Below are 72089 nucleotides of genomic sequence, written 5' to 3' on the forward strand. Positions count from 1 at the left end.
AGAAAGGGAAATCCGAAGGGATTTTTGAGAAAATGATGAATGATGTAGAGTTAAAATCAGGGGTAAATCCCAAACTGTGTTTGAGAAAAACCACATTATTCCATTTATGGCATTATTTTCATTTAGATACAGTAAGCTGAAAGCTTACAGGGGTAAACATGTATCAGATCTTGAATGGTATTTTATTTTATTTTATTTTATTTTATTTTATTTATTTTATTTTTATTTTATTTATATTTTATTTTATTTTATTTTATTTTATTTTATTTTAGATTTTATTTATTTTTTCATGAGAGACAAAGAGAGAGAGACAGACACATAGGCAGAGGGAGAAGCAGGCTTGCTGTCCAGAGCCTGATGCAGTACTCGATCCCAGGACCCCAGGATCATGACTTGAGCCAAAGGCAGATGCTCAACCACTGAGCTACCCAGGTGCCCCTTAATGACATTTCAAAGTCCTCTAATTTTGAGTCTTTTTTCGGGTATTGTATAACCATTTAAGTATTTTAGGGGGATCCCTGGGTGGCGCAGCAGTTTGGCGCCTGCCTTTGGCCCAGGGCGCGATCCTGGAGACCCGGGATCGAATCCCACGTCAGGCTCCCGGTGCATGGAGCCTGCTTCTCCCTCTGCCTGTGTCTCTGCCTCTCTCTCTCTCTCTCTCTGTATGACTATCATAAATAAATAAAATTTTTTAAAAAATTAAAAAAGATATTATAAGTATTTTAAGTAGGGAGTGGTCATATTTGAGTATTATAGAAAAATTGTGTAAGACTAAAAGCTATTTTAAAATGAGGTACAGGGATGCCTGGGTGGCTCAGTGGTTGTGTGTCTGCTTTCGGTTTGGGTCGTGATCCCAGGGTCATGGGATCAAGTCCTGCATTGGGTTTCCTGCATGGAGCCTGCTTCTCCCTCTGCCTGTGTCTCTGCTTCTCTCTCTCTCTCTCTCTCTCGTGAATAAATAAATAGAATCTTTAAAAAAAGAAAAAAAATAAAATAAAATGAGGCACAACACTTTCTCTAGTGTTCTTGAGAGAATATCAGAGTCTGGACTTACTTTCCTGACATAAAAACTTAAAATAAAAAGCAATATATGAAAAACCAATGTGCAGATATCAGGAAATGGCCAGTAAAGAATAGTAACCTTTAAGATAAGGAGGTGAACTTTACTATTACCCAGATTTTCTGTGTGGTGGCAGTTTTCAGCATATGATCCAAGGAAAAACATCGTATGCTCCCTGAGTTGAGGAGACATAGACTTGAATTCAAAGAGCCTGAAGGTACAATTTCAGAGAGGAGGAAGCTATATAGAGAAAGTGTTGCAGAAATTTTAATATGGTCACCTCTTGAGCCTTTATATACCAATCCGCACATGCATAGGCTGAATATCTTTGAAACTGATAAAGAATCTCCAAGAAAAAGTATAGCTCTATAAGACAAGCAATTCCCAGAGGTCAGAAAGGACTGGAAATCCATTTAGACAGAGAGTAGAAAACTTGCTGCATATATAATACATTCATTGTAGGCTATAGAAAAAAAAATTATTTTAACAGCCTTTGAAGAAACAACAAAATTTATCACTCAACAAAAGAATATTACATTTTGTATCAAAAAACAACAAATGAAGAAGCAGCACAATATGACCCATCAACCGTAAAACAAACAAACAAACAAACAAAAAACAAACAACACAAAAACAAAAAACACAAAACACAAAACCCTCTGGAGAGAATCAATCCAGAAATGGCAGATAATGGAATAGGCAGATAAAACTATGCTAGTAAATGTAATTTTTATTATGCAAGGAAAACTTTAAAAGATAGTTGTTTGATTCAAGCAAAATGTTATCAAGGCTTTGTGAATTTCAAATATATATATATTAGGAATATAGATCAATATACCTCAAAAGATGATGAGAGAAATGGAAGGATACTGTTGTAAAGCTTCAATATAAAAGAGAAAAATAAATTGAAATGAAAAATCAACAAATCTGTAAGCAGTCGGATATTTCAACATCTTTCTCTTAGTAATGAGTATGAGTAGTAGATTTATGAAAAACAGCAAAACTGTAGAACATTTGAATACTATCAAATAATGGAACCAATCTTGCATTTGTAAAACACTGCACCCCACAATAAAAGTATGTATCTTCTATTCAAGTTCATAGGGACATTGATTATGATTACCACATCCTAAGTCATGAAATAAATTTTACCAAATAACATGGATTGAATTTATACACAATATATTATCTGATCATAGCTAAATTTAATTAGATATCAGTAACAGAAGGGTACTACAAAAACTTCAAATATTTGAAAATTAAATAATATAATTAAACTCATCTGTAAGAAAAAAGAAACACAAGATGAATTTTAATAATCTGAACCAAATAAAAAGGAAACAACACATCAACAATTGTAGGAGGAAAATAAATCTAGACTTAGAAATCTATGGTTTTAAATGCTTATATAAAAAACAGCCAGAAATTTTTCATGTTGTTGAAAAACACAAAAAAATTAAACATAAATTGAGTGGAAAAATAAACAACAAAGGAACAAAAAACAAGTTTTAAAAATACACATGTATGTATACAACCGTACCTGCCCATCATCTTGGCTCTTTTCCTTTATCCATTTTCCTTCCCCTTGTACCCATTATCTGTTTATCGGTGTATCTGCCTGTGAGCAGAGAGTAACAGTTTAAAAGGTACATTCAGGCTTTGAACTCCATTTTAGACTCTGTATTGTATGGTGCCTTTAACTGGTTTAAATGCATGAAAGGACATTTACCTGAAGTAGTATTACTGGGATTAGTAGTAATAAAAAAAATCAGAACAATTCAGAGAAAAAAAAAAAAAAAACTTTTCAAGAGACCTCTGACATCTTTCTGAGATGCTAATAAATTATGATTAGCAGATAGCCCTTGAATTCACACCTACTAAGTCTTTCATTTTGGTGATAAACTTGTCAGGTAAAAATGATAAACTATTATAGAAGTGTGAAAACATTTTCTATAGACAGTTTGGTAAGTGTTTGAAAAATAATGACTGGCTTGGCATCAATATATCCTTTTCATTTCTGCTTCTGGCTATACTAAATCCTCACTTGTGAGCTGGGAAATATGAAACAAATTCAAGACAAAATGTACAACTTACTTATAAATTTAGTGAGGTGTGTCTTTAAAGGAAAAGAGATTCATTTTTGTTAATGAAAATTGTTTCTTTGGCAAAAATATAAATAGTTGTACCTATGGATGTTAAAATGCAACAATGTCTTGTTCTGTTTATTCTAAGTAACTAATGATAAATATAAAAATAATTTCATTCTTTGCAAATTTTTAATTTTCTTCTATTAGTATGGATGATTGATCTCATGATTTTTTTGTTACTGGAGGACTAAATGCTTATATTTATTTGAAGCATGTTTATACATATGTCTTTGTAATAGTATCTTTCAAAAGACATACATAAAAATAAACACTGGACTCCCATCCGGCTATCTAAAGATTTCCATGGCATTTATCAGTCTCTATAACCATAGTTATTAATGTACAAAACTGAATGTGGAAATTAAAAGCTATCCAAACAAAAATAAACAGTTCTTTTAAATATATCACACACTGAGATAAGAACAAAGGTGATCAAATTTAAAAGTAGTAATTGTTTTTTTCATGAATAAGTCCATCATGCCAGGCCAAATAAGTGGTATCAAGTCCTATTTTTAAGAGGAGGAAATTTATCCATGTTCTTTTCAGGAAGCATTTGTCATTTATAAGTGGATTAAAATGGTTAACTGATGAGAAAAGAGAGGCACCATGGAAATTTAAAAAGTAAATTTATTTGCTCATTTATTTTTTTTTAAGAAATTTATTTTTTTGAGAGAGAAAGAGCACCAATGTGCAAGCTTGAAGAGGGGCAGAGGGAGAGGGAGAGAAACAGACTCTCCACTGAGAAGGGATCATGCCCTGCCCTCCCCTCCTGTCATGCAGGGCTCCAGTCCTAGGACCCTGAGGTGAAATCATGACCTGAGCTAAAATAAGAGTTAGATGCTGAACTGACTGAGCCACCCAAGCGACCTCAAAATGTGAGTTTAAATGTAACAAAGAGAATTTGTTTCAGTGAAGGAATGAAAAAAATGTAAGGGTAAGTTGCCTGATACCTGATGAAATACCCCAGGTTGCCAAGTAAACCCATGTATGGCAAGGGCGAATGTAACCAACTATTTTGTTCCTGATTACGTGTATTCAAAATAGAAGTGACAACATTCTATATACATTTTTTTTCTATTTACATTTTAAAATCTAAGTGGCAAGAATAAGGCCTAAAACAGATTTTTAGGGCAGCCAGGGTAGCTCAGCAGTTTAGCGCTGCCTTCAGCCCAGGGTGTGATTCTTGAGTCCCAGGATCGAGTCCCATGTCAGGCTCCCTGCATGGAGCCTGCTTCTTCCTCTGCCGGTGTCTCTCTCTCTCTCTCTCTCTCTCTCTCTCTCTCTCTCTCTGTGTCTCTCATGAATAAATAAGTAAAATCTTTAAAAAAAAAAAAATAAAGAAATGTAAACCAGATTTTTACTCAAGGAAGCACATTCAAAGGAATGTTCTGGCTCTAAATAGATTAGTCAATTTTCTAAACCCATCTATACCAGATTCAAGAAATTTATATAATTATCAATGATGTAGAACAGACACTTCACATCTCAGTTTCACCAGTTTCCTGAATAATCCCTTATGCATAGGAGGTACTAAGTATTGTTAAATGAATAAATGCTCCTAAGACAACAATAAAAAAATTTAAATATTGTGTAATGCAAGAAGTTTACAATATATTATTTTAAAGTGATTTTTGAAAAATAAAAAAGTAATGATGAAGCAGGAGAGCTATGTTGTGTCTCATGGAGTCCACAGGTGGATCTTGCAGACAAAGGAGAGTGAGTAAAGCAAAGGAATTTAGAAATTTATTAAGCAAGGATACAGAAAAGCTCTCAGGAGTGAGAGGGGTTCTGATAGGGTTGCCAACATGGGGCCCCACTGAGAGTCTTTAATTTAAACTGACCAGGGAGCTTGTGGCCTTATCATTCTTTTGATGTTTTGGTTTGAGTAAGGGCTGTTAATAACATCTTTAATGGCTTACTTGTTTTTAGGGTCTGGTTATTCTTTGTTGGTCACAGGTGACATAAAAAAGACATTCTCCCTACCCACACACCTAGAGCAGCGTGGTCTGGTTTCCTTACACCTCAGCATTTTTGGGATTTTTGTAAACCTGATCCCATTAGCCCCCTACCTAATTCTACCCAGCCCTGCCTGTCCTTTACTCAATGACACACTAAACACCAAACCAAATTATTTGTTCTTAACAGTTAATACTCAGTTACACAAATCCTTTTACACTACTTCAGCTAACTCTACCCTGGATAAATCACCATAAAATCATTTATATCTTAATTTTACTAAATAAATTTTATCATTTAAATAGCAAACCCTAAAGGACTCTTACAGACACTTCACATCTCATATTCACCAGTTTCCTGAATAATCCCTTATGCATAGGAGGTACTAAGTATTGTTAAATGAATAAATGCTCCTAAGACAACAATAAAAAAATTAAATATTGTGTAATGCAAGAAGTTTACAATATATTATTTTTAAAGCAATTTTTGAAAAAAAAGTAATGATGAAGTAGGAGAGCTATGCTGTGAACTAATGAATAAGGTGAACATACAGAGCAGAGTTACACTGGGACAAAAAAAAAGTGAGGCAAAAGCAAGGAGTTTGCAAGATATTTGAGAGGATGATACACATGAAAAAATGTGTATAAAGTTATTTTATAGTTTTAAAAAGAAAAAATAAAATTTTATAATTTTAAAAAGATCATTCTTTGGCAATAATAAGGTTGGCACTTTTCAAGATGAAATAAATTATACAGAATGCATCACAAACACTAAACTATCAATGAGTAGATAAGGAGCATTTAAACAACAAAAGAACAAGAAAGTAAGATTTCCCTAATGGTGTGTTTTGTTTTGTTTTGTTTTGTTTTCTTTTCTTTTATAATATAATTATTTGAATCCCTTCCACTAAAAATGAAAGAAAGAAAGAAAGAAGAAAGAAAGAAAGAAAGAAAGAAAGAAAGAAAGAAAGAAAGAAAGAAAGAAAGAAAGAAAGAAAGAAAGAAAGAAAGAAAGAAAGAAAGAAAGAAAGAAAGAAAGAAAGAAAGAAAGAAAGAAAGAAAGAAAGAAAGAAAGAAAGAAAGAAAGAAAGAAAGAAAGAAAGAAAGAAAGAAAGAAAGAAAGAAAGAAAGAAAGAAAGAAAGAAAGAAAGAAAGAAAGAAAGAAAGAAAGGCAAGCCAGCCTAAGGGAAATGTCAACAAAACTAGTAAACACTATACTGCTATGAATTATAAAACAGAAATAGAATGGGTCAAATTATCATAAGCATGAAGATTTGATGCATAAAAGCAAATGTGCCAAAGAAAATGATAAGGCAAGGAACTTATTTCCTTGAGAATTGAAGAATTAAACACACACAAAAAAGATACTACCTCCAATGAAGGGATCTTCAACACTTGCAGAAAGTTTAATGATCTGGTTTGAGAATAGTTAAAAGTAGTGTAAGCTTATAGTCTCCAATTTACTGCTGAGTGCAAGATCACTGAAATTCAGTTTGGAGATGGTTTTGACCCTATTAACTGGAAATTTACCACCTGATATTTTTCCCCTGATAAATCCTTTCAACAGTATGAAACCTGTGATCTAATTGAATAGGAAATCTAGGGCCAAAAAAACCAAAAAGAATTTCTGGACACAAGTTGAGAGAAGAAAAATAACAGACATACCATAAAGAATTAAGTCCAAAGATTTTAACACCTGTAATAAGAACAGAAGTGGGAACCCTAGAGCTGTGTGGCTTGAAAAGCATCCTGGCTCAAAATTCCTACCACTGTAATAAAGGAAACACCTCCTAAGCATGTAGGAAAATATACCTCATCTAGATATAACATAAATAAAGAAAAGGATTGAAGTCAAACCTCATATAACTATAAAAAGAAAAATGATAATAAGTAGAATAACTGCTTTACATACAACAAAATTACAAGAAAAAATATATACCTGATGTACTTTTGTAATGTAGCTAAGGTTCAGTGGGGTGAGGTCCAGAGCCTAAGATCAAGAAAGAATTCTTGAGATGTCATTGGTGCAAAATGGCAGTTTTATTAAAACATGGGGACTGGACCCCTGAGCAGAAAGAACTGTTACTCTGGGGTTGTAGGGGTGACTGATTGTACATTTGGGAGTGGGGGAGACAAGGAAAAGGAAGGTTTCAAAGGATTTTCACATGCTGTAGAAGACTAACAAAATACTTCAAGAAACTACTTTCAAGTTAAGGTTGTTTTTCCCTCTAGCAAGGCATTAACATTAGGACAGTTGGGAACCTCCCGGAGGGACATCACACAGATCCCACCAGGAGTGTGTGTGTGTGGGGGGGGTTTGCAGGGTGTCAGCTTGTGCTTTGTCCTCAGTTCACCTTCCGTTCTCTCATCATACCCCAAAAAAGTAAGAACTGTAAAGTTGTATTTTAAAGAATTTTTAAAAATAAAATAATTACTTAATATTATTAAAATTATTAATAGAAAACATGAGATTATTGGACCAAAGGAACATATGAAAAGGAATCAGACAGAGGTTAAAATGTAGAGGTGAGGGAGAAAAATCAGCTTAAAAATGTAGATTGAATTATGAGGAATACAGAGCAAGAACTACAGAGAATGTCATATAAAAGAGGATTAAGGGTGGAGAAATCACATGCTTTTTTTTTAAATCAAAGTGATTTTAGAGATATTAGTAAGTATAAAAAAATAAGCAAAGAGAGGCCAACATGCCCATGATAAGAAGCTACAAATAAAGAAGCCAAAGGCAGAGAACAAATGTGCAAAGACATCCTCCTGTATTTTTAAGAGAACTTGGCCTTTTAGAATAACTACCTTGTTACTCAAATCTAACATATGTGAGCAATTGACATTATATTTTATCTTCAAATCTTATTAAATGTGTGCAGGGCCTTCCAGCATCAAAGAGACATTTAGGTTCACTGTATTTGTAAATTTCATTTATTTATATTCATAAGAATCATTTAAGTACTCAGGAGATTACATCTGAATATTGAATTTTAAAGAATAAACCAAATATGTTAAATATGTAAATTTTTCTTAAAAGTTTCTGAACTTGTAGAGAAGAACAAATTACTCAAAGTTTGTTAAGATTTACTGGATTCATGCATAGTCTACTAAGATTTGCAAACTGCATTTGAAAACCTGAGGTGAAGGTCAAGTTTTGAGACTGAAGCTTTCATAAACTGAATGCTAATTGCTTAAATTTCTGAATAGACTTTTCTACCTTCAAAAGCCACCCTTGAGGACAACAAAAAGCTTGTATCAATATGGAGGTTTAATTCTTGGGATGTAATTACACCCAAGAAACTATAGCTGTGGCTTGTCTGGGAGGCTTTGGAGGAAGATGGTCACTGATTTTTGTCATTAAAAATAAGTAAAATAGCACTGTGCATTGTAGAAAGTGTTTTTTTTTTTTCCTTTTTGCTATAATTTCCTATAATAGGTTGTCTTGTGAAAAATGCCTACTGTTTAGCAGAGTGTCTACAGCTGTAATTTTCAGTTTACACGGTAGAGATAGTACAGTACTGAGGGAGGAAGCAAGGTTCAGAACATTTAGACCAGGGGCAGTGAGCCTGAATCCTTAGCACTTCCACGGATCATTCTAAAGGAATTAGCATCAATTTGAATGTTGTCTACATTGCCCTCTTCTCTGGGAGCTATTTTTCCACTTTCCTTTTTTTTACTTTATTTTTATTTTTTTAACTACTTACAGGAAAGAGACAATTGGTTTTTTTCAAGACATGTTCTGATTGGAGTAGCGAGTAAAGAAGTCCACAGCACCCTGCCTGTGAGGGAAGACTGATAACACACTTTTCAAAGAGTATGTTTTATTTATTTATTTATTATACATCTAATAGACACTAGTATTTCTATATGCAAATATGTATGTTTCCCTTAATCCAGGGAGTATACAGTGTTGATTAGAAAAAAATGATTTCAAATCTAAAGATCAAACAATGGGGAACAATTTGGAATGATAGATCTAGAAAAAAAATTCAAAGGTTGTTGAGGCTCACTCTCTCATTTCAATGCCTTGTTTAGCATAAAATATGCTAGATAAATTTTCCAATTTTATACCTAATATCCTGGTAGTCCAGGAAAGACATGCTTAGCTTCTATTCCACTGTTTATTTTTATTTAACTGCTATATAGCCAATTTAAAGCCATTTCCCTGAATACACCCAAATTAGATGACAAATATTATATATAGTATCCTATTGGCTTTAGTCTTAGGAACCCTGCTTGGAGTATGTCTGTAGAAACTATGCACTGTAACTATGTCCATTTCTTCCTCTTCTTTAACTAGACATGCTTTTCCACTAAATTTACAAGTAATTTGTGAGACTTTCTGGCCTATTCTCTTGTTTCACACAGCCTTATCCTCATTTATTTTGATATATAGGATTTAAAATTGGACTTGACTGATATGTGTACATGGGAGATGGGAATATTGAGCATAACATAGATAACACTGGGCATACCCTGTGCAAGAAAATGTGATCCTTGTGCTGTCTTCTTTACCTCCAGGGAAAAAAATTTTCTCTTTTCCCAAATCTCTTCCTCCTGACAGAAAGAAGCAGACAATTATGCAACCTGATCCAGGGCCACTTTCATTCAATTGATTTCCCCTTCTAACAATTTCTACATTTGGCTCATAAGACTTTAATTCACTGAGACTAAAATACAATGGGAACTCAAACCCAATTGGCTATAGGATTTTCAAAATGTAGACAAGGGCTGAGAGCTTTGTCCTTTGCATAAAAGGACCACTGTTTCTACTCTCCATCCTATAAAGCAATTCCTACAGGACCTTGTTCTAAGTAACTTTCCTTCATTTGTGGTCTCATATTGATATATGGATGTCCACCAAGAAAAGCTCTTCTAAAATTTAGTGGGTGAAAGGTCACAGGATCTTGGCATGAGAAGATTGCATATGTAAGGTCAGGGGTTGTTTCTAGGAGTATTTTATTATTTTATTTTATTTTATTGTATTTTATTATTTTATTGTATTTTATTTTATTCATGAGAGACACACAGAGAGAGGCAGAGACAAAGGAAGAGGGAGAAGCAGGCTTCCTGAGGGGAGCTCAATGAGGAATTCGATCCCAGGATCCCGGGGTCACGACCAGGAGCATCCAGGGTTGGGATGCTCAACCACTGAGCCACCCAGGTGCCCGTTTCTTGGAGTTTTTGTCAATCCTGTATTGTTCAAGTATACTGCTTTACTCAGTTTGTAAGCAATTCTCATGTAGTAGATATATAATCTTCAATTTAGATAGGTCAGTAATTCAGAGGATTTAAGGACTAGAAATTCCTTGGAAGGACTCTAGAGTCCTCTCCAATAGCCTGAAGCTAAGGGAATCCCACTGAGCATTCTCAAATTACCATTTCTATATTTTGCAATGTGAAATATGGTTGGAAAAATAAAAATAAGGCAAAGGCAAAGAGATACTCTTAAGTAGACCAGAAGAGTGGGTTATCTTTTTATATTTGGTGAGTCTGCATTTTCTTAGGACAAAATTTCACATCTTGCATTAATAAATTGGCATTTTAGTGTTTGGGCTTTATCTCACCTAACTGCTCTTTGGCAATATGCATTTTGTTTTTGAAGATCTCTGATTAGTACACCCTTCTAATTTCTCATCTTTCATCTATTCTCCTTTTCTTTATTTCACAAAGAAGTGAAAGGTTTAGAAGCTCAATTTTACAAGGACTCTCTCTATATAAATTCTAGATTACTGAAATAAATCAAAGAAAATAATTTCATCGAGTGAGTTCATAGAGATATGATCAATATAGCAATAATCACTTGTTCTTTTAGTCCTCAAGTGTATTACCACGTAAATATATTCTTTAACCTCATGTTTACATTATTGTTAAATTTTAATCTTTCTTTATAAATAATGTTAAAAAATAGATTCTTAGTGTAAAAACATTTTGGCCTGTATTTTCAATTCATGTTACATTGTATTATACCTTTTGTTAAGTCTCTATAAATTGACTATTTAATGGAAAAATACTTTAAATGACCTGTACAATGGCTATATTATATTCCATTGTATACATTTAATAGTAAACATTATTTTAAATTGAGAGTTTCATTGTTTACAACATTTTATTACTGCAAATATTGCTGATGTGCACAAACCGTATCAATCGATCAATTGATAATCATAGATTGAAAGATAAAAGTGGAGCTCCTTTGGTTCAAACGGTGCTGGAAGTGGGTTAAGACTCCACAGACTGTCTTCAGCTTCACTCCTAAAGATATTCCTTTGAACAACTAGGGTTAGAGATGCAAAGCTAATAAGTTTCTTAAAATTCTGATGAGCTCATCTTGATAAAATGATTATTTTAAAATATACAGCAAAGAAATGCAACTTTTCTTTTAATTCGATTTTGTGATTTATTATTGGAATACTATTCCTTTTACTTTTTAAGATTTTATTTATTTATTCATGAGAGACATACAGAGAGAGAGAGAGAGAGAGGCAGAGACACAGGCAGAGGGAAAAGTAGGCTCCATGCAGGAAGCCCAATGTGGGACTCGATTCTAGGACTCTGGAATTATTCCCTGAGCCAAAGGCAGACGCTCAACCACTGAGTTACCCAGGCATCCCGGAATACTATTCCTTAAGAGAAAAACAATTAAACTTCAAATACATTTTTCAGGTAAAAACCAAGACCTTCATTTTTTTAAAAGATGTTATTTATTCATGAGAGAAACAGAGAAAGAGACAGAGTCATAGGTAGAGGGAGAAGCAGGCTCCCTGAAGCAGGACTCAATCTCAGGACCCTAGGATCACAATCGGAGCTGACGGCAGACAGTCAACTACTGAGCCACCCAGGCACCTCAAAACCAAGATCTTTGAATTAGTTAAAAAATATGTGTATCACTGTGGATGCACAAAAACTTGTTTATGCTGGGACATTTTTGAACAACTATTCATTGAACCTATAGACTAATTTCTGTAGTATTGACTCTACACAGGACACATAATGAAAGAGATGCTTTGTATGGCTGAAGAAAGGAAAGGATACCTCTAACTGTAACAGCATTTCTAAAAAGGTGTTGAAAAGTTGTAATTACCTGTCAAGAGTTAGTCATTTTTTAAAATAAAATGGTTGGAAAAATAAAAATAAGGCAAAGGCAAAGAGATATTCTTAAGCAGACCAGAAGAGTGGGTTATCTTTTTATATTTGGTGAGTCTGCATTTTCAGTCATGTTTAAGCTACCTAGAAAATAGCCAATATCACTATCATTTCCTTAGGGACTTTTCTAAGACTAAAAATTAAAATCCAATATAGCTTTTAAACAAATTTCCCACAACAAAGTAACACAAATATTTTCAACATAGTACTTCAGCTGAGAGATGGATGACGGGTAGGTGTATATCTGAACATTTTTTTTTAATATCATGAAATTACAAAACAAATACACTCTTTAGATAATGGATGAGATGGAAGGCAAAAGAAAATCAGGATCAGTGTAATGGGTTATGGAAGTTACAATCATGTACTTGAAGCACTGCTTAATATTCCCTGAGAGCACCATGGACTTTATATATATGTATATATATATATATATATATATATATATATATATGGACACAAAGTGAAAAGTCAATAGTTTTAATAGACTTCAAATAAAATTGAATATATTAAAATACCTTGCCTTCAGGTGTTTGATGTCTATAGAAAAAAACCTTCATATAAAATGAGTAAAGAATGTAGATGAAACAAAAATATGGATGTCATTGAGCAGTACTAATACTGTTCATATAGAGTTTTGTTTCAGACTATAAAATATGACATTAGTCACTGTGGAGACATTAGTCATTGTAGGTTAATCTCCAATTATTTTCACTTACTGGTTTTATGCTTTTCTGTATTTCCTTCCCATTGAGTGCAAATAGGGCCTGCCTCTTGTTTCTAACTAACAGACTATGGCAAAGGCAGTGCTATATTGCTATCATGATTAAGTTGCATTACATGGCCAAGAGCTAGAGATTCACCTTGCAGGCTTAATGAAGTAAGTTAAGTGGCTATTTTGGAGGTGTCCATATGTCAACAAACTGTAGGCAGCCTTTAAGGATTTTAGGTGGCATCTTTGTTTTTTTTTTGTTTTTTTTTTTTTTTTTTTAAATTTTTATTTATTTATGATAGTCACAGAGAGAGAGAGAGAGAGAGGCAGAGACACAGGCAGAGGGAGAAGCAGGCTCCATGCACCGGGAGCCCGACGTGGGATTCGATCCCGGGTCTCCAGGATCGCGCCCTGGGCCAAAGGCAGGCGCCAAACCGCTGCGCCACCCAGGGATCCCTAGGTGGCATCTTTGATCTGACTATAGCCTCCACCTACAGCCAGAAATAATGCTGAGTCCACAGCCATCAGGAAATCAATTCTCCCAAAAATTTGAATAAGCTCAGAAGCAGATTATTCCTCAGTTATCCAGTCATGTCTTCAAATGAGATCACATCCTGACCAATACTTTGAGTGCAGACTTGTGAAATTGAGCAGATGGCCCAGCTTACCCATTCCCTGACTTCTGCTCCCTCAGAAACTGTAAAATAATGGATAAATTGTCTTTAAAGGAAAAAAATCATGGCTTAAAATTATTGAAGTTTATATAGTAATATGCAATGATCTGAATGTTGATACCCTCCTCCTCCCTGCAAAATTCATATGCTGAAATCCTAACCCCCAATGGGAGAATATTGGGAGTTGGGGCCTTTTAGAGGTGAATAGGTAATGAGGTTGGAAACTTAGAAAGGAACCTTGCCCCTTCTAAGGCGGAGAAACAGCTGTCAAGGCAGTGAACTCTCACCACACACCAAATCTGTTGGCACCTAGATCTTGAACTTCTCAATGTTCAGAGCTGTGAAAAATAAATTTCTGTTCTTTATAAGCTACTCAGTTTATAGTTGTTTGTTGTTGTTATAGCAGACTAAACAGACTAAGACTATCACTCATTTATGGTGATAAAAGAATATAACACTTTTAAGTACAAAAAGAATGAAAATCAGCTTGGAGTGAAGAAGAAACAGAGTAACCCTATTTTTAAAATCAGTTTGGTGGTGGGAGGGGTGTAGATAAAGAAAGCCAGAAGCAAAGTTAAAAGGAAATCTTGTTTCTTCTAAGGTCATATAGCAGTTGTAACATGCCAGATGAACCGCATTCCCCCCTTTTTAAGCTTTTATTTATTTATTTGACACACAGAGAGAACATAAGCATGGGGAAAAGTAGAGGGAGAGAGAGAAGCAGGCTCCCCATTGAGCAGGGAGTCCAACACGGGGCTCTCTCCCAGGACCCCAGGATTATGACCTGAGCCGAAGTTAGACCCTTAACCAACTGAGCCACCCAGGCACCCCTGAGCCCCCTTTTTGAGTTATAGTTTCTTTCCTACCAATGATGCCCCAGAACTACTCTGCTTTTTTATTCATTACTATAGTTACCCAATTGCTACGCTGCCCACACCTCACGACATCACCCTGTCTTTGGTTATTACTCTCTTTACATCCACCTTTGAAACAGAATTCAGTCTGTTTCCCTTAAATTCTCCCTGTTATCCATCAGCACAAACCCGGACCTTGCAAAAGACATTTCCCTGCAACTCTTGTGAAGCAGCATCCCTCAGTTTCTGTGAAGCACCTTTCTTCATTGCATCATATCAAAAAGTCTGATGCTGTCACACTAGAGCCCTAAGCCTGTGTTCTTGGCTGATTAGACTTTAATAACACAAACATGACATCTCTTAAGAGCTAAGTAATTTTTGTTGTTGTTATAAGACTAAAGAGCTAACCAGAGCAAGTTTGAAATGAAAACACATTTGTAGAAAATCAGGTGAAACAGTATATAAGATAGAATAACGTTTAAAAAATAATAGTAAATAATAATCATAGAACATAGTAATAAATTTATATTTATATTTTAAATATAATTTTAGTTATAATTATTTTATTTCGGTTAGGATTAGATGGCTGCCAAAGTATCTTTTAATTTTAAATGAATTGTTTATTGTTTGTTATAATATCTAATTACATGCTAAACTTTATCTCCTTTTGTGTATTCTGAATTAGTATGCATTCAATGAAAAATTTAATGTTTTTTTCAGACTGTATGTTCATAATGGTTAGATAATACAATAACAAAGTCTGATAAAATGATGAAATATTATAGTGTTAGACTAAAATACTTTGAGAGCTTCTACAAGCATAAATCTCTAATTTCCCTGCCATTTTTTTCTCTTTAACAATAGCACCGAATAACTAATAATGGAGTGAAATTTAAATGTCATATTTATCCTACATTGTTTTTGACAACGTGACACATTTACAAAACTGACTCAGGGTAGCTATACACTGTAATGCTACTTTTGGGTAGAATATTTAAAGTAAATAAAGATTGTTCATGAAACTCACATTGAAAAATGATATCTGGTTTCTGAAAGTAGGAATGCTACAAATTTAAGCACTCATTATTAGCTTCTTAACTCTTGCCCTTCTTCCTTGCTTTCTATGCCCCAAATACCAAGCACTTAGTTGCTAATTAGTACTTTTACAAGAAAATTGCTTCTTTGCTTCAGGTCAGTGATCAGCAATAATTAAAGTAGCTAACACACTGCAAAACACACACACACACACACACACACACACAAAACCAGAAAATAGGAGATGTTAACTCATTCCACTTTTTAAGTTAATTAAAATAGGCAAAAACACATGCAAAAGGTAATATATCCTCCAATCAATATACACAATTCCATTTTTGTGTTACTGAATACCTTTATCTTAACTTAACCTTACTTATTATTTTTAATGTTTTACTATAAGATCTAACTAAACAAATCTGAGAAGAATGAATTTTGCTTTGGCCCACTTTAACAAGGAGTGTATCAAAGAACTAATAATGAAAAATGCAAGCATTCACCAAGTAATCTAGAGAGGGTTAGCACTCCAAGTAGAGTCAAGAAAAATATTACAAGTATATAGATTGTAAAGTAAAAGATACCTTGGTGATTATCAAATTGCTCTATTAAGAGAAAATTATTCTAGAGAAAGAATTGAAAAAATACCTATATTAAAGATATTTTTTAATTTTTCTGTCCATTTATTTATTCTTTCAAAAATTATTTATTGTTCGTCAGGACTGTGTCACTCCTTGAAATATAATAGTAAGTAAAACAAAATTAGCTCCTACTCTGTGAGAGAAAAATATTGATTAAGAATATCACAAATACATAGTTATAAACTTGTAAACATGCCATGGAGGAAAGAACATGGAACCCTGTTTTATCATATGGATTTTATAACATGGACTAAATAAACCATTAGATTATAAAATCTAATGCCATGCCTATAAAGGCATGGGTTAAAACTTTGAGACACAGAATGTTAACCAAAATTATGTAGTATTTTAATAAGTTGTGATTAAGTAATTTACATACTTGAAAATCTTTCTTTAAAAATACATACCATATTTTAAAATTAAAAAACATTATAAGGTATGATCACTTTTAAAAGAATAAAAATGGAAAAAGATAATAGTAGAATAGTCTTCAAGTCTCTTGTTTTTGTTAGATTTCTAGTGTATGTAGAGGATAGAAACTCTGCATACCCATATGTCAACTCTAATACATGTTTTATTACATGTTTTTCTTTCACTTAGTAATGATCTGAGTAGGAATTGTTAGAATAAGAAGTATTAAGCACTAATTGATATCTGTGTCAAACTCGCAATTTGATACCTCTGTGTATACTTCCTTAAACTTATGTAAAAGGTGAGCATTTTGAACAGAAAATATAATATCTAAGGCTTAATTATAACCTGTGGTTTTGTGTTTATATATTTGGTTGCAAAAATCTGTGTTGCAGTAAACCAGCTCTTTAGAAAAAAAAACAAATTTATAAACCCCTAATATAGCATTTGTCAATTTCTGTGTTAGCAATACTCCCAGAATGGCCAATTTTAATCTACCAAATATTGTCATGGATCTTGAAATTGGGAGAGATGTGAAGAATTGGCACTCACAAACCAGTTTAAGCTGGGTCCAGCACAACACTGGTTTCACCTTTTATGATACATCTTAACCTAACAAATCTATTTATGTGCCCAATTTATTACTAAATGTATTGAAAAAAGTATAATACTTGGAAAACTGTTTTTAAATAATGTGGAAAGGCAATATTCAGTATAAGACTACAATATTGTTCTTTTTTTCTTTTAATTCCTCATCGCACAATAGGCAAACAGTTTTCATAAAACTTGAGTTTGTGATTATTCTTCCCTGCAAAAATAACAACACTGAAAGACAGTGCTCACATTAAAAGGTTACAGAGTTTTGGCAAACCACATCAGTCTCTTGGCTTTCCTCCCATGGAGGATAATGTTGAGTTAAGTGTTAATTCTTCTTGGCATCAATTCTGTTGACTCTAGCTTTGAAAATACTGTCTGGTGGTGTAAAGTTAAAATGACACTACTCCATGTATCTCTTTGCATGGAAAGAATGGAAATTGTTGCATGGAAATTGTTTCTAGTGATAATATAAAAAATAATCAAGAGGACAAAAATGAATACAAAGAAATAATACCAATACCATAACATTTTTTTTTTTTTACATGGCACCATAATTCAGAGATTAAGAGTATCAGAAGTGAGGCCGCAGGGAAATAGTCTCCTGAAGACAGCATGGTCTCATCAGTATTTAGCAGGGTACACTGGGAAAGGGTTCAAAGAATTAGGAATCATTGTCAACATCCCTCTGAGGCAAGTAACAAGTCAGAAAGAAAGGATAATTTAGCATCCCTCTTTATAAACCCAAGGGAATGGTATCAAGCAGAATCTATATGCAAAGGAAAGTAAGAATATATCAATGGGAAATGAAAATACTGTTTTCAGAGGTGGAAAAGATGAGTTATGAATAATTCTTATTAAGTGATGCTGTATTTTTTTTTACATTTTATTTATTTGAGAGAGAGAGAGAGGAGCAGAGCGAGGGGGAGCAGAGGGAGAGGGAGAAGGAGACTCCCCGTGAGCAGGAAACCAGATGTGTGGCTTGATCCCAGGACCCTGGGATCATGACCTGAGCTGAAAGCAGGTGCTTGAGCAACTGAGCCACCCAGGCACCCCATGTGATGCTATATTTAAGCAACCTAAAAAAAAAAATCATAGTTCACAGAACATTTGCTTTAATCAGAGGTTAAGGAGGCCAGTGCATCAGCAGGTGGTGGGAGGGAGTGTTTTCTCAAAGATAGAAAAAAAAAAAAAAAAGCACAGGTTATATTTAGAAAATATATACATAAGGAGTTTTTGGAGGTTGTTGAAGAATAAATAAATAAAATGAAAGGAAGACAGTTCTTGTAATGCTCTGACATGTCTCTCTCATCTCCCTAACCTCTCCTCTTTCTTCAACTAATTCTTATTTTTGAGCCATAAACACTGCTGATGCTTTTGGTCCTGAATTTGGGTAGTTCTCTGACTAGCTTGGAAAAATCTTAATCTTCTCTATCTCCTTTTCCTCCCTACTACTTAAATTAAGAATCTTGGAACTTTTTATAACCTTAATTCCTAACCACTCATCAGTTTGGCTGCTTAATGTGTGACTTAGAATTGCTGCTTGTGTAGAGTTCACTCAGAAAAACATGATTCAGTAGAAAGACAGCAGAGCTTTTCCCCTGAGGGCAATCATATCTGATTAGAATGGAAAGGAGATACAGGTGGATTTGAAGGAGACCAGAGCCAAACAGATGAAAATTCATTTGCAGGAATATCCTCATTTAATCAGAGACCTATTGGCACGTTAAGTATACTTTTCCATACTTAAAATCTTTGATTTTGGAAATCAAAATACATATTTTACAACAACATAATTGAGGCAGTTTTAATTCTCCCTTCCTTTCATACCACCATTAATATCAGGATCCCCATTAACTTTAGATCTTTAGGGCATATTACAGAGCATATGGCCAGGATAACTAAAAGGCAGCTTAGGCAAAAGAAATTATATCTGTCAAGGACTGAGAAGTGTTTTAGATGTTACCTTCTTTGCAAGCCAACAAGATAGTATTCAGATTTTTCTTTTTCTTGTTTTTCCTCTCTTTAAAGATTGTATTTATTCATGGGAGACATAGAAATAGAGACAAAGTCAGAGACTTAGGGAAAGGAAGAAGCAGGTTCCCTGTAGGGAGCCAGACTCTGGATCACGCCCTGAGCTGAAGGCAGAAGCTCAACCACTGAGCTACCCAGGTGTCCTGATAGTATCCAGATTTTCATAGACGCTGGTAGAAGAAATGAGTGTCCTGGATCAGAGAAAAAGACAATTTTTAGTCACAGCAATGGCAATAGCCACTGTCTCATCATTTCTCATTGTTCTTCTGACCACTGATTTCTATGCATCTATGCAAAGATGGCCAGAGGATACATGCACATATCGTGAGTTCTGTTTCAGAAGTAAGGCCTGGAGATTAGGGAACCCAGATCTTTCATAAAATGGTAGGAAGCATGCCTGCCCTTTGTTCTGGAGGGATATATTATCTCTGCACCAAGTCTGGTTCACTATACAAACCTCCTTGAAAAAATAGTCTGGAACAAATTTAAATCAGTGCTTCTGCTCCAAGATGTACAGAAACATGAAAAGCCCATGGAGAGTTGTCTTCCATCACAAAGATTAGGAAATATATAGAAGGAAAAAATAATACTTACAGTCTATGTTGGCAATACAAAAGGAAAGTTTCTTTGTTGTTAAATTTGCCTTCATAACTTTGGAGGAGTTTGCCTAATGACATTTGATAAATTACTCATATTTAAGATGACAATGCCAGAAAATTTATAACGAAATGGCTTGTTCTCTAAGGCCTTCACAATTTATTGAGACAATCTACTATACATATACACGCACATGCACACACATGCAAACACCAAATGAAAAATAGAGAATGAGAAAGTAGCACTGTGGTAAGAATTACAATGTCAACTAAAAATGATAGTTAACAGGTATATCTGGTATAAATTTCCTAATAAAAAGTTTGTATGCAGACTAGAAGCTGGAAATAAGTTAGTAAGTAGAAGTAAGGCGTTGGTAAGCTGAGGAGAAGGTTCATTATTGTAGATTTTGTATTTGAAGATATCTGAATTTCAATGATCACCTCTCGGGAGAATGCTAGGTTGTTACTGCTTTGGAGCAATAGGCCCACAGATTGGAAGTGAAGATCTCTTTCAAGATAATGGCCTATATCTGGAGACAGTAAGAAAAATAGAGGGAAACCATGGAAAGCAACTTATTTATGGTGTATTGAGAACTTTATATAAGCCCAAAGTTTTGATTCATTCGGGATGTCAACAAATATTTTTGAAATATATCATTGTATTTTATTTACTTGAAGGAGTGAAGATTAGGGATTTTAGGCTCCGCTGAGGCAAGATCAACAAAAGACGAGCATGTCAAGGTGATGTCTGTACCGATCAGAAAAATTGAATAAGAGGTGAATATCAAAGGATTGAGAAATTTTATTAAATCAATACAGGAACTTCACTTCCTAATTTCAACCTCAGATTTTCAGGGGTTTTGTTTTTGTTTTTAAATCAAAACTCTGTTTTCTTAGAAATGAAAGACAATGATATATAAATAACAATAAACCAAAATTATTCTAAGGCTTTCTGTCCATAATGTCTAAATAACTCCGTAGACAGTTGTCTAAATTTATCTAAATGTCAAGCTAGAGTCAATCCCATTAACTTGATTTTCCAGGCTGTTCATAAGATTATCAAATAATATAATAAGCCCTCGCTTAAAGCTAGTTTTGCTGTTATATATTAATGCAACTTACCACACTCAATTTACATTGGGAGCATTTTAGATTTCTCCTTCAAAAAAGTGAAGGATTGCTTAGTCTCAGGAAGAGCAAGTGTTTAGAATTTACTTAAATCTTTAATAAATATGAAGAAACAAAATGACTACAATTATATATCATTTCCAGGTTATTACCTGTATTGTTATAAGGCACTAAGAGATGTTTCTTGGACTGTGTTTCATTTCTAGCCACAAGGCTTGTGATTCCAAAACTTGGCAGATTTCCATTCTCTTCCCTATTTCTACTAAACTGGAATCTCTCAGGAAAGACCTAGAGAGCTTGGATTTTTAACAGGTATGCTAGCTGATTTTGATAATTTTAGAAGAAATTGGGAAACTGACTTAACCAATTGAATCTATGGCTCCGTGGACATCAATGAAAAGCAAAAAAGCAATGGGCCTTACACCAAATAACTTAAACACTAAAATCCATGTGTTCTTAATCATAACATCTTATATTTATTACACTCTGCCTCTATGGTAGATGTGTTGCTAAATATTTTAAATGCATTAGCATGGTTACCATTCACACCCACCCTCTGTGGCAGAGTAATGTTAACACATCCATCTTATTGATTGGGAAATGAGCTAAGTGAAGGTAAGTAATTTGTCTAAAGTGAAGTGGAGTCATGGATATTTGAAATCAGTTCTTCTAATTCTGAAGTCTGGGCCCTTAACTTCCTGTCCTCATTACTTAATTTGCATCTTTACGTTTTCAACGGAAATATCACCCACCTTTACTTCTTTGTCCAAAATTATCCTGGATATTGTAATTGTAAGGACCTGCTCCTTATTCAGCTTCCTATCCTTGCCTCACTCGAAATCCTAAGTGTTAGGTACACAATGAAATACAAAACAATGGCCTATTCTGAAGAATTATGCTCTCATCCTGACTTGCATCTGGACTGGAAGAGATTCGCATGGTAATATCATTTTCACTTTCGTTTTATTTATTTGTGGAGAAGAAAGAGAACCTGGTCTGTCAGGGTTACAGTTCCTTATTGGAGAATTCCGAATTGATTTATCATGTTTCTCCTATAACTTTAGCATAATTACAACATACAAATGCATGCTTTCTTTGCATACAGCTCTGCTAATATTTTCTCATGTTTTAATGGTGCTTCAACTTCTAAACCGGCAGACTCTACGAAGGTGGCATTAAATGAACCATTCTTATCAATGGGAGCTTTGAATGTGGCTCGAGGGCTGTTGGTACACAGCAGAGAATGACTAAATATGGTAAAAATAAGCAAATGTTGCACAGATGCTCATAGCTGACTTCTTGGTTTCCAACTTATTAAATGGTCTTTTTGCAAACCTATAGATCGTTATTCATGTAGATTCTCTTTCGAGGGTGCTTCAGTAGAGGCTGCCTATTCTGAGTTAATGAGAAAAGTCCTAATTAAGCTAGCCATATGTTCAATTGCATTTATAAATGGAAAAATAGCCTTTTTTTTTTGCTGCTGATACTACCATTGTTGCCATCTCCTGCTGCTATGGGTGTCACTGAAGCACTTACTGTTTCAAGTCTCCTCTGTATGCCAGCGTGTGCATTCCAGGCCTGCACTCTGTTTCCTGAGAGATTCTTGGCACGCAAGCTGAATGCCTGCAATGCTTGCTTATGAAAATATCTTTCTGGAGATCTATGTCTGTATTGAATGCAACTATGTCTTCAATTTTGCCCTAGGGATATAGATCTAGCAATGCTGCCAAAACATATTCTTCCTTTTCAAGCATTTAATCTATTCTGGAGCACACAGGAGAGCCCGGGAGTCAGGATTGCCCTACATAGCCCTTATCCCTTTTGCCGTGATATTTAGACTTCATTTTGGGTCTTTTCTTCTCTGCAGGTGCAAAACATTTGTTTGAACCCAGGTCTTCACTGGAAGTCAGGTAAACACTCTAGCGTGCTGCACCTTACACCTAAAACTGCTTAGAGGGACATATTTTCCTTTTTTCAACTACCCATGCCTACATGTTTGGAAAGTAAAATAAAAACTGCCGATAGTTTTGATGATCTCAGACCAATATTTAATTAATTATTTATTTATTTATTTATTTATTTATTTATTTATTTATTCTATTTAATTTATTCATATGATAAGCATGTATAGTCCACCTAATATGACCCCTATATTTTCTGAAAAATAAAAAGAATTAGCATCTATCTGTATGGGTCTTCTAGCCATAGTCATCTGTGGATTTGGGGTATGTGCGTAGGTTTTGGGACACTAAACATATATCACTATATTAAGTATTTATATAATGTATATAAAATATACTATATATATGAAATGTATATAAGTAACATACTTGGATAACTCCATATCTTGTTTAAATCAAGACAAAGAAACAAATGCTTATATAAATATAGCAGCAGGAGATAAATATACTCACAATAAGATATTTTGTTTAATTTTTTGTACCTTTATCGCACTAAACTTTCTCATTTATTTAGTTATATGTGTTGACCTTAAAAATAAAACCACCAGTTATTTTACTGGGAAAATGAGTTTACTGTTGCATAGCAGAGGACTTGCAATTTGGGACATGCAAGCTTTGTTAAAATATTGGCAAGTGGAGAGATAAAAGGAGAGGAACTTTGTAGAGAGAAGAAGGAAGCTGAGAGGGGAGGCTTTGAACAAAAGTACATTGGAAGGAAGTGAGAATTGAAGGTAGTACCAGGTTGTCATTGGTTGAGTTCTGCTATCATTGGTTGAGCTTGTTGACAGGCTCTCCAGCAGAAGAAACTCTCCTGGTAGAGGAGTAAAGTAGGCTTCTTCCTCCGAGGGAATGTGATTGGTGGTATTTATCAATGTATGATGTGGATGTGAGAGCAACCCCCCTCCGGCCTCCCAAACTCATTTCAAATGAAGCTTCTTTTTGGTTTCCCATTATGATATGGAGAAATTCTTGTGTTTGTTTTCTGGTACTGTTTTCCAACTGAGTGACAACCATCAAAAAAAATAATAATAATAAGTCCTTTTTCAGTCATTGTACTAACATCAATGAATTATTCTCCTAGATTTTACCTGATTATCTTGAGTATTTCAGTTTTTTTTTGTCTTGAGTATTTCAATTAAATTATTATATCAACTGCAAATGATAATGATTTTTGTCTTCCTTCAAAATTTATGTTCCATTTAAAAAAGAAAAAAAGGTTTTGAACTAATTTCCAGAATAATTTAACAATTAGATATTTTTTTTTTTTATTGTAATGAGAGGGCTGGACATTAACCTTTTGATTGCCAAGGCCTCCACTTGAAAAATATCCATCTTGGATAAACACATTGCCAGATACACAGCTAGATATAGAGCCAGGCCACCCTACTCATCAAGTTCCTCTTTTTAGAAAGCTCTGTTTGACCATCTGACTGCTTGCTTTTCCCTTTCTGTGCTTCAATCCTGTCCTTAGGTTTTAAATTTATCAATAAAAAGTGAACCTGAAAAATCCTAGGCACTCTGCCCTTGACCCCAATAAAAACGGAACCCCAGTTCTACATTCTCGCTATCTCTACCTGTGACCTTGTGTGTGCAGTGTAACCTCAGGGACTTGTAAGTAGTAAACCTTATCTTTGCAAAGTCCCCTCATGGTTGTTGCTGAGGCACATCTTACAGTCCTAATAAAGGGCTGGTTCAGCCACAACATTGGTTCTGGTTGCAGAAATGCTGTAGGAGGGGTCAGCACTAGTAATAGTTGGATCCAGATGAGCGTCCCACGCATTTCTAGCTCTCTATAGGCTGAGACCAACACAAACCACAATGTTACATAACCTTTATATTAAGAATATTTATCTTGTATGTGGCTTTATTAGAAAATCTACTTTTCTTGGTAGATTTGTTATGAGTATCTGAATCCAAATAGATATTTTTTGGTATTTTTAAAAAATAAATTCCTAGGACACCTGGGGGGCTCAGTGGTTGAGGATCTGCCTTTGACTCAGAGCATGATCCCAGGTCCAGGGATCGAGTCCCACATCAGGCTTCTTGCAAGGAGCCTGCTTCTCCCTCTGCCTGTGTCTCTGCCCCTCTCTCTCTGTCTCTCATGAATAAATAAAATCTTAAAAAAAAAAAAAAGAGTAAATTCCCACACACAGTGCTAGCCTATTACTATAAGATAAGGGACTCCAAAATTTGATAACTCTTCACTGTTAAGCAAGTGAAAAAGATGGTAAATATAATTCAACTATATATAGTGAAATAAAATAAATTATTATTGCAATATCAGTCTATAAACATTCAATATCTATTTGTGTAATGTTTCATGGATATTATTTTCTACATTTTTTGAAAAATTACCTAATTCATTAAATTACAGTGATTTTATTTTTGTATTTGCAAAAACATATACTTGTCATGGTGACATTGCAGCCTAAAAATGGCATGGAATTTTATCTGTGGTCTAAAGATATGTCATTTGATTGATATTCCTGATAACGTTACCTTGTGTAATCATGATTAGATAACCTGTCAAAAAATGGAAATGAAAAATTTATATTTAAAGTCATAGTAATATTCTATTAATAAGTCTATTGACTCTCTTTTTCTGTGACTAATGTTCACTGCGTTAGCAATATTTTAGCATCCCACTATGTATAAATGCAGAATGTCTAAAAGAAAATAATGGGAAACCCATTTCAATGAAAATTGCAGTGAACTTTTAAAGAGGATTTGTCATTTGAGTTAGGAGACTATTATAAACTGGGTCTAGAAATCACTCCTTTGGAAAGGAGACATTTTTGGTCTTTATCTCATAGACTTAACAATAAAAAAATTATCAAATAGCAATAACTATACAAGGTTTCAACAAATTTGAGAAGCACCCTAGATCCATTTTTCATTTCCAGAAGGAACTGATAATTGAACATGATAAAGGAGGATCACTGAGTGATGTAAACCATTGTCTTCCTTGCTATACATACGTAAGCATGTTCTGAAAGGGAGGATCTACTGATCTTTCTGAATATGATACATTTGATTATTTTATTATGGACATCTATATCCTAGGATTATATTAATCCCATTTTTTTCACAGACGGTAGAGATGATTTAATACATGAAAAGCTTAATTTAACCAGTTCATTCAATGTACTCTGGGTTTCTTTCTTTCTTAAAATAGTTTGAATTTTGAAAAATATTGAAGTTATTTCTCAACTTATACTTTTGCCACATCTTATGAAAATGCTGTATATAGTCTGAGAAGTAATTAAAAGGACATCTTATGTCACAAATTTCAATGAGTTTTAATCGTATGTAAAATGGTTTAGTAAAAATAATTGTATACTCTTATAAATAATACTGATACAATGATTAATATCAAGGTAAATTTTTATGCAAATATTTGTAATTCAGTATAGGGCCCTAATAGGCAGATAATAAACTAAAAAAAAAAAAAGGAAATAGTTAATCATCTAATTGTTCAGTATTATCAAAGAGTGATAGGATGCTTAGGATAACTACTTATCAGTAAAGTAAATACATGATTAAGTTTTTTGAATCAGAATTTAAGTTATATAGAACTACTCAAGATTCATTGAATATAGTAATGATCATTTGTAAGAATATTTTTTCTATTCAATTCTATATTATGTACTAAAAACGTTTTAAAATGCATTATTGGAATATGGTGTCATAAATACCATTTGCATTTATAAATTCAAGTAGTCTACATGTCAGGTGAAATCTAATAAAACATTATTTTGGAAGACATTATTTCACAAATTCATATTTTAAAAATGACTGAAGCCCAAGTACCTAGCAAAAGCCATCTATAGGAGAATAATTTCAGTAGTTTTTAAAAAGCCAGGAAATTATTAGATAATATAATTAAGAACTTGTTCTTGTTTTGGAAAATAGAGATGATAAAGTGAACATATGTGAAGCTGTGTACAAGGGACAAAAATTCAAACAATTTTGAGGATTTAAAAATGTAATATCTGAAAGTTGATGATCATGTGAAGATATATAGAATACATGTCTTAAATATATAAGATAAATATATACAATATATAGCTTTCCTACTAAAGGAAATAGAATATGTAAAATTACCTAATTAACTTAAAACTAATGTAAATCTAAATTTTTGTTTTCTTTGAAATCATGAGAACCTTTACATGTCATAAGCTTATAAATGCTTTATTTGACCTAATAATGTCACAGTTTGCAACATAGCCATAATTTTTCCTGCCAATATATTGTTTAAATATAATTATCTTGAAATTCAAAGGTGTGCAAAAACTTTAACAAGCATAATCTAATCAGGTTTTAAAATGCTTTGCTACAGCTGACCTTTAAACATGTATTCTAATCAATAATGAAATTTTATGTTGCACCCTGTATTGGTCCTCTGAATGGCATTGTAGGGTAATAATAGAAAGTGCACTTGAACAAATAAGCTTTCAAACATTGTAATAGATTTTAGATTATATTGTTAATGCAGAGAAGAATATGGAATCTATATGTAAATTACATTTATGATAAAGTAGTAGATTCAAGTTGTTCCTCAGAATTGTGCTTTAATTTAAATAAATTTTAAACGTATAGTTCTAAGTAAATAGTGATTTTGAAGTTCTAGTAGGAAAATCCAATTCAAAATGATCAGTTTCAAAGTGTTAATTTTACTTATAACTTTAATAAATATAAGAAGCATGAATGAAATAATGAGACAAAATGGAAAGGAAACTAATTTTTTTTAAATTGGTTAGCTTCAATGTCATCTTTTTATAATAGATTTAAATATATATATATATCAATAAAATATCTATTATATTTTCATTCCTCTGAGACATCACCTTTAATATGGTGGTATATATGTTTGAAATATATTTTGTTTATTTTGGGCCATTTGTTAAGCTAGAAATGGAATCATTTCCTGAACAACGCTGTTTTATTATAATTCCCATGGGGGTAGTTCTCCATAAGTCACAATATAATTCCCAAGCAATTTCAGTCAGCATCCTACAGTTAGGATTCAGTTTTTCCAGGCAGCACCAATGCTTATAAACACTTTTCAGAATCACATAGTAATTCCATTATTCAAAATTTTTTCTGTAGTTTTAACTGTCTGAACTGGACAGTTCTCTCAAGTCTTTCATATGATTGCAGTTGAGTGTCCCTAGGGACTTAATCCTCTCTGTTTATTGGGACAGGACTTTCTATTTCTACTTTATAGAAATACCAACATTAGGAGCCAATTATGAGAAAATTTCCATTTTCTTTCTTTACACATCAATGTTGTGTAGTTCAGAAGAAAATGAATGAACAGATCCTCCACTCCTTTAACACTCTATCACCTCATTTATTTTGTATTGTAGAAGCATGATCAAGGATACCCTACCCTCACTTTACTTTTCCAGTAAAGTATTCTCCAGACTATCATTTCTGGTCCTTGGAGTTCTGGGCTTGAAAATAATTAAATTGTGTTGAGTACCTATTTCTCTTCTATCACAGATTGTTTTTTACTCCCTAACCAGCAAATTATAGTCACCTGTTCCTTTACCCTCATTTAATACATCACCTTTTAGAAATACCTTGAGAGGTGTGCCTGGGTGCTTCAATCGGTAAGTGTCTGCCTCAGCTCAGGTCATGATCTCAGTCTCCTGAAGTCAAGACCTGAGGCAGGCTCCCTGCTCAGCAAGGAGTCTTCTCCCTCTCCCTCTGCCCTTCCCTCTGCTTGTGCTTTCTCTCTCTCTCTCTCTCTCTCAAGTAAATAAAACCTTAAAAAAAGAAAAAAAACCTTGATATTTCTTATGTGAGAATGTTTTCGTTTCTAAGTTTCTAAGGAAAATGCAGATTTTACTCTACTATATTTATTTGATCATCCCATTGTTAGTTTCTATTTGTAAGTTGAATACATTGCTACTAAAAAGCTAAATTATTTATAAAAATACATACATACATACATACTCATAAATCCAACCAGTCACTGCCCTTCAGTAGATTGAAATGTACCTAAACCATGTCAGCACTTAAAAAGGTAGAGAAGTTTCCCAATGTGTTCCTAGATGATTATATTTTTAATCAAAAATAGTTTCTATCAAAAGTCTTCTGTTGCAGGCTAAAGATACATTCATGACTAATTTAAAAAGTAACTGTGCATGCACATACACACACAAACACAGAGTAAGCAATAGTTTTAGAAAGCATTCTTTAAACTGATTCTGAAATAGCTTGCTTGTTTCAGTGCTTTAAGAGTAGGTCAACCAGTTCTTGAAAATGTTTGAAGCACTTCTTCATACTACATCTTAGTTTATTTCTATTTCTTCCTCAATATAAGAATATTGTATGAAAGTCCAATGCTCAAAAAAGAATGATAAGAACTAGATGAAATGTGGAAATACACAAAGTTGTTATGTCAATAATTATACCACAGGTTCATTATTCAGATTTTAAAGAAATTTAAGGCTAAATTGTCTTTGTTGTAAATCTAAGAGAAAAAAATGAAAATCTAAATTTGCATTATGAAATCCTTCAAATTGAATTGTGACTTCAGTATATTACAACATTCTCTCAAAATATTGTCTCAAATGTTTAAATCTTTAAATAATTTTAATTTTGAGGAGAATATGAAACGGTTTTTATTTCTTCTAAGAAGAGATCACCTAGAGAGAAAGAGTAATGAGGCAAGACTGGACACAGAGCTCAATCATTTATTCGTGCAGCTGTAAACTTTTTGATAGAGTAACTGTAATATATCTTACAGTAGATTAGGCACTGGTATTCAGAGATGATTACATCAGAGTTCTTATCCTCAAAAATGTAATGTGTAACACAGGAAACATCAAGTTAATATAATATAAAAGGATCTATTAAAGTCAGAATCCAAGTGTGTTGTTTATATAACAAAAGATTTTGCTTGGCAAATCCCAGAAACTTAATATAGAAAAGGGCTGACAAATTTGTTCTTTAAATAACTGGTTAGTAAATATTTTCAAGTTTGCACACCATGTGGTCTCTGTCTCAACTGTTCAAGTCTATCAATGCAGCATCACAGCAGCCAGAAACATAAGTAAAAGAATGGATATCATGCTTCAGTTAAACTTTATTTACACAAAAGATGAGATGGATTTAGCCTGCAGACCGTAGTTATGCCAACCCCTAATGTAGGAGTTAATTAGCGGATTGTATCTGAAAGAAAAGTAGAAATTTCCCAAACATATACATACGATCATGTATAATGTTCTTTTTTCTTTCCTGTTCTAGTGGATTCCATGTAAGTATAGACATTGTTTATTCATTGCTCTAACTTTAATGAAAAGTGCTTTATGTAGAATAGATGCTCAGTAAATATTTGTTAAATGAATGCCTACTGTTCAGCTGATGGTGGGGTTTTCCCCTGGAAGTCAATAACATTTGCAGAAGATTCCTACTAGCTTACTCTTCGAATTTTTAATCAAGAATAAGCATTGAATTGTATTGAATATTTTTTCTACCTCTATTAAAAAGATCCCTTTCTTTGTCTTTTAAAGTCCTAAGATAGGGACACCTGGGTGGCTCAGTGGTTGAGCGTCTGCCTTTGGCTTAGGTTGCAATCCAGGGGTCTTGGGATGGGGTCCTGCATCAGACTCCCCACAGGGATCCTGCTTCTCCCTCTGCGTGTGTCTCTGCCTCTCTCTGTATGTCTTTCATGAATACACAAATAAAATCTTTTTTTTTTAAATAAAGTACTAAGATAAACCATTCTTGCATTTCTCAAAATAATACATTCTAGACATGCATGGTGGTTAAAAAAAAAAAAAGTCTACAACACTTTGGCTCTATTTCCATAAAAAAAATGGGGATCTATCCCCTACCCCTTAAATATGGCAGTCTTATAACTGCTTTGACCAATAGAGTACAGCAAAAATGGCACTGTGAGGTTTACAAGACTAGTCATAGAGAACCACCTTGGCTGCAGGGACACTTATTTTTGAACTCTTGAGCTACAGTGTAAGAAATTCAACCGTACTGATGTAAATTTATGTGACTATATGGAGATGCTCCAATGGATAGTTCCAACGGTGCTGCATCTGACAGCCAGATGCGTAAGTCATCTTGCATGGCTAACCTCATCGGTACTTCAGATGACAGCAGCAGGGAGTGTATATAACAACAATATTTATATGCTAGGCAATGGAATAAAAACTTTACACAAATCAATTTTTTTCACTCATGCAACAATAAAATCATTATGAAGCTGATATTATGCCAATTATTTTATTATTTTTTTAAAGATTTTATTTTTAAAGATTTTATTTATTTATTCATGAGAGGCAGAGAGAGAGAGAGAGAGAGAGAGGCAGAGATGCAGGGAGAGGGAGAAGCAGGCTCCACGCAGGGAGCCCAACGTGAGACTCGATCCCGGGTCCCCAGGATCAGGCCCTGGGCCGAAGGCGGTGCTAAATCGCTGAGCCACCCAGGCTGCCCAACCAATTATTTTAAATATGTGGGAACTGGGACATAAAAATTGGCAAAGATCACACAATAAGCATTAGAACCTGAAAATACCTGATTTCAATGACCATGACCCTAAATAGTATCCACTGGTTTTAAATGTCTTTGATTTCTTTAAATTATTGGTGGTCCAGTTAGGTTCTTTGTTGTTGATTTTGTTAATTTTGTTTATGCATATACGTAGCTCATTTTGTTTTTCCTAAAATGTTTCTTATTTCATTTGGATTTAAAATTTGTTTACAGACATAGAATACACCCATTTCCTTTTGAAGGAAGCTCATTTAAAGAAATGTTCCCTAATTTTACTTTGCTGAGTTTGATAGTATATTTACATCTTTTATCATTATCTTTATTTATTTTTTATTTTTATAAATTTATTTTTATTGGTGTTCAATTTGCCAACATAGGAATAATACCCAGTGCTCATCCCGTCAAGTGCCCACCTCAGTGCCAGTCACCCCCACCCCCCGCCCACCTCCCCTTCCACCACCCCTAGTTCGTTTCCCAGACTCTTATCATTATCTTTAAAAGTGAGGCCCCATTTCATCATAATATATATAATTTGCATTCTTGCTACTACACTTACTTTCATGTTTCTATGGTTGGGCAATGCACATTCCTAAGAAATCCTTTCTGTTCATGGACTAAAAATCACCTACTCTCACCAACTGTTTTCCCATGTCTTTTCTGTTATATCTATATCTATATCTATATCTATATCTATATCTATATCTATCTATATCAGGAAAGGAAAGAAGGAAGGAAAGAAGGAAAAAAAGAAGAAAAAGAAAGAAAGAAAGAAAGAAAGAAAGAAAGAAAGAAAGAAAGAAAGAGAAAAAGAAAGAAAGAAAAGAAAGGAAAGAAAGAAAGAAAGAAAGAAAGAAAGAAAGAAAGAAAGAAGAAAGAAAGAAAGAAAGAAAGAAAGAAAGAAAGAAAGAAAGAGAGAGAAAGAGAAAGAAGAAAGAAAGAAAGAAGGAAAGAAAGAAGGAAAGAAAGAAAGAAAGAAAGAAAGAAAGAAAGAAAGAAAGAAAGAAAAAGAGAAAGAAAGAAAGAAAGAAGAAAGAAAGAAAGAAAGAAAGAAAGAAAGAAAGAAAGAAAGAAAGAAAAAAGAGGGAAGAGGGATGGAGGGGGAAGGGAAGGAGGGAGGGAGGGAGGAAAGAAGAAGTGAAGGAAGGAAAGAAACCCTCTTCTTTACTCCACGATTCTTCATTTTAGCATTCAACCATGATGCTGTTTCATCCAGGTTAAAAAACAAAGCAATAACAACAGTAAAGAATTTCTTTTGATTCCACTTCCCTTTTTCCTATCCCCTATTTTTCTTCTCTACTAACAGGAAAGCTCCTCCAAAGAGCTGTTTTTATTGCTGTCTCAAGTTTCTCTCCTTTCATTTTTCAAAAAGCTATTTCAATCACACTTTAACCTGACCTGCCCTAGTAAAAGTCAAAAATCACCTCTACGGCATTAAATGCAAAAGTCAATTCTCAGTCCTCACCTTTATTAACCTATTGGTAGGTTTACAAAAAAGAAATCACTCTCCCTTTGTTGAAACACTTTCTTTATTGGCTCCAGGACACCATTTACTGCTCATTTTCCTCTTTCATCTTCAGGTCTTTATTAGTATCGCATGCTGAATTATTGTCATTGCTCCAACCTCTAAATTGAGAATTGGTCCAGTGATGATTTACTTTTATATTTTATAGCTGCACTAATCTCCTTGTATAATTTAGTCCCAGTGTTTTAAATATCATTTATATTCTGATAACTCTAAAATTTATTTCTTTCCCAATTCTCTTGAACTCCTAACTTACATATCTAACAGTGAACTAAAAGTATCCAAGTGGATATCTTATTGGAATATTAAATTTATTATGACTTTAAAATGAACTTTGTGTGTTCCCCATTCTTGTTTCTCTAAGAATCTTTCCTGATTCTCTAAGAATTCTCTAAGAATCTTTCCCCATGCTTCTACTTGCTCAAGTGAAAAAAACTTAGGGTAATTCTTAAATCCTTTCTCTCAAACCAATTCAATATGTCAAGAATATCATTGCATATACCTTCAAAATGTAAGGAAAATATCAATGTCATCTAGTTTAAACCATCATCATATTTTTCCTAGAATATTGTAATAGTTTTGTAACTAGTCTTCTTGCTTCTTCTCTGGGACACCTGTAGTTTTTCAACCATTAGCCAGAACAACAACAAAAATCTGTTAAAATATTAAATATAAATCACATCCTGTCATTCCTCTTTTCATAGTCTTCACTCATAATGGCCAAAATCTTAACAGTGACTTTTGAGGATACATGTTATCTGACTTCCTTCTTTCTTACCCAACCCAAGCTATTTCTCTGACATCATATTCTACTAAATTATTTGTCTTATTCTTAATCTCCAACTACACAGGCCTCTGACTGTATTTTGAGCTGTCCAGGTAATCCAGTAGCTACCATTCCTTTTGCCTGAAATGTTCTTTCCCCAGGATATTGTTTCCTCACTTCCTTAGTCTTTTAATCCAACATCCTACTTTCAAGGAGTTCTTTAATGGCTAAATTTGGAGTTTTTCCTTGCCTTCCCCAATTTTTCCTGGCCCACTTTCTGCTTTTTCTCCTTAAAATTTGTAAGACATTTTACTTATCTTACATTGGTTTTCTCCCCTCATAAGCTTAATGGGTTCCTGTGCATTTTGTATACTACATTTTCTCCAATGCTTAATTTTTTTTTCAACATGGAAAGCAATCAATAATCATTAAATGAACAAATCTGGAGTTATTGTTGCAGACGTTTCCATATGTTATATTAGATCTGTTGTGTGAATCGTTACTTAATACTTGTTAAGTGTTTACACAAGTGTTACACAGCACTTATTGTAAATTTCACTAGAATTCAATTTACTGGTTGCTTCCTTTTTTCCTTTTACTTTAGGTTATCTTCCTCCTAATATCAATTCACTTAGCATTTATTTTGCTGAATTGCTCACAATTCTACAAAAATATCATGTGTTATTTGTAAGCATTTTAAATATCTGAATTTTCAAAATTATTTCTATTTTGCTTTGATTTTTGAAGAGGTTCAGAATTTTTAAAAGATATACGATTCTATGTTAAAAATCTTCTTTCCTTAGTACTTAAGTCAAAATTACAACACTAAAATGTATTCATTGACAGGGAAGTGGAATTACTGGACTTGACTTTAAGGTTTATGACTAACCTAGCTTTTTGTATGGTTGACTTCTTGTCCCTCTGAAAGCTGGAGTTCACCAGAGCACTGTTCCACATTTTTCTAGGGTAAAAAATGTCACCTCTGAATATCTCTAGATATAGATATTGAATTATTTTTGAAGTTACCATTCTGACATTTAGATTGAGGGGGAAAATAGCCACTGACTATCTTAATTAATTATCCTTTTCCATTTTCTTTTAATCCAGCTTCATTCTCTATGATTAAAGGATGTTCCTCCATGTGTTATTAAAAAAAAAAAAGCACTTGTTAAGTGACCTCTATTTGATTATATGTTGTTTCAGACTTTGTGATTATTTAGATCAACATTAATCCTGCTTCCATCTTATTTTATATTTCACAGAAATGTATCAATATTTCTGTCCATTATTTAAACAGTATTTAACTTTGTGGGATGATTGACTATTTTAATGTTATTTTTAATTTTATTTAAAATTATATCTTTAATTTTGTTTCATTTTGAGAAAGGAAGATACAGTTGGTCATGATCTCAATCACATATCTAAGTCTGTCTTTTGATTCCATAGCATTTTTTACCACTTAATTGGGGGATAATTGATAAACAAAAAAATGCACGTATTTATTATATACAACTGGATGAGTTTGGGTATATGAATACACCTGGGATACCATACCCATAACCAAGGTGACAAACCTATTATTACCTACAAAACTTTCTTTGTGTTCCTTTGTTTTTGTTTGTTTTGTGGTAAGAACACTTAATGTATCTAGTCTCTTAAATTTTTAAGTGCTCAATATCATATCGTTACTTGTAATTATTTTATCATATCTGCTTTATCAACTCATCCATTAGTGGCAGTTAGGCAATTTTCCCTATCTTGGCTATTATAAATAATGTTGCAATGAACATAGGAGGGCATATTTTTTGAATTAATGTTTTTATTTTCTTCAGATAGATACCTATTAATGAAACTGCTGAGTCATATAGCAGCTCTACTGAATAAGAGAAAATGTTGAAAAATCATATACCCAATAATGGGTTGATACTCCAAATACATAAAGAACTCATACAACTCAATAAAAGCAACAAAAAATGGTTGAAAAATGAGCAAGAGACTTCGAATAAACATTTTCCAAAGAGAATATATAGGTTGTCAACAGGCACATTAGAAGCTGTTAAGCATCACTAATCATGAGGGAAATAAGAATCAAAACCACAATGTGATATCTCCTCACACCTGTTAGAATGGTTATTATCAAAAAGACAAGAACTAGAAAATGTTGGTGAGGATATGGAGAAAAAGAACCCTTGTGCACTGTTTGGGGGCGAATGTAAATAATTGCAGCCACTGTGGAAAACAACATGGAGGTTCCTCAAAAAATTAAAAATAGAGCCACTCATTGCCCTTTATTTTTATTATTATTATTTTTAAATTAGCAAACCCTGATTCAAGGTATTGGGATTTATTGCAACACCATACATATTAAAACATCTTTATATATTTTTTCTTCATTACAAATTACAAATATACAAACAAATTCTGTCAAAGTCAACATCTTTCATATTGGAAACAACTATAGAAAACTTACACTCTAATTCCAGCAATTAAATTGCTGTTCCCCATCTGCCAGTAAAAAAAACTGCACATAAATACAGCTCCTGACAGTGAAACCACAGTATTCACATGGAACATTTTTCTAAAGCAGTAGTGATGCTCAATTCTGAGGAAAAAAAAAATCTGTGTAAAATTCAGAGAACTTCATGGTAGTTCTGGGAAAATTAGAAATAGGAGCAATTCTTTTCAGCCATATTTTAATTATAAACTCCATGATGGTCTTCTCTCAAAATAAATAGTGAAGTATTAAATTGTCCCCTGACTGGTCAGAGCAATGTACTCAACCCAGCTGAATGCAAAAAATAATGGTCATATTTTTTTTTTCTTGTCAGAATGAGAAGGGTGGTCCTTGAGCAACATTGTTTCAAAATAAGAATTTAGTCCCAGGGAGAGCTATCTGCCCCATAGGGATATTGAATATGGACAGATACTGGGAGTAATACCCATCACCTTTTAATTTAGCTATTTGAGTTATTTGTACCATGGATGAGAAAAAGCCACAAAGGAGAAAGAGCAAACATCTAGGGTGCACCAAGGTTAAGAGGCAGATAGGCAAAGGGAACCCTTGAGAGTTGAGTGTAATAAGAATCAAGATAGAAAAGTTTTTAAAAATTGCATTCCAGGAGTTCAGATCTTAAGAGATATTTAACATTATATAATAGAACTCAGACAGAATCAAGAAGAGTCAGCTTTGACACAGTGTTTGTGACTAGAAGGCATCTTGATTGTAAAATATGATACGTTTTAAATAAGTTAGTAATACAGAGACTAAAATACTGTTTTTAGTTGGTAGCATAAATATATTATAAGATTTTAGCAAGTTTTTGTTGTAGTTGTTGCCCTTTTTAAAGGCTAGAAAGGGCTGTGTGTACTTGAAGATTGTATATAAAGTGGAGGGAAAAATTAGAGAAAGAAGACTGATAATTGAAAGTGTTTACAAATCTATAATTAAAACAATTCATTTTGTAAAGTCTGGGGCATTTGTTCTTCAGAGATATCATTGAAAAAGGAAGGTTAGTGAAGGTGTCCACAGTGAATGACAGATCTGATTTTGGATTTAGGAACAACGATCATTAGCCAAAAGTAAAAAAGAGTTGAATTAAGTAATATAAGTAATATATATGATTCATTAAAACTTTAGGACTCTAGGAGGAAGGGAATGCTGGTGTTACAGTTGCCTGTTAGAAAAGATACATCGTGAGCTATGAAGAGTTTGGATTGTAAGGAAGAAGGAAGACTGAAAAAAAAATTAGAGTTGTCCTAGCTAGAGGGAAGGAGGAAGACTAAAACGCTAGAAGATGGAAGACTGAAAAAAAGTACTTATTAGAGTTGTCCTGGCAAAAATTTAAAAGGGACTTAACCAGGGCAAAGGCAAGAAAATGAAAGTTTATAATCTTGTCTGGATAGCTTCCTTTTATTTTCAATTTCTCATTCAATGACTTTTAAAAAGTGTTTTTCCTAAAATTCAGAAGGAATATGATTAAAAATTATTCTTCCTCCCAAATTTCTCATCCCTTACTGTATTATTCTGCTCAGACTACTGTGATAAAATACTACTGTGTGGCTTAAAAAACAGAAATTTATATCTCATAGTGCTGGAAGCTGGGAAGTTCAAGGTCAATGTGCTTTCAACTTAGATTTCATTCCAAATCTTCTCTTGGCTTGTAGGTGCCCACAATCTTGCTATAATCACACAACTTCTTCTTTATCAACACAAGGAAAAAGAGATCTCTTTCTCTCTCTTCCTCTTTTAGGTATTCTGAGGAGTGGAACACAAGACAATGTTTCTATTAAATATTCCCACATCTGAATTCCCCTTTAGGAGAAATGATAGGTAACTGAGGGTAGAGCCTCAAAGCCAGATGGTGGAGTCATGAATGGAGTTATACGTTTTGAAGTTATAGACTTTAATATCTAATATTATTAATATGCTGGGTTTCAGAACTGACCCTATATTCCCTCCCACTGTCTCACTTTTAAAGAGGAATATCTGTAACTAGGATCCTATACTTCTCCTACCATTGTATTTTGGGCATAGTTAATGTTTTCCTGTTTCACAGGTTTACACATCGGGATTGCATTTGCCCCAGGATGGATCATACCCGGAGTCTCACCCATATGACATAGGTAATATAGACAATGAGATTTGAGTATTTTGAACTGATGTTGTAATGAGTTGAGACATTGGGCATGCTAAGATTGAGTTAATGCATTTTGCATATGACATGCCCACTAATCTTTGGAGACCAGAGATGTAATATAACAGACCGAATAATTAAATCCCCACATCTCCAAACACATCTATATCCTAATCCCCAAAACCTGTGAACATTAACTTGCATACCTAAAGGGATTTTGCACATAAAGATCTTGAGGTAGGGGATCCCTGGGTGGCGCAGCGGTTTGGCGCCTGCCTTTGGCCCAGGGCGCGATCCTGGAGACCCGGGATCAAATCCCACGTCAGGCTCCCGGTGCATGGAGCCTGCTTCTCCCTCTGCCTGTGTCTCTGCCTCTCTCTCTCTCTCTGTGACTATCCTAAATAAATAAATAAAATATTTAAAAAAAAAAAAAAAGATCTTGAGGTGGAGAAATTATCTTGGATTATCTGGTAGGCCCAATATAGGGTTCTAATAAAGAGATGAGTAGGGCAGGACAGTCAAAAGGTGTTGTGATTAACAGAAGTACCCATTAGAAAGATGTGACTGTAGGCAGGAGACAACCAATCAAGAAGAGAGGGTAGTCTCTAGACACTGGAAAAAGAAAATTATTCTCTTTCCTCCAGAAGGAATGCAGCTCTATCAGCACCTTAAATGTAGTCTAAAAAGATGCAATTTGGACTTTTGACTTTCAGAACTGTAAGGTAATAAATTTCTTTTGAGCCACTAAGTTGGTGGTAATCTAATATAGCATCAATAAGAAACTCATGCAATAGGCAAACCTCTCACTCTTTCAACAAAAGGGCTTTCTAAATCACTTTCCTTTACTTCAAACTTCTCACTTTGTCATCTCCTTTTTTACCTTCAGCATAAACCTTGACATCCTACATTATAAGTGAGATAATTATCCAGAAAATCCTTCAACTTGCTGTAAGTAACCTGTTTCATATACAATTCTTATATGCAAGTCATATACACATTTAATTTTTAAAGATTTTTATTTATTTATTAGAGACACAGAGATACAGAGGGAGGCAGAGACACAGGCAGAGAGAGAAGCAGGCTTCATGCAGGGAGCCTGACGCGGGACTCGATCTCGGGTCTCCAGGATCAGGCCCTGGGCTGAAGAACTATTAAAGAACTATTTAAAAACTCATTAAAGAACTATTTTAGACTACATATACAAGTCAATGGAAATATAAAAGAGCCTGCCAATTGTGAGCCAACCTGGACTAAAGGAGGTTAGTGGTACTAAGATACACATACACACACAAGTGATGTGGTAGGAAAAGTAGGTTCTAGGGTTAAGATGATAACTACTCTTGGGCACACGACATAACTATTTTTCCTGAGTACCATATACACAATAATCAAAAGTTGGAAGGAAGAAGGTCAGAGTGAAGAGTATAATCTATTCCAACATTTTTTCAATGTAGGAACATAACCTGTGAAAACTAAAAGACTTATCCAGATCAATATACATGTAAGTGGTAATTCTAGGACAAAATTTTTTTTAAGATTTTATTTATTCATGAGATACACATAGAGAGAGAGAGAGAGAGAGAGAGAGAGAGACATAGGCAGAGGGAGAAGCAGGTTCCATGTAGGAAGCCGGGACTCGATGCTGGGGCTCTGGGATCACGCCCTGAGTCAAAGGCAGACGCTCAACCGCTGAGCCACCCAGGCAGCCCTAGGACAAAATTTTAAGTCATCTGACAGTAATTTGTTTTGCTTAGGTTCTAGTGCTTTTTTTATGTTTCTGTATTCAGAATATTTTTTCTTGAACTATCTCTAAAAATTCCCTCAAGTCAGTGCATTAACTTCATTAACTAATTTCTACTCAGAAATGGTATTTTATACTCTGTTCTATATTAACAGAATCTATCATTCAAAAATGATGAATTTAGCTCATTGGGAAATTGCATATTATTTACCCTTCATATAAAATATTTTTGTCACTGCAATTTTGAAAGTCAGATAACCTATCATTACTCACTACACGTTGCCAATAATGATGGTCACAACCTTTGCTCCTTTTCAACAACTGTAATTTTGTGACATGATGTTATATACACTGTCTATTGTTTAATTTGAAGCTTTCAATATCAGTAGACAACTCAATTTACATTTCAGACTAGATAGCAATGCATACAGTCTTTGCAGTATTTAGACCATAAGCTTATACAATCTCTATGTGTGGTCTCAAATGCCAATAATGCAGAAGTATTCATAGCTATCTTCATGTTATAAAGTTTGTATTTATACTTAAAAAGAAGTCAAGCTAATACCAACAGACAACTGCATTATAGCTAAAAACTATAAAATTAATTTTACTCTACTTCCTTAAAATATATACATACACATGATTATGAAAAATGTATCTCTATTAAATCAATATAAAAATACTTGTGGAATAAACCAAAATTAGATGACATATGTAGTGCATCCAATTATTTTCCCTGAATGGTTCTAATTTCATATATATTGTTCTATATCTCCATAATTCATTAAAATTTCCCAACATTGTCATAGCATTGCGGGTACATATACTATATAGTTGGGTCCTTGAATGTCAAAGATACTTTTATATACTAGAGGAAAACTTCTATTAACATTTATTTAGTGCCCCAAAACTATGTCTAATTAAACTATTGACAACTATTTTCTTAGAATCTTTAATTATTGATTATACATTGATTAATAAAATCAATATACTTGAATAATAGAAAAGGCAAGCTAAATGGAATTTTCAGACACCAGAAGATATATATTATTTGTGAAATATTAAAGTGTTATTAATGTTACCCGATTAAAAATATCTGCACAAATGTTTATAAAATGTTCACTACTTTTCTTATAACTGCCTTACTATAGTTGCAACTTTTGTAATCTCTAATATTTAGGGGCACCTGGGGTGGCACAGTTGATTAAGTGTCCACCTCTTGATTTCAGGTCAGGTCATGGTCTTAGGGTTGTAAGATTGAGCCTCATGTAGAGCCCTCCATCAAGCCCCACATCTGACTGGAGCCTATTTAGGAATCTCTCTCTCTCTCTCTCTTCTCTCTCCCTTCATCCTCTCCCCTTTCTCCCTCCATCCCTTCCTCTTAAAAATAAACCCCCAAAACAAAAACAAAAACAAAAACAAAAACAAAAACAAAAACAAAAACAAAAACAAAAACAAAACAACTCTAGTGTTTAGATAAATTTTCTAGGTATCATTTTTTTTTGTCTCCTTTAAGACCTGGAATTTATGGCATGGTCCAAATTGACTCAAATTGCACTAGGTTGTTACTCTTCAGACAAAAATCTCTACTTGATATATATATATATATATATATATATATATATATATATATGATATAATATATATATTTGATATATTAGAAATTCTGGATAATTGTCTTACAAGTAGATTTTAAATTAAGAAAAAAAGTTGACTTTTCCATAATGTAGGTGTTCTTAACTTTTGTATAGCTGGTAATACCTGGCATATAGTCTTGTCATGATTATATATAGAGCTGATTTATTAGCATTGTTAAAAATGTATATTTTTCTCATTTGTATTTTATAATAATTAGTAAGGGCTATTATAATCAGAAAAGGTTTAATTTCCTATGAAATGAGAAATTGTGCCTGCATATTAACTCTCATCTGTTAGGATGTTTGTCTAATTTATCATTTAAATATATTTGCCCTCTTTCTAATTAGTTTCTGTGTAACATTCGCCAACATAATCCAGTAAATTATGAAATGGGAAAGTGGGATTCTTTCAGCTTTGTTATTTTTCAAGATCATTTTGACTATTTTCTGCCTCTTGCATTTCCATATGCATTTTACAATAGTTTTGTAAATTTCTGCAAAATATGTAGCTGGGATTGTGTTTATCCTAACTTTCCTGTAGTTGGAAATTTCATCGACATGTATCCTTTTCCACTACAGTGATATATATTATATCAGGCTGCCTCTAATCCATGAAGGTATCATTCCTAAGATTTGATTATTCTCTTTGATCAATAACAATGCTAGCAATATTTTATAATGACCTGTGAAAATTACATTTTAATGATAAATATGTAAATAGAGATTAATATGTTGATTAAAAGATTTTTTCAATACATTCCTATATTTTTACTGATGTAAAAAATATACTCGTTGCTTAAAAAACACATAAATGATAAACTTTGAGTAGAGACAAATATAAATTTAGTGAATCTTAAATAGTATTTAGGATCTTCATATTTAGTGTAGAGGAGTAAAAGATAAAAGAATAGTTAAGAGACAGAAAAATTTTAATTTTTAACATTTTAATAATGGAATTTATATAAAAAGAAAATGGAAAGCAGCTGACTCTTGGTTGCAGCTCAAGTCATCATTGTGGGATCAAGCCTGGCCACAGGTTCCACACTCAGCGTGGGGTGTGCTTGAGAGTCTCCCTCTCCCTCTGTCACTCCTCATGCTTGTGCTCAGTCTCTCACTATCTCTCCCTAAAATAAATAAATAAAATCTTTAATTTTTTCAAAAGTTATGTTTTGTTGTCTAAATGTCTCAACTTCTGAAAATATTTTTGTAATATTAAAAAATTATAAACAAATTATGTTTAGTGTTGTATAACATCCTAATCTCAAATAGTTTTGTTATTATGAAAGCAGCTCATTCTCTTTAATGAATATGTGGGGTACAATGCTGAATTATATTAATAAATTATTATAATTACATTCAAGGAATATGAATAATATTAACATATTCATTTTTTCTAAGACTTTTATTATCTTTTCAGTTGCTAACCATACTGTTGAAATAGTTCTTTATTTTATGTACTGTAGGAACTTCCTGTGTTATTACATGTGTTTCACCTGTAGTTGGGTATTAAGTACTACTCTGAGATATTTTTAAATCTGTGATATTTTTGGTTTTTTTAGACAAAGTTATTAGTTGGTACATCATATTTTGAAAATGCCAAATAAATATTCACAATTATCATAATTGAACAGAAAGAAATTACTTTTAAAATTTGAACTTCAGAGTGTAATGGATTATTCAAATTAAAAAAAATCTTTAATTGTCCTAATTGGTATATTATCACCAATTCATAATTATAAATTATGTTTAAATAAGTATGATGCATGCCTCATTTTCTAAGCAAAGTTAGATTAATAGACTGTACTTGTAGATTTAACTCTGATTTGTCAAAGGAACAAACTACTGGTTCTAATAATAATAAAATTAATTTTGATTATATGCCTTAACATTCCTATTTCATCGTGTGTTTTGTCAAATGATATGATTTTAATAATGTGCTTCTGGAATCTACCATTATGAAGGAAGTGATTATTTGAGAATTTTTGTCACCTGGATGATATAATTTTATTTCTAGCTGACAGTACCAGAAGTCTATTTTTAGAGAGGTGACCTATTCCTCAAGTGGACATCTATAGTAGGAATGAAGAATGGCTGATATCACCCATAAAATAGCCTTATGTTGTTTATGAGGCAGTGAGTTAAAATGGTAGTATAAGCCTTGAGGGCAATGTTGTAGACATCAATCTTAAAGTATGTTCTGCTTGTAATAAATATTGACTGCATCATAGATTGGTCTTTCCACTCATAATTTTTGGAACTCTAGTCCCTTTAGTATTTATGCCATTTTTTGATTTAAGAAAGGTATTCATGGAGGAACATTAATTCTTTTGAAATCACTAGCATGACCCCCCTTCCTACACAAATGCAAAGTAATTCAGCCAATGACCACAGAATCATCTAGTTTAATCTCTTATTTCATGTTTCTGTTTCACCTATACTCATCCCAATAGGTACTCCCGTTATCACTGGAAAATATTACAATGATAAGAAATATCTTTTTCCTTCAATGAGTGTAGAAAATAGAGGTAAGGAATGATAAATGGATTTATAAACCATCTCGTTTCAAGAATACCATGTCATGCTGATTAATAACTATAGCTCTGTTTATAAGACCAGAGTGCCAAAATTACACTTATACTAGTGACTGAAATTAATTATTGTGTTTACTGAAGGGTGGGAAATTTAGAAGAATGTTTAAAAGAGAGAGATGGAAACAATAAAGACTGAGTCTTAAGGTGAGATATCCTGTCCCTAATTAAAATGAAATAAGTATGATTACAAGGAAATATACTATGTTAATAAAGAAATATTTGATAATAGGTTAATCCATAGACTATAATGAAAATGATAAACATACTACTATCCAGAATGAGTATTTTATGCTATAACTACATAGCAAGCAGATTTCTGTCTTAGTCCATTTGGGATGCTCTAATAAAATACCATAAACTGGGTAGTTTATAAACAACAGAAATTTATTTCTTACAGTTTTAGAGGCTGAGAATTCCAAGATCCTCACATGATAGAAGGGACAAGGGAGCTCTCTGAGGCCTCTTTAACACAAGGGCACTAATGAATCTTGAAACAGAGCCTTCAGGACTCATCTCCCAAAGGCTCCTCCTCTAAATTCCATCACATTAAGGATTAGGTTTCAACCTACAAATTTTGTATGGAAACAAACATTCAGTCTATAACTATAGTACTTTGACATTAGCTTGCAGTGCACCTTCAGTAAGTAACTCATAGCAGGCCTTAGAAGTGTGTGACAGTTCTAGGAATCTGGATTCATGTCTATGCATTCCTAACTTGTTCTTGTCACACATGTCATAATCTACACTGGGATGTCTGAATTTTGCTCCAGGGTTTTAGTAATTTAACTTTCAACTTTCATCTTCCTTTAAATATATCAAATTGCCATGACATTTAGATTTGGTTGAAGTATTTAAATGAGTTGTGTAATGGTTTTATTTTTAAATTCAATATTTTTAATACCTCAGAAATTAAATATGCAACTACTTACATTTCTAACAAAAGTTTTGGATGTCAACCTAAACATATGTGAGGGGATATGTATACACAAATGTTAAAAAATATATGTATAGATTCAAATATATATGTGAATGTATGTATACATGCACACACAGAATTCTTGAGCGAATATTAAGGCACAAGAACTCTAAAAGTGACGATTTAAAGGTTATTAAACACTTTATATTTCTTAGTTAGAGGATCTTAAATGGAGGTGAGAGTATGGTCTAGGTACCTTGAGAATTTAAATGCAAACTTTATGATTTGGTGGGTTTTTCAAATTATCTTCTTATTAATAATCACCATGAGGTTCTCAGATCAGTGAGCCAAAGTAGTATAAAATTACCTTATTATGTATCTGTAAAGTGCTGAGCTGGACCAAATTTCTCTGTCTTTACAAAGTAATGATATAATAAAAACTAAAATTTACACTCTAAATTTATTAAGATTTTATTGGTCTTTTATGAAAAGTATAAAATGAACACATGAGAAATGTCTTTGCTTTAAAAACATTCTTTGAAATACAGTCACCTTCCTTTTATGTTGTAAAGTCTTATTAAAATTTAATTTATAAATCATACATAGAAACTATTTCTAGAGACAAAAGTTATTTTTCATCAACAATCTGGCTAGGTTTTTAAAAAAATATTGTTTTACTTTATTGTGGTAAGAACACGTAACATTAGATATCTCATTTTAAAATTTTAAGTGTTGAATATATTATTGTTGACTATTAGTACTATGCTGTCCAGAAAATTTCTGGAGTAATTACTGATAATGTAGGACTTACTATAAGTAATTACTGATAACGAAGGACTTACTATAATCATGTTGCTAGTTGTTTCCTTTAGTATTGTAGTTTTGGGGTGTTTTTTGCCTTTTTCTCTCTTGATGTCTTCTTTGTATTTTGTTGATTTCTTTTGTATTCATATGCTTTGATTTCTTCTTCTTTTCCTTTTTTTATAACTTCTATAGGTATATATTCCTAAGGGCTTACATGAAACATATTTTAATTATAACATCTGATTTTAAGCTGACATCAATTTTAATCATATGCAAAAACTCTACACTTTACCCCTTTCATCCTTTGTTATTGTCATGATTTATATTATTTATGGTTTGCATTTTAAAAAAATATTTCTAAATTTTTTATTTGTTTGGGAGAGAGAGGGAGAGAGAGAGAGAGGTGTATGAATGGGGGTAGGGCCAGAGGGAGAGGAAGAAGCAGGAGCCCAATGTAGGGCTTGATCCCAGGACCCTGAAATATTGACCTGAAGTCAGATACTTAACCAACTGAGCCACCCAGGCACCCCAATAGTTTGTATATTTTAGTATATGTTTAAATTTATAGTTATTTTAATACTTTTTTTAACTTTTTATTAAAATTAAAAGTAATTTACCCACTACCCTTACAGTAATACAGTGTTCTATACATGTTTACATACCTATACCAATGAGTTTTATACTAACTTATGCTATCATTTTGTTGTTTAGTGTCCTTTCATTTCAACTTGAAAAACTCTCTTTAACATTTCTTGTAAGACAACTTAAATAGTCATCTCAACTTTTGTTTGTCTGGAAAAGTTTTTATCTCTCATGCTAGATGTAACATTCTACAATAACTTTTTTTTTCTTTTAGTACTGTGAGTATATCATCCCAATTCCTTTTAGTCTACATGGTTTTTGCTGATAAATTCACTGATAGTCTTATGGTGGGTGGGTGGGGGTCCTTTGATGTGTATATTGCTTTTCCTTAGTGTTTTCTACATTCTCTCTATGTCTTCTGACAATTTGATTATGATGTGTCTGTCTTAGCCCATTCAGGCTACTATAACAGAATGCTATGGACTAGATGGATTATAAACAATACAAATTTATTTCTCTTATTCCTAGTGGTTGGGAAGTGCAAGATAAAAGTGTCAATGCATTCAGGATCTGATGAGAGCCCACTCTCTATTTCGTAGACAGGTGCCTTTTCACTGTGTTTTTACATGGTAGAATGGACAAGACAACTCTTTGGAGTCTCTTTTGTAAGGATATTGTTTCCACTTAATAAAGATTACACTACCAGGGTATAAGCATCTCTTAAAAGCTGCACCTCCAAATACCATCACACTGGTATGAATTGGTATGGGATATATTCATTCTACAACAGTGTCTCATTGTGTATTTTTTTCAGTTTTCTTTTCTCCTTTTTTAAAGATTTCATTTATTTATTCATGAGAGACACAGAGAGAGAGGCAGAGACACAGGCAGAGGGTGAAGCAGGATCCCTGTGGGGAGATCGATGTGGGACTCAATCCCAGGACCCCAGGATCACTCCCTGAGCTGAAGGCAAATGCTCAACCACTGAGCCACCGGATGTCCCTCCTTCAGTTTTCTTATCTATTGTCTTTTGGGCTTCTTAAATGTGAATATCTCTTTCTTTCATCATATAAGCAAGTTGATATATGATGCTCAGTGTGATAAGGAGTGTGAAGAAAATAAACTACTGTATAGAATGAGTTGAGTTGAGATGGGAGTTGAAGAAAGTACAGAGTAATAGCATGTACAGAGGCTCTGAGATAAGAGGTAGCATTCAGTGTCTGAGGAACTGGAAATAATTCAGTGTGTTAGGAAGTTGTAGGAACGATGATGCAAAGATGAGCATATAGAGTTAGATAGTGAGTATGTCATGAGTGTCATATAGAACTTTGGACTGTTTTTTTTTTTTTTTTTTTCAGAACCATGGATAGATACAGGAATTAAGAACATTTGGGAGATGGAGGATGACATGATCAGATTTGCATTTTGCAGATACTAGATTAGAGGTGAATGCAGGGACATTAGTCCATTGACATTACTAGCTCTCTAGATGAAAGATGACTAGTTTGGCATATGTTGGTAAGTGACAAAAAATGGCAAGCAGTGAATAGAATGAATATCAAAGAATGAAAACTTACAATGCTGTTTCATGAATTAAATATGAAACATTGAGAAGTAAGAGCAATCAAGAGGATTTCTTGATTTCTGCTATAAGCAGTTGAACGATTTACGAACAGAAGTACTTTCTCCCTAGCCCCTTCAAAATATAAACTACATCCTAAAAATGTAAAACATATTCTTCTAATTACAGGGTGAAATATTAGCCACAATGATTTGTTAAGAAACAGTAACTTCCCCCAACATGTTTACTTATTTATTTTTAAGCATATTACAAAATTGTGACCTGGGTTTTTATAGTTCACGTTGAGTTTAAGAGTAATGAGTCTGGCCCATGCTTAAAATTTGTGTGAGATTTTTCAAGTCATGCTGTATACAATTACAAAGGCTTTATTTGGCAGGCCTTAGCCAGGAAACCTGCCCTCCCACCAAACTGGTGCACAGCCAATACACTGCAATCTCTGAAAAGAACTGCAGTCAAGGACTCGGGACCTTCTAGCAGGTCATGCTCTTATGTATTTTTGCATTCTTAGCTTAGACACCTGCATCCCCAGGTCTCTTTATCTGGGACCTTTGGCACAGAGCCTCTGTGAGTATCTCTGCCAAAGTCTCTTTATGAGAAGAGGAGGGAAAAACCTTGAAGAAACTATTTTTTCCACTCTGACTCAATACCCAGTACTTTTCCACTCCTAACCCTTCTCTCTTACTCCCAACCACCACCCAGGGGCCAGAAAACTATCAGAGAGTTTTGTTGCAGATTCCCTCAACAAAGTAAGACACAGATGCAATGATCCCAATCTGTGTGGATACATCAGACCCTTAACTAGTGTGCCATTCCATGGGAGAAATGAAACAGAAGAAATACTTTTTCTGGTTTGGGTCTCTTGAATTACTTTTGTGATTATAGGTTTCAATATTACTTTCATTTTGGCTCATTATTGCTTTAATAGACTGCTCTCGTGGCTCAGCTCTCAGTTCTCACTCTAGCTCAGCTGAGCTCCTGACAAATAGCTTACATACACTTCTTTTACATACAGTAACCTGATTTTACATAAAAAATGAACCTTTACTTAATAATATCTGTACTTTCAGAGTATATGAAATCATGAAAGGGGAAAATACATTCTAATATACAACTTATACTGAATTTTCAGAACAATTGTTTTTGGGAAGACTGCTGCATTTTGGAATAAAACATGTTATTCTATTCAAAAAAATGTATGTCTCATATTTATACATTAAAAATGAAACTTCAAAGAAAAGTATTTATGAATCATTTTTTGGTAAAATTCCCTGGAACACTGCCATGCAGTTAAAGGGTCATATTTTCTAGTGGCTGCCATACAGTACATATATATGTGTTAGCACACGTATATGCACATAGATGTGCATGTATATATGTATACATATTTATATTTACATAGATATTACTGATTCTAATAAACAACCAGAGAGAGACCTGCTGCTTAAAATGAATGATTGATCCTGACCCCTCATTTTCTTTGTCTACATTTGGCTTTTCCTACCTGGCTTCCTGGGAAATCTAATTTGTGTGCTACATGGGATTGATTCTATTACAATATTTTCACTGAGTTTCTCTTTTTCAGTGCCATTTTTCTCATAGTTGTTATGATTGCAATTTTTGGTGAATTTTCCCTCTTTGTGTTCTATTTTGTATTTCCCCAAAGCAGTGAGTCATTTTGGAAGTGTTGTGTAATTTGTTTTGTTCAGCAGATTTCTTGCATGCATGTACTGTGTATTTAGCTTCTTTCAACTCTCCTTCCAAATGTGGCTTTCTTCTGGTAATCACTTTCACCTCCTTCATTCAGTTCACTGTTTGATGGCTCAGGCTGGGATCTTTTCTTGCTGTATTCATTGTTGTGTTCCAGATGCATAGAAGAGTACCCGAAAACATACTATATGTTCAGCAAATACATGTTGAAGCCATTGATTAAAGTGAACCTTCTTTTCCTACTTCAATTTTTCGTGTTGTCTTATGATGGCTTACCAAAATACTTACTATTACTTGCTCAAAACTCTTGAATTTCCCTATTTGTGCTGCTGCTCTTTGTAGTTCTCTAAATGCACTGCAGCTTTCTGTGCCTTTGTTACTAAACCAATAAAGGAAACTTTAATTATACCTCAATAAAAATAAATAAATAAATAATGGCACTTCAATTATTATTTTAATTTTGAATTAAAGAGTTGAAATTAAAAAGTTAGTGGATTAAAAATAGTTTTTATTATTTAATAGATGAAATACACTTTATAATTTCTAATGTGGTGTATTGTTCTATAGCTTTGTTCCTAATCATTCTCTTAACAGCTTATAATTCAATAATGCTTGGTTTTCATTCTCACCTCTCTAAAGACCTGATTATCCCAACAGAATTATAAATCCCAGAAAAAACTGAAACATCAAAAACACACATTCATTTAAAACTACCAAAATATTTTTTCTCTATAGCTTAAGTAAAATATATAAACATTTACACATACATATACACATATATACATAGATATGCTTAACTTAATGTTTAGTATATGCATTATATATACTAAACAACATATACATCTTAAATATATTCTGTAGTTCAGATAAGTATGATGTATTTATATTTTCTTAATAAAGAATTGCCTGTTCTCTTAATATTTGTTGCTATATATCAGTGAGATACAGGATTTTTGTTTATTTGTTTTTGGTTTTGTTTTTTAGATTCTGTTTAACATGCGGCGGAGGAGCCTGGTATAATCTCCATGTGAGTTGTTGTATGTCAATCTGGCCTAGGCTTACTTCTCTACACTATATAGATGGACCCAGTGATTAGACAGACATAAAGTTGTTCCTTGGGTATACTGCCCTTCACAATTGATAGTGCTTTCCCAAGTTAAACACAAAGAGACGTTAAGTACAAAGCTGCCTGATACAAACAGGATAGTCAAATTTCACGAACATGGTTATTTTCAAATAAATAGGACTAGCTAAACCCTTAACTTATAAGGCTCATTTTGTGGTGGAGGGAAACAGATGCATAAGAGTAAATAGATAAACTGTATGATGTGTCAGATAAAAGCAAATGCTGTGGAGAAAAATTAAGGGATAGTTTGAGTTTCTGGAACTGAAGTTGTATGTTTGGAAGGGTATTTGATACCTAGAAATGTGGTCATTCAAAACCTTAGTGTGAAGGTCTTCCTTGAGCAAAGAATTGAAGATCAGTAAGTTATTTATGTGGATTTCTTGAGGTGCAGTGTCATAAGCATGGCTGGCTATATAATTTTGGGAAAGTAGTGTAAAATGAAAATGAGGATGTCTTATTCAATAAGCATGAAAGAAGCTTTTACTTTTGTCTCATAATCTATCTTAACTTGCCATGGATTTTTTATTTTCTACTTGACATTACACTCCATTGGGCATAGCATACTTGATGTGCAAGTACAGACCTTCACAAGCCCCTGAGGCTCAATCTTACGACTTTGTGCACTAACTTTCCTCATTTCTGCATCTCAGCCCCCACTAGGGGTGGAAGATGGCAGTGATTACTGGGTGGGGACAGAGAAATGGGTGCTTGAGGATCAATTTGCATACAGAGGGGAGGCAGAAGGATGGATCTCACAGGAGCCAAGACTCCAAGTCTGTAACATATATACTGTGTTCTCATTGCACTTTATTTATAAAATATACATTCGAAGATAAAATTACTAATAATTTCAAAGGGTGACTGTAAAGCACTAAGCAGGAATCAAAAATGAGTATACGTGTTTTCAAAATAGCAGTTTTAAGTAACAGTACGTTTTAGAAGGGTCTTTAACCAAGTTTGGGGAGGGTCAAAGGAAGAGCCTTAAGGGTAATAATATTTAAACCAAGACCTAATTTATAAAATAGAACTTGGTGTTTGGCTTTCCAAGCCAGGAAGAAAAGATGATGCAGAGACAAGGTATGACCTGATGAGAGAAGCTTACAAGGGCTAGAGTTGAGAGAAAGGCAGGAAAGAAAGCATGGCATGAGGTGAGGCTTGAGGCATGATGAAGCAAGGGTTGGCTGACCATGTGGAGGATGACATGTGTACTTGATGGTGAAAGCTGCAAATGTTTTTAAATCACTCTTTATTTTGGGGGTAAGGTTAATAGATAAACTACTTTAAATGTATTTTGAAGGAGAGATATAATTTCTAAAAGCACCAATACTCCTTTCTTCTTGGTTTGCAATGTTCTATATTTTTAAGTAAGTTTCTTTGTCTAGATTGATAGCATACCCTCATTTATAAAAATGCTGATCTATGACAGAGACTTCTAATCTTTAAATAATGAATTTTAGTGACCCATGAATCTAATTTGAAAGGTGCTATAACATTGCAACACAGTACAGTATTACGATCTAGTTTAAAATATTCAGTATCATTATGCCTTTAAATGTTCTTAGGAATTAGGTTGATTATACAGGAGCATTTGCTGAGCGAGTCCAAGAATGTAAATGATTGCTTGGATGGCTAACTGCAGCTTGAATTATTTCAGGAAAGATAGAACAGGGGAGAATGACGAAAAGTTTAAAATTTTCCAATCTCTATAGGCAGCTGTCATTTCAGCTTATAATCTTTGTATAATGGGCATTTGAAGTGAATTTTGCTGCTTTAACGTTCCCAGCTGATGTGGAATATTTCTGGAGCCTTGCGATCATTCTAAACATACAGCACAACCCTCTCTAGGTTTCAAGAGTTGCCACTTGTCACCTTTATATCCCCAATCAGAAAAAAACTGCAGAGAAGCATTGTACTTCATCATGGAAATATTTGAATTACATTTCCCTTAAGGACAAATATTTTATCAGTCGAATAAGACAAAGAACCAAATTTTGGTTTTTAATATACATATGAATGTAATTTGTACTGCATCATGAGTATCTTTCATATCAGATCAGATCTGTATTGCTAACAAGGTTGCACACTTTCATTTCGTGAGTACAATGATAAATATACAACCAATCCCATCACAAGTGTTGTTTCCTCATTATTCAGTACTTTCTGTGTATGGAGACAAAGTTTTACAGTGTGCTCAGCATTAAAATGAATTATAGTACAACCTCCCGCATTAGCATATAGTCTTAATTTTAGGTCTTAGTATAAAAATGTAAATGCCTCCGAGCCTTTTCTTGAACCAGTAACTTTTATCTGCCATTGTTATTCCCTTGTACACATAAAAAAAATTCCCTGTGCTAAAATAGCATTGGTGTAGACCAAGAAATAATTATTTTATACCTAACTTCAGCAGAAAAATATCAATGCCAATTCCCCTTGTACTTGAATACATTTTAATATTTTCCAAAGTAGCATCTTTGGCAGGAACTTGCAACTTGCATATCCTAATGGTCTTAAATGAGTACTAATATAAATATTAATTGACGGTTCGAATAACATCTTCAAATAACTGTTCCAAGGCTTCATTTTCTAAGACTGGCTATGACTTAGCTGTTATACAGTAAGATCTCTAGGACTTTGCTTCTTAACAGTGATTAGTCATTTCTAATATCTGAGGTTATTGTAACAGGTATGGGCAAAATTGGTCCATTAACCCCTGCATCTTACTTTCAGAACACACAAAAATATATATATATATAGCTCTAGCTACAAGAGTCAGCATTCAAATTCTTCTGACACACATCTGTGACCAATGCTCTTTCGGATTTTTCTCCTGATGCTGCTTCTCAATGCAATGTGTATGTGGCATTGCAGCACATACATGTAGAAATACTTTGATGACAGAATGTTTTCATCTTCCTGAAAATACACATAAGATCTTCTAAATGTAAAAAAAAAAATAAAAAATAAAAAAATAGAAATAAAATAAAAAATAAATTTAAAAAAAAAGATCTTCTAAATGTGGAAAATGAATCACTTCTCTTTCCAATACTACTTCATTGGTCTAATGAGAAATGCCATATGAACACATTTATTGTTCTGCTGAAATTATCTTTGTATTAGAATAGGCAGTTCTCAGATTTCTTTAATATTTTGTATGTACTCCCATCTACAGGACTTGGATTTCATGGTGCCTCTTCCATTAACAAGTCCGAATGACCTCTTTGTAATGTCTTCCACTTAACTCCTTATTCAAAATATAATTTAGAAATCAGTATTTTAGGGAAATTTTCCTTAACTTATATAATTCACATATTTGGTTTTACTAACACTTACAAGTCCTTTGAGTATGTATCACAAATAATTATATGCTGTTCACTTGGGGCTACTTACCGCTTATTTAGAGTTTGCTAGTTGGTTTTCATAATCACTCCAGGGGTTTTAAAAAAAGAAAAAAAGCCAAGTTTATACCTTTTAAGTATCCCTTTGTCTTAATCAGTTATTATTGGTTTATAAGGCATTCAGTATTTGATCCAGTTTCCTTGTAATACCTCAGAGAATAACCATATGGCTTTCGAGGGTTAATGTTTTGAGAAGCATTCAATTACACTTTCAGCCTCAGATAGGATTTACCTAAGCAATGTCAAAATAGGCCATTGTGATTTCTTTCTATATAGAGAACAGAGTGTAAATGGTGATTAATGCTAGTCTCAATGTTCAATCCATTTTTGAAGAGTAACTGGCCAGAAACCTGACCGGAGAGAACTGTTAATTTTGAGGATATATAAGCCTTTAAAAAGTGATCTTCTTCCCCTTGTTGACTTGTTTGAAAATTGTTTTTCTTAGGGATGTATCCCAGATACACACACATATACATATACAAGCATGTACTATAGATAATTATTGCCCAGTTTCTCCAACAGTAATGGACTTGCAACTTGCATATCCATAGTTTACAGACAAAAATATTTAGTGGTTTGATGTTTGGGGGAAAATAGTGTTTTACCATTTTAAAATATGAAAAAACTATGATTTTTTTCAATTTCTGCTGTAGAGGATTTTAAGGAATCCTCTTTTAGTGTTATCTATTAAAATCAGGTAATAAAGTCAGAAGTCAGGACTCTAGTCTCAAAAACAGCCTCCAGAGTTTGTCTAGGCCATATTCAGTTACAACTTGGGACATTCATGTATGCAATTTAAGAAAGGGACAGAAGATATAAAAGAGGGAGTGTTGGCCTTCAAATGACTAAGGAGGCAATAGAAAACATGAAAAATAAAGGGCAAATAGTTTGGTATGATACACAAAATGTAAAAAGAGTAAAAGTTTAGAAATTAAAGAAAACTTTAGCATAGTGTGATGTTATTTATGGAAGAAAAAATATACCAGGTTTTCAATGGAAATCATAGGCATTAATTATAAATAGTATATATATTTATATAGATTATATATTATTATGTATCTTTGCATAGATACATTTATATACAATATATTATTACATATATAATTTGATAAAATAAAATGAACAGGAGATATATGATGGAAAAGTACAATATCCATAACTCCCTAACATTTCATGAAGGTCTGCATCGGACTTATGCAATTCAAATAAATATTCACATGCACACACATAATGTAAACTTGACAGGAAAATCCTGGGACCAATATTATTTTTTATTTGCAAAGTAAAATAATGACAATTTAAATGAAAATGTGAAGAAGGTTTTAAAATGCACCAATAAGAAACTTGATAAAAGTTTCAGCTTTTGTTTTTACATAAATATAAATAGTTTAAAAAGGCATAAATATGAACTAATAAATCTATACATCCTAACAATTACAGTTGAACTTCCCTGAAGAAAGATAATAAGGTGAACTGGACAAAACATATATGTTCTAATCAGATTGGTTACATGCATTTTGTGTGTCAATAATTACTTTTCTTTAGCAGTCTGATTTATTGCTTAAAGGAATATTCTAGTAGATGCTGCTTGAAGGAAGCTGTTCCCTTAATTCACACCAGATGGCACTATGGAACTTTTCCATTTCCTTAAGAGGCTAAGCAGAAATAAAGGAGATGAAGTACAGTAAAACACTATTTTTTAGTAAATTTGTCTCTCACTTCTGTTTCCTAAGGTCAGCTGGCATTATTGTTTAATATATAACACAAGAATATGACAATCTAATATGCTTCCTCCTTTACAACTCTATAACATACAGATAAATATATAAATAGGAATCGGATGTCCTAAGAATTCTAGAAAGCCTTGGATTTCTTGATCTTATGCATTTCATACCCACTTTATGGGCCTTGTAGAAATCCATCAACAAGGTATAAGCACTAATAATATCTCAGGGTTCACATTCCCAGTATCATGCTTGCATAGCTCAATTGGCCCTAATTGGACTACTTTACTAATTTTCAAATTTCATCAATATATTTCACTTATTTCTTCCTTCCTACCTACAGAAGGTAAGGAGAGAAATTGAGATTTATAGGCCTCTGTGATGATTAATTCTATTTCTACATCTTATATATTTTCATAATTTTTATATTTTTGTTTTTCTATTTTTTTCTACAGTGAAATTGCATTGGAGAAGTCACTAAATTACTGCATTTTGCAAATGAAACAAAATTCATGTAAAAAGATACTTTCTTCTGTTCTAATTCCTTTTTTTTTTTATACTTCACTACTTACATTTAATGTTTTGCTGTTTTGTTTTTCAAAAAGAAACTACTCTGGGCATAATGGAATAAAAAATCCATTTAGATTGCCGTGTCATGCATTTAAATATTAATATTAAATTAGAAACAATCCATTCCGTGCTAAAGAACGAATAATACACGACATTTCCACTTTTCTTCAATTCAGTCATGTCCTTTTATTTATGCAAAAGTCTATCAGCTTCAGGTTTTCAAGAAGCTACCAAAATTGTTTCATTTTAAAGAAATGCCTTAGCAAACTTTAAGGTTCAAATATCATTTTAACACAAATCATTTCCCATATTTTGCATAGAAATGGTATTATGTGTTGCTTCAGACAATACAATGAATTACATGAAAATATTCTAAGCCACTATTTAAAGTAGATCTATTAAAACGATATTGCCATTATCAAATCTATAATTATAAGTTAATCAAGGAAAAAGTATAAAATTAATATCCATTCACATCCAATAGAAATCTAAGCAACACACACACAAAAAAATCTTTGACTTTTACTTTTGTGCCCTAAAAAATAAGAGCTGTAAACATCTGTAAGCCATAAAGAGACATGATAGAATGATTTTCCTTTCATTTGGCATTCTATAAATAGGGCTCTATAATGAGAGCTTTTTAACATAAAGGAAAAGGCATGTGCTTATATGGCTGTTTTGGTAGAATTGACTAAAGGTTACATGAGAAATAAGTTAATGGACTGAAGTTTATAGCTGTGTGTATAACTGTCAAATCTTTCTGTAAATTACCTTTCTCTTCTGCTGGCTGGAATGCAAAAATCCAATAAACTGTTAATAAAAATGGAAAGGTCATATGTAAATATCAAAGATCTTGAAAATGAACCAGAAAAGATGATAGTTTGCAGAAAAATATCATTTTATATTCTGTTTCACTGTATTCTAAATGTGATTGGGTTGCAAAGTATGTTTTCAGGAAAAAAAAATGAGTAGGAAAAGTTTCTATTAAAAACAGATTAGTTTTTCATCTGAAAAGAGGAGTTTGAGTACTAATTGGCTGTTGGTTTCTGCAACTTCAGAAGAATTGCAAACAATTAAACGCTTTGATATTTTCTCTGATTAAGCAAACTCTTAATAGGGCCTCATGGAATTATTCTAGAAACACTGAGAGAGCACAATCTGTGTAGGGTGTATGTTTGTGAGAGAAGGTTCATTGCTTAGGGCCTAGGAGGCTCATCTTCTGTTTGTAGCCAGACACCTCACAATCTAGCAGTCGCTGGCCTGGTCTTAAGCTTGCAAAGAATTAGAGCCTAAAAGAACTGGAGCAACAGAAACTACTCTTCTCTGCCCTACTCCATTTATTCAAAGACAGAATAGTCCCTTTAAAACCAATTTGAAAGTTGTAGCTTCATAAAGGGAATGCATTTAGGCCTAGGGAGAAGCTGAGTTTGAACACATGCTGCCTTTGATGAAGCCATGCATGGTGCCTCTTGATCTTCTACGTCTGTATTTTAAGGGTTGTTCTGGTACCTGAAAAGAATGGTTGGCAGAAGGGCAAAGTATGGGGTTTAGTTGTCTGAATAGATCCCTCAAAGAACAACTTTATTTTCCTTTTCTTTCTCTTTTTTATTTTAGTAGGGTCTAAACTCTAAAATTATTATACTGGATCAACGTAAGAATCAAGTTTAACCAAGAATATGAAGTAATAAGTAGCTTTGATTGCTTGTGATGTCTTTTAGCTTAAGGGACTATTAATCTTGTAGGATTTGGGTGAATACTCAGTTTCCTTTAAACGTTATCAATTATTCACTAAAAGTAATGAGTGAATGGATGAATTTACATAGGCCAATGCTTCATGTTTACCTTAAATGATCTAAATTACTATCAAAAGCAGTGAATGAATGGATGAGTCTATTTCACTGGAAACATAGTGATTAAGATAAGATTTACAAATAAATTCATAATGTTCACATTTGGTATAAATAAGTTTGCTCCTTTCATTAACTAAAAGCTGGAAAATATGCTTGAATAATAGTGAAAGAACTCGGAAAGGATCCAAATATATTACCTCAGTGGAATTTTGAATTTCTAGAAAAGTTCCTTTCTGAATACATTATTTGCCATATTTAATTAAATAACATTGGCTTAAGGTCAGATTTCAACTAAAAACCTTTTCAATTTAAACCTTTCTGATTCCTTGTGATCACTTTTCAATTAGACAATGAAAAACAATTTAGTGGATACTTAGCTTAATTGCTTTGCTTCTACTTTTTGACCTCCAGGGCTCCACTTATGTATTCTATGCAATATGCTTGTACAATTATCTGCCTCTTTAGAATGCACATTTCCCATGATTTTGTACAAACTGTCTGATTCAATCACGGTTAAGTACTCTTTACTTCTTTTTCCTTTTAGGAGAGTAGGGTTCAAGGCATTTGCTTCTAAATTCTAGAATTAAAAGAAAACTGTAACTTCCTATTAGTGGGAAAGAACAAGTGTGCGTCGGTAAATGATGCTGGAGTTTATCTACATTGTTATGCTTCAGAATGTTAAATAGAATGTCATTAAAATATTAAACAAAATGATAGAACAAGATATTGCTAAATAATTAGTTAATTAAATACACTAATAACAGATCCAAACTCAAAGTAAATATTTTGTAGTGTTGGAATATATTTTTGTTTAGGTTTGTGTTTGTGTCTGCGTGTGTCTGTCTCTCTACGGGCCACAATCTTTTGTCATTTATTCTAGTAAACTTCCGTAAGTTTTATTTTATTTATTTGTTTGTTTGTTTGTTTATTTGTGTATTTGTTTATTTATCTATTTATTTATTTATTTTAAAGATTTTATTTATTTTATTTATTCATGAGAGACACAGAGAGAAGCAGAGACTCAGGCAGAGAGAGAAGCAGGCTCCATGCAGGGAGCCCAATGAGGGACTCAATCCTGGGATTCCAGGATCACGCCCTGGGCCAAAAGCGGATGCTCAACCACTGAGCCACCCAGGCGTCCCCAACTTCTGTAAGTTTTAAATTTGACAGGTTACCAATTTTAATGCCTACCTATATGCAACTAAGTATATGAAAAAATCTCAAATAAGCTAAAGGTTTAAAATCATTTTTTTTAAAGATTTTATTTATTTATTCATCAGAGACACAGAGAGAAAGAGAGGCAGAGACACAGGCAGAGGAAGAAGCAGGCTCCCTGCAGGGAGCCCGACGTGGGACTCGATCCTGGGTCTCCAGTATCACACCCTGGGCTGAAGGCAGCGCTAAACCGCTCAGCCACCCAGGCTGCCCACAAAATCAATTTTATATGAATTATGGTCTTAATTGTCTAAAAGTTTTCATGGTAAGAAAATAGATTAATAGTACTTAAAGAAGTTTTTCTTTAATCCAATTTTAAGAAAATAAAGAAAATCAAATTTTCTTACTATACTAGGACACCTGGGTGGCTCAGCAGTTGAGCATCTGCCTTTGGCTCAGGGTGTGATCCCGGGGTCCTGGAATTGAGTCCCACATCGTGCTCCCTGCAGGGAGCCCACTTCTCTCTCTGCCTATGTCTTTTCCTCTCTCTCTGTTCATGAATAAATAAATAAAATCTTTAATTTTTTTTCTTACTATACTAAGGTGTAGGATGATAAATGGCATCTCATTACGTTGAAAAATATAATTTTCAAAAATGTAGTATTTATTAAGTCTTTACTATTTAAAGTCATTTACCTTGTTTCATCAACTTCATTCATCCATGCAGACTTTCAGGTACTAAATAGGAAAGAAGAGCCTCTGTCTCCTGAAGGAATATTCTGTGCTGTAAGAGAGATAACAAGTTCTCCTCATAGAAGAAACAGTAATTGTACAGTGTGACAAGTATACTCTACAAGATTCACAAGCTATTTTAAAAAAAATTGTTAAGGCTTAGCATTAAAACTAGACAAGTTTTAGCATTAAAACTAGACAAGTGATAAACTTGTCTAGTTTTAGGGAGAAATAGAACTTTCTCCCTATTTTATAGACATGTAAACTGAGCCCAGTAGCTCTATAGATAATTAGTGAGGATTTCAGGAAATAGAGAAGTCCTTAACTTTCATGGACCTCAGTTTTTCCATCTGTAGAAGGAAGCGGTTGGGTTAAATTCTGAATATTCTTTAAATGTACCTTTTCATCATTTTATAGCTTGTACAGGAGCATGTAACTGGCAAATCTTAGAAATCAGGACTTCTACTTTTTAAGATACTCATCATGTGCTCATCATTACCCTTTATGTCTCTTCCCAAATGCATCCAACCACTTCCTAAGGCTTAACTTTTTTCCTGCAATTACACTCCTTACACCACTCATTCTTCATTATTTCATCAGCTCAGGTTAATTTCTCCCACCTTTATGATCACTTGACAAAGATATAATATTTAATGTCTCTGTATAGATTTATTTGTATATTATGTTTAAGTTCTACATCATGGCTTTACAGTTCAATCAATTTTAAGATCTATACAATGGCTTTACATTTCAATAGCTCTTTATTGTTACATAATATTACATATTGTTACCTGGTATATTTATGATTTCTTGTGTACATTTTTGTTTATTCATGAAGCTATTTGAAGATCAGAGCCTATTACAGTCAGAATTCTCCTTGTTCTAAGAATCAAACTAACCTGGATTTAAATCTCAGTGTGGTCCCTTACAAGTAGGAGTTGCTTAACTTTTGTACTCTTATTTAATGAATCTATTATAGTATAGACCTTGAAGAGTATTATGAGGTTTAAATATTAGTAATTACTATTCCACTAAAGATTAAAATGTTACTCTTTATTGATAGTGTAAATTAGCTACCAAGTAGGAAACCAGGTAAAGAGCTTTATCTGCTAACCTCATTAAAAAACAGAGGGTGTCTGTTTGATCCCAGGATCAACGTTGGTTCAACATCTGACTCTTGATTTTGGCTCAGGTCACGATCTTAGGCTAGTGGGACCTAGCCTGGTGCTGGGCTCCATGCTTAGCTGGGAGTCGGCTTGAGTTTCTGTCCCTCTGCCCTCTCCATGCTCTCACACTTTCTCTTTCTCAAATAAAGATATAAATATTTTTTGAAAAGCTTCTCACATAAAATCAGAATTACAGAAATGCATGATATTCTAATATATTCATATGGAAAATAAGAACTCAACCTTTTTGATTGAATGCTGTGATTATGTTTTTGTCTATAGTGCTATAGTTTTTTTTTTTTATCTTTTGAAGTTTATATTTCTAGCACCAAAGTTCCACATTGATTTTTTTCCCTCTAGCTCTTCCTCTAATTGCATATCCTCAATGTTTCTTCCTATAAAGAAAAGTATGAAGTTTGACCTCAATGAAATAAGCCTCTAGTTGAATATGTTTTTTTGGGAATGATACCATTTTGTACTAAGCAAATAGTATCAATATCTCTAGGATATTTTTAGCTTTAGCTCAGACTACTTTCTCCCAGTTCCTGAGCTGACACTAGCACTCCTAGTCCTTAGCTGCTGTGATATTGGGAGAATTATTAGCAATTTGGGAAAATATGCTTTGATTGTAGCTAAGAAATAGACTAAATGCAAGTCCCATGAGTTTTTCTTAAATGCCTTTGGAACCCAGGTCAAAATACTTACATTACCTGTACATACTTAGTGTACATACTTACCTGTACATACTTAGTGAATTTATCCATATAATGAAATTGGCGAAATCATTCTTATTAAAACCATTAAATTAGATGATGATAGAATATTGATGGTAGTATTTCTGGAGGTTTGGTTTAGGATAATGTGCCTGGATAATTTGAAATTAATTGCAGACAATGTAAAGGAAAGTAGAGGAGTGGCACCTGTGTAGCTCAGTCAGTTCAGCAATTGCCTTTGGCTTGGTCATGGTCCCAGGATCCTGGGATCGAGCCCTCGGTCAGGCTCCCTGTTCAGTGAGGAGAAGCCTATTCAGTGGGGAGCCTGCTTCTCCCTCTCCCTCTGCCTGCTACTCCCCCAGCTTGTGCTCTCTCTGTGTCATATAAATTAAAAAGAAAAAAATCTTAAAATTTTTTAAAAATAAAATAAAGTAGAAGAGAGAGATGTGACTTTAAAATTTTCTTCTTGTTATTGTTTTATCATAGCACAGTAGCATATGGGCTTTTTTTGTGTTGTAGAGGAAATACTACAACCATAACATTAATAACAGAAATGTACTCTTCATTTTAGATTTAGATCACTGGCATTACATGCTTTGAAAACTAGGGTGAGACAAAAATAAACTTGTTGATCTTCTTTTCCCTTTAACAGAGAATCTTACAACAATAAGAAGAAAAGATAAAATTGTGATGATGTGCCAAAGTCAAACTCCATCCTACATACTTGTGGCTATGCCATATCTGAAGTATATTTAGCAGCACTCCTGAGGCAGAACAATTGTTATAGCAAGACAAAGAAATGGGTGGGGGAAATGTAATGTCTTTGTATTTTTCTCCTAGATATTAGAGGAATCATTATGTGCATTTATATAAATCATTTTTTGACAGAAGCAGAAGCTCCTAACACCAGACATTACTTTAGATCTCAATTTATAGATGAGATCCGTGTTCTGCGTAGCTAGTCATGATGATGAGAATGGTATCAGTTTTTTTCTCTGTTGTCTATTCTCATACCACTACTAAAGGCTCAGTGACTATCGATTTACCTATTGTTCTCTTGGCTCAGCTGCAAGCTAGGATTTCTGTCTGGCCCTTGAGTCTATAAGTGAGAATACTTAAAGAAATCCTCTCATTCTCATGGCAACAAGTTGTTGGAAGCTGGACCATTCCTATTATTATGACTTACATGGACAAAGTCTTTGGAATGGCAAAGAAATTGGGCATTCTCACTAACAAAAAATAAAGCAACAGCTATTTCTGTCTTTCAGTGGATTCAATGAAGTGGATAAAAACGTTTATCTATTTTCTTCAGGGTTCCTGAGAACTTAACCATGCACTTATATTGAACTGGGCAAATGGGGAGATGCAAAGTAGAACTTCAGTTACACATGCTTACTGATTTACTTGTACAAGGGAAGAGGTGGGCATAGAGGGTTGACATGAAGTAGCACTTATCCCTGACAGAACAAAACAACAACTGTTGTACTGTGGCATGAAGATTTTGGGGTTTCAAATTTGTCCAGAATTCTAGAAGCATGGATCTACATAGCAATAGCAAAGACTACCTTAAGAACATCTTTGGAGTAGTACAAATGAAGAGCAATAAGATTCTAGTAAGAATTACTGTATCATGGAATTGATCTTTACCCTCCTGTTCTTTAATATATCCCCAGGGGCTCCTTTGAAACTATTATCATGACACTTACAATACAGGTTTGCCAATGTATTTCCTTGTGTCTCTTAATTGACAGCAAGCTGAGTTAGGACAGTTATGGTGGTAATAAGCTCTGTAGGCCCAATGTATGTTGAATCCTTAGCCCATAAAAGGCAGGCAAAATATGTATGGTAAATAAAGAATACTACCATCTTCAGGCTGATGTTTAGTATCTAATGAATATTTTAACTACGTGTTTATGAAAGCAAATATTTTAATAAGAATTATATTGATGTGGATGAATTTTCTACCAGAAATAATTTTTGAAGCACTCTATTAAACATATTTTAAACCTGAATCAATTTTCTATGCAATGTAGTTCAACTTTTTCACTTTGCCATTTTCTTTTAATTTTCATGGGAACAAAGTCTTTAATTACATATTAGGAAAAAAAACTATTTAGTATTATTATTATCTATTTAATTATTTATCAGTTTATACCCCTTGGCCATTCTTAGGTTTCCTTTTGGACTGTAACTATATGCCGTTTTTCCCAGCCCAAATTTATCAAGAATATTTTATCATTTTTCAAGGATATCAATTGTTATCATCGACAAAAATCAGTGCTCACTGACATTTTACCAAAGGTCCATTTAATTTGGGTTTAGATAGAATTATCCATTAAGGTAAATTAGTTACTTTTCTAGGACTTTTTTTTTTTTTTAAGGCTTCATAGTGTGGTATCATTCTTGCATAATATTCCTCACCTATTTTTCTGAGCAGAGTATTGCCATGTGTATCCAGTCACACAAACAAGAAAAGTAGTCACCCCCTCTACTTTCTTATAACTCAAACTCCCATATCTACCATCACCAAATCAGTTATAACTTACCTCTGAAATAGTAAGTGAGCCCACCCTTTATAGCTATGCTTTTGTCACATCAGCACTAAATTACTGTAATATCCCATGGTCTAGTCTTCTCCTCTTACCCATTCTGGTTACTGTATACTGAACCCAAAGTGTCCCCCCACAAAATTCCTAAAACTTAAAACATTTCAAAAATGCTGAGATGTCAGTTGCTATCAATCATGTTGGAATTGCCACACATTGGGCAGCCCCGGTGGCGCAGCGGTTTAGCGCCACCTGCAGCCCAGGGCGTGATCCTGGAGACCCTGGATCGAGTCCCACATCAGGCTCTCTGTATGATGCCTGCTTCTCCCTCTGCCTGTGTCTCTGCCTCTCTCTCTCTCTGTCTCTATGAATAAATAAATAAAATCTTAAAAAAAAAAAGGAATTGCCACACATTGTGGAATATGAAGAGAAAAGCCCAAATAAAATGCATTATTGAGTTTCATGTAAAAGTACCATTAAAGAGGGGACCCCTGGGTGTCTCAGTGATTTAGCACCTGCCTTCTGCCCAGGGCATGATCTTGGAGTCCTGGGATCAAGTCCAACATCAGGCTCCCTGCGTGGAGCCTGCTTCTCCCTCTGCCTATGTCTCTGCCTCTCTCTCTCTCTTTCTCTCTCTCTGTGTCTCTTATGAATAAATAAATAAAATCCTTAAAAAAAGTACCATTGCAGAATATCCATTCAAATATCGTTCCATATTTTGAACGATAATTTGTTTCCAGCTTCAATATCAATGCTACTTGTGATATATATTTGTATATTGGTCTTCCTAACTAAACTTTAAGTTCAGGAATGCAAATTATCATTCTGAACATAGCAATGAAACAAAAATGTCACTTAATGTATATCTGCTGTCAGTTATGGTTTCTGTCTTGCTATACTAACTTAAAAAATATATCTTGAAAATTCTTCCTGACTACTGACATCTTCTCTCGATGCCTACTATTAGCGCTTTAGTCTTCCTTTAGTATTCTTTTAATATCTTTAGAACCTGTAGTTATATCACTTTTCTTTCTTAATATTGGTAATTAGTATCTTTTTTTTTCATGATCAGTTTGCCCATTGGCTTATCAGATTTATAGATGTCCGTAAGGAACCAGGCTTTAGTTTTACTCATTGTTTTTCTTTTTTCTTTTTTTTTTTTCCCACATAACTTATGTTTAATTGAAATTGGTATTGATTGGGGATGCCTGGGTTGCTCAGTGGTTGAACGTCTGCCTTCAGCTCAGGGTCTGATTCTGGTGTCCCAGGATCGAGTCCCGCATTAGGCTCCCTGCATGGAGCCTGCTTCTCCCTCTGCCTGTGTCTCTGCCTCTCTCTCTGTGTCTCTCATGAATAAACAAATAAATAAAATCTTTAAAAAAAAGAAGAAATTGGTATTGACTTAATTATAGATCCACATACTATTCCAACAAATAGTATGGAGACCCCATGTGTTCACTACCCCCTCACCCCAGTGACAACAGTTGCCTGTTGTGCTCAAATTCTCCCTATCTGTGGAAGATCAGGAATGTTTCTCAAGAAACCAATGTTTCTTTGTAATTTGGGATAGAATCACCCACTACTGGTGCTCCCCAGCAATACTTTAGTCTGGCAGTATAAGGGGTATGTGAGACATTTAATACTTTATCCAGCAAGGCTCTCATTCAAAATGGAAGGAGAGATAAAGAGCTTTCAAGACAGGCAGGAACTGAAAGAATATGTGACCTCCAAACCAGCTCTGCAAGAAATTTTAAGGGGGACTCTTAAAATTCCCCTTTAAGAAGAAGTTCAGTGGAACAATCCACAAAAACAAGGACTGAATAGATATCATGATGACTCTAAACTCATATCTCTCAATAGTAACTCTGAACATGAACAGGCTTAATGACCCCATCAAAAGGCACAGGGTTTCAGACTGGATAAAAAAGCAGGACCCATCTATTTGCTGTCTACAAGAGACTCATTTTAGACAGAAGGACACCTACAGCCTGAAAATAAAAGATTGGAGAACCATTTACCATTCAAATGGTCCTCAAAAGAAAGCAGGGGTAGCCATCCTCATATCAGATAAACTAAAATTTACCCCGAAGACTGTAGTGAGACTGTAGTGAGAGATGAAGAGGGACACTATATCATGCTTAAAGGATCTATCCAACAAGAGGTGTTAACAATCCTCAATATATATGCCCCGAATGTGGGAGCTCCCAAATATTTAAATAAATTAATAACCAAAATGAAGAAATACTTAGATAATAATACACTTATACTTGGTGACTTCAATCTAGCTCTTTCTATACTCGATAGGTCTTCTAAGCAAAACATCTCCAAAGAAACGAGAGCTTTAAATGATACACTGGACCAGATGGATTTCACAGATATCTACAGAACTTTACATCCAAACTCAACTGAATACACATTCTTCTCAAGTGCACATGGAACTTTCTCCAAAATAGACCTCATACTGGGTCACAAATCAGGTCTGAACTGATACCAAAAGATTGAGATCATCCCCTGCATATTCTCAGACCATAATGCCTTGAAATTATAACTAAATCACAACAAGAAGTTTGGAAGGACCTCAAACACGTGGAGGTTAAGGACCATCCTGCTAAAAGATGAAAGGGTCAACCAGGAAATTAAGGAAGAATTAAAAATATTCATGGAAACTAATGAGAATGAAGATACAAGCATTCAAAATCTTTGGGATGTAGCAAAAGCAATCCTAAGGGGGAAATACATCGCAATACAAGCATCCATTCAAAAACTGGAAAGAACTCAAATACAAAAGCTAACCTTACACATAAAGGAGCTAGAGAAAAAACAGCAGACAGATCCTACACCCAGCAGAAGAAGAGAGTTAATAAAGATTCAAGCAGAACTCAATGAAATCAAGACCAGAAGAACTGTGGAACAGATCAACAAAACCAGGAGTTGGTTCTTTGAAAGAATTAATAAGATAGATAAGCCATTAGCCAACCTTATTAAAAGGAAGTGAGAGAAGACTCAAATTAATAAAATCATGAATGAGAAAGGAGAGATCACTACCAACACCAAGGAAATACAAACAATTTTAAAACATATTATGAGCAGCTATACGCCAATAAATTAGGCAATCTAGAAGAAATGGATGCATTCCTGGAAAGCCACAAACTACCAAAACTGGAACAAGAAGAAATAGAAAACCTGAACAGGCCAATAACCGGGGAGGAGATTGAAGCAGTCATCAAAAACCTCCCAAGACACAAAAGTCCAGGGCCAGATGGCTTCCCAGGGGAATTCTATCAAACCTTTAAAGAAGAAACCATACCTATTCTACTAAAGCTGTTTGGAAAGATAGAAAGAGATGGAGTACTTCCAAATTCGTTCTATGAGGCCAGCATCACCTTAATTCCAAAACCAGACAAAGACCCCACCAAAAGGAGAATTACAGACCAATATCCCTGATGAACATGGATGAAAAAATTCTCAACAAGATACTGGCCAATAGGATCCAACAGTACATTAAGAAAATTATTCACCATGACCAAGTAGTATTTATCCTTGGGACACAAGGCTGGTTCAACACTCGTAAAACAATCAATGTGATTCATCATATCAGCAAGAGAAAAAACAAGAACCATATGATCCTCTCATTAGATGTAGAGAAAGCATTTGACAAAATACAGCATCCATTCCTGATCAAAACTCTTCAGAGTGTAGGGATAGAGGGAACATTCCTCGACATCTTTTTTTTTTAATTTTTTTTAATTTTTTAATTTTTTAATTTTTTTATTTATGATAGGCATCACAGAGAGAGAGAGAGAGAGGCAAAGACACAGGAAGAGGGAGAAGCAGGCTCCATGCAGCGGGAGCCCAATGGTGAGATTCCATCCCGGGTCTCCAGGATCGTGTCCTGGGCCAAAGGCAGGCGCCAAACCGCTGCGCCACCCAGGGATCCCCCATTCCTTGACATCTTAAAAGCCATCTACGAAAAGCCCACAGCAAATATCATTCTCAATGGGGAAGCACTAGGAGCCTTTCCCCTAAGATCAGGAACAAGACAGGGATGTCCACTCTCACCACTGCTATTCAACATAGGTACTGGAAGTCCTAGCCTCAGCAATCAGACAACAAAAAGACATTAAAGGCATTCAAATTGGCAAAGAAGAAGTCAAACTCTCCCTCTTCGCTGATGACATGATACTCTACATAGAAAACCCAAAAGCCTCCACCCCAAGATTGCTAGATCTCATACAGCAATTTGGCAGCTTGGCAGGATACAAAATCAATGCCCAGAAATCAATGGCATTTCTATACACTAACAATGAGAATGAAGAAAGAGAAATTAAGGAGTCAATCCCATTTACAATTGCACCCAAAAGCATAAGATTCCAAGGAATAAACTTAACCAAAGAGGTAAAGGATCTATACCCTAAAATCTATAGAACACTTCTGGAAAAAATTGAGGAAGACACAAAGAGATGGAAAAATATTCCATGCTCATAGATTGGCAGAATTAATATTGTGAAAATGTCAATGCTACCCAGGGAAATTTACACGTTTAATGCAATCACTATCAAAATACCATGGACTTTCTTCAGAGAGTTAGAACAAATTATTTTAAGATTTGTGTGGAATCAGAAAAGACCCCGAATAGCCAGGGGAATTTTAAAAAAGAAAACCATAGCTGGGGGCATCACAATGCCAGATTTCAGGTTGTACTACAAAGCTGTGGTCATCAAGACAGTGTGGTATTGGCACAAAAATAGACACATAGATCAATGGAACAGAATAGAGAACCCAGAAGTGGACCCTGAACTTATGGTCAACTAATATTCGCTAAAGGAGGAAAGACTATCCATTGGAAGAAAGACAGTCTCTTCAATAAATGGTGCTGGGAAAATTGGACATCCACATGCAGAAGAAGGAAACTAGACCACTCTCTTTCACCATACACAAAGATAAACTCAAAATGGATGAAAGATCTAAATGTGAGACAAGATTCCATCAAAATCCTAGAGAAGAACACAGGCAACACCCTTTTTGAACTTGGGCACAGTAACTTCTTGCAAGATACATCCATGAAGGCAAAAGAAACAAAAGCAAAAATGAACTATTGGGACTTCATAAAATAAGAAGTTTCGCACAGCAAAGGATACAGTCAACAAAACTAAAAGACAACCTACAGAATGAAAGAAGATATTTGCAAATGACGTATCAGATAAAGGGCTAGTTTCCAAGATCTATAAAGAACTCTTAAACTCAACACCAAAGAAACAAACAATCCAATCATGAAATGGGCAAAAGACATGAACAGAAATCTCACAGAGGAAGACATAGACATGGCCAACATGCATATGAGAAAATGTTCTGCATCACTCGCCATCAGGGAAATACAAATCAAAACCACAATGAGATCCCACCTCACACCAGTCAGAATGGGGCAAATTAACAAGGCAGGAAACCACAAATGTTGGAGAGGATGCGGAGAAAAGGGAACCCTCTTACACTGTTGGTGGGAATGTGAACTGGTGCAGCCACTCTGGAAAACTGTGTGGAGGTTCCTCAAAGAGTTAAAAATAGACCTGCCCTACGACCCAGCAATTGCACAGCTGGGGATTTACCCCAAAGATACAGATGCAATGAAACGCCGGGACACCTGCACCCGGATGTTTCTAGCAGCAATGTCCACAATAGCCAAACTGTGGAAGGAGCCTCGGTGTCCATCGAAAGATGAATGGATAAAGAAGATGTGGTCTATGTATACAATGGAATATTCCTCAGCCATTAGAAACGACAAATACCCACCATTTGCTTCAACGTGGATGGAACTGGAGGGTATTATGCTGAGTGAAGTAAGTCAATCGGAAAAGGACAAACATTATATGTTCTCATTCATTTGGGGGATATAAATAATAGTGAAAAGGAATACAAGGGAAGGGAGAAGAAATGGGTAGGAAATATCAGAAAGGGAGACAGAACATAGAGACTCCTAACTCTGGGAAATGAACTAGGGGTGGTGGAAGGGGAGGAGGGCGGGGGGTGGGAGTGAATGGGTGATGGGCACTGAGGGGGGCACTTGAGGGGATGAGCACTGGGTGTTATGCTGTATGTTGGCAAAGTGAACACCAATAAAAAATAAATTTATTATAAAAAAAAAGAAATAAGTCAGTCAGAGAAAGACAAATACTATATGATTTCACTCATGTGGAATTTAAGAAATAAAACAGATGATTAGATAGATATATGGGAAGGGGTAGAAGAAAGGAGAAAGGGAAATAAATCATAAGAGACTCAGTAATAGAGAACAAACTAAGGGTTAATGGAGAGAGGTGGGTGGGGAGTGGGCTAGATGGGTGATGGGGACTAAGGAGGGCACTGTGATGCACACTGGGTGTTGTATGTAAATGATGAGTCATTAAATTCTACTCCTGAAACCAAAAAAAAAAAAAAAAAAGAAAGAAAGAAAAAAGAAAAAGAAAACAGAAAACAAAGAAGCTTCTAAGACCAGGCTGTTTGTTGCAGGATTCTCCACTCCCCAATCTGTTCAAATGTCTTTTATCAGTGTGCTTTCCTTAATGACTCTATTTAAATAGTAATGACTCATCATAGTAATATTTATCCCTTTTATTTGCTTTATTTTTCCTCCAGCGCGCCAGGTGGCATGTTTGGATGAGAGACAAAACTGGTTACTTACAGTCCAATATCTTGGAGAGGCCTGAAGGGTCTACACCGTCAGGCAACCCCAAGAAGTGTGGGTGTGGAGGTGAAGCCCTGAGTACAGGCTAGCTCTGTTTTATCATCTTAGAATGTAAAGTATGTGGAAACAAGAAGGAAAAATGACTTAAGAAACCAATCATGTGAGGGGCAGCTGGAAACTACTACTGACTATCTACAGGGGTCTCAGGAGAAAATTAACTAGGAGGTTGCATGGAATGGGAGAACCTGGCTATGTATCTACCATCATTGCTGTTTCCAGCATGTACAGTTTCCAGTACCTACCGATGGCAGGAATAATTGGATTTTGCCATAGACACAAAGCTATCCCCATTTATGCCTGTCCCTGTTCTTATTGTTTATTTTACCCACTGAGGTCTTGCTCTTCCACACCAGAGAACTTATCAAAATTCATATATATATATACATATATATATATATGTATATATATATATGTATATATAGT

At 34.0% G+C, this 72089-nt stretch overlaps 1 long non-coding RNA gene across 1 annotated transcript; it reads left to right on the top strand.

Moving 5' to 3' along the window:
* Positions 1-7227: 7227 nt before the first annotated feature.
* On the top strand, positions 7228-50977 carry LOC144291024 (uncharacterized). Its single transcript, XR_013358467.1, has 7 exons — positions 7228-7545; positions 8875-8982; positions 21197-21302; positions 22858-22900; positions 38313-38379; positions 39277-39338; positions 50935-50977. It is a non-coding gene; the product is annotated as an uncharacterized LOC144291024 (long non-coding RNA).
* The last annotated feature ends 21112 nt before the right edge of the window (positions 50978-72089 follow it).

This window comes from Canis aureus, chromosome 2 (genome assembly GCF_053574225.1).
Source record: "Canis aureus isolate CA01 chromosome 2, VMU_Caureus_v.1.0, whole genome shotgun sequence".
NCBI classification, from domain to species: domain Eukaryota; kingdom Metazoa; phylum Chordata; class Mammalia; order Carnivora; family Canidae; genus Canis; species Canis aureus.